The sequence below is a fragment of the Pristiophorus japonicus genome, chromosome 8 (assembly GCF_044704955.1).
Source record: "Pristiophorus japonicus isolate sPriJap1 chromosome 8, sPriJap1.hap1, whole genome shotgun sequence".
In the NCBI taxonomy this organism is placed as follows: Eukaryota; Metazoa; Chordata; class Chondrichthyes; family Pristiophoridae; genus Pristiophorus; species Pristiophorus japonicus.
This window is the reverse complement of record NC_091984.1, coordinates 7,815,766-7,887,854: the sequence shown is the minus strand read 5'-3', so window position 1 is coordinate 7,887,854 and position 72,089 is coordinate 7,815,766. Positions and strand designations below refer to the sequence as shown.

The 72,089-nt window shown below is 45.1% G+C and overlaps 1 protein-coding gene and 1 long non-coding RNA gene across 2 annotated transcripts; both read right to left on the bottom strand.

Moving 5' to 3' along the window:
* Positions 1-31,124: 31,124 nt before the first annotated feature.
* Positions 31,125-61,499, bottom strand: LOC139268009 (di-N-acetylchitobiase-like). The gene is made up of 3 exons (XM_070885975.1): positions 61,417-61,499; positions 55,072-55,233; positions 31,125-31,318 (listed from the first exon to the last, which is right to left on the bottom strand). Exons 2-3 carry the CDS (start codon positions 55,144-55,146, stop codon positions 31,133-31,135), a joined length of 261 nt encoding a protein of 86 aa, XP_070742076.1. The 5' UTR covers positions 55,147-55,233; positions 61,417-61,499; the 3' UTR covers positions 31,125-31,132.
* Positions 61,500-62,072: 573 nt separating this feature from the next.
* LOC139268011 (uncharacterized) lies at positions 62,073-71,107 on the bottom strand. Its single transcript, XR_011593956.1, has 3 exons — positions 71,026-71,107; positions 64,971-65,179; positions 62,073-62,335 (listed from the first exon to the last, which is right to left on the bottom strand). It is a non-coding gene; the product is annotated as an uncharacterized lncRNA (long non-coding RNA).
* Positions 71,108-72,089: the final 982 nt, after the last annotated feature.

The following is a 72,089-nucleotide window of genomic DNA, read 5'->3' as shown; positions in this document are numbered from 1 at the left end:
ATTGTTCACGCTCCCTTCACCAGGTCTTCTCGCCGGCCACATTCACTCCTAGAGAGATCAGCCAGTTAGTCACAGTCAGTACAGCCTTTCCTTCACTTAAACTGCTTGTGCAGCCTCTTCTGCCTCGTGTTGCCCTTGTTTACAAAACTATCGTGATGTCAGTGATCACGTGATGCACAGGGTAGGGTCAGGCTTGCCTGGTGATGTCACAGTTTGACCCGTTCAGTTAAAGGGCCTCACCTTGATGCAACTGTGTTTGGCCAAAAAGCCTTGGGCTTTAGGTTAGATGTGCTAGAATGCAAAAACAGCTTTGCACTTGGTTATGAACCAGAGAGTCGGGTGTGCGGGCAATGGGCAGTGATGGGATTGTTTGCCTTCTCCGTGCCCCCTTCTCTTAGTGGGGCCCAGTTACATGTGTGACTGTTGCTCACCCTGCACACTGTCCTGAGCAATGCCATGGGAGATCTACCAAACATAAGTAGCTGTCTACATTTACAGAACATGGAGTGAGCACCAAACACAAGGGCTGGGAGGGGCTGGTCAGTGAGGGAGCTGAGAGTGAGGCTCAGTAACCATCTGTGAGCAGGCTGCAGGCTCCAGACTACCTATTAACAACACCAAAGAAGATCTAACAACATGAACTGTTCCAATAACCTAACGTGCATCAGTATTACTGTATCTATTAAACTCTTTATGTTGCTCATTCTGACTTTCATAAATGATGATACAAGATCAATAGGTTAATACCAACCTTTCAAAGCTCACAACCTTCTCTCTAATCTGCTGGTTGATGATGTTTTGTATCGTGTTCTCTTCATAAAGCAAAGAAGGTGAGATATTGTATCCGGCCACATTCACTCCTAGAGAGATCAACAGTTAGTCACAGTCAGTGCTTTCTTTCACTGAAACTGGTTGTGTCTCGGGTTGCCCCAGGTTATGTTATGTCTGTAATGCACTTATGAATGACTCCATGAGGCAATGTGTTGTACTCAAACTGCAGTGACCTGAGTCCATTATACGTAACTCCAGAGTGAGGCATGAGCATGGTGGGCAGCCTTTTATATTCGCCCTGCACACCGATGCAGGTTTCCCTCAGGTCTCCCACTGCAGTGCCCTCTGGTGGACAGCCTCTGCCAGAGGGGCAGGAAACCCCGGTCTCCACCAGTTGCACCCTCTAGTGGTGTCAGCATAGTATATACACAGTGTAAACCTTATTGACAGTACATCAGGTAACAAATCTCCATCTTATGCAACTATACAGTGACTACACAGAGAGTATATCAATAGTCTGCATATTAAACAGGTTATAAACCTATTATGTCTGATCTCACTGTGATGCACAGGATAGGGGCAGGCTTGCCCTGTGATGGCACGGTTTGACCCATCCAGTGAAAGAGTCTCACCTTGATGTAATTTTGTTTGGCCAAATATCCCTGGGCTTTAGATTACAATGACTAGATGCGCTAGAATGCAATAACAGCTTTACACTTGGTTATGACCCAGAGAAGAGGGTGCACGGATGATGGACAATGATGAAGTTGTTTGCCTTCTCCATGCCCCCATCTCTGGGTGGAGGATGATTCTAGCACTCCAATATCCTTCTGAAACAGCGTTTGTGTTTCTTGGGTTTGGAGTGCTGCGTGCTCAGATCAATGGTGCAGCAGTCATAAGAACATAAGAATATAAGAAATAGGAGCAGGAGCAGGCCATATCACCCCTGGAACCTGCTCCGCCATTTAATACAATCATTGCTGATCCGATCATGGACTCAGGTCCACTTCCCGACCCACTCCCAATAAATCCTTAATCCCTTATCAGTTAAGAAACTGTCTATCTCTGTCTTAAATCCATTCAATGACCCAGCATCCAAAGCACTCTGAGGCAGTGAATTCCACAGATTTACAACCCTCTGAGAGAAGAAATTCATCCTCATATCAGTTTTAAATGGGCAGCCCCTTATTCTAAGCTTATGCCCCCTAGCTCTAGCTGGAATAAACAAACCTTCTACAACAACACCCTTCCGACTGTCAGCTGGTTAGTGATGACTCCATTGTTCACACTCCCTTCACCAGCTCTTCTCGCCGACCACATTCACTCCTAGAGAGATCAGCCAGTTAGTCACAGTCAGTACAGCTCCCTTTCCTTCACTTAAACTCCTTGTGCAGACTCTTCTGCCTCATGTTGCCCTTGTTTATAAACCTATCGTGATGTCAGTGATCACGTGATGCACAGGGTAGGGTCAGGCTTGCCTGGCGATGTCACAGTTTGACCTGTCTAGTTAAAGGGCCTCACCTTGATGCAACTGTGTTTGGCCAAAAAGCCTTGGGCCTCAGGTTGGATGTGCTAGAATGCAAAAACAGCTTTGCACTTGGTTATGAACCAGAGAGTCGGGTGTGCGGGCAATGGGCAATGATGGGATTGTTTGCCTTCTCCGTGCCCCCTTTTCTTAGTGGGGCCCAGTTACATGTGTGACTGTTGCTCACCCTGCACACTGTCCTGAGCAATGCCATGGGAGATCTACCAAACATAAGTAGCTGTCTACATTTACAGAACATGGAGTGAGCACCAAACACAAGGGCTGGGAGGGGCTGGTCAGTGAGGGAGCTGAGAGTGAGGCTCAGTAACCATCTGTGAGCAGGCTGCAGGCTCCAGACTACCTATTAACAACACCAAAGAAGATCTAACAACATGAACTGTTCCAATAACCTAACGTGCATCAGTATTACTGTATCTATTAAACTCTTTATGTTGCTCATTCTGACTTTCATAAATGATGATACAAGATCAATAGGTTAATACCAACCTTTCAAAGCTCACAACCTTCTCTCTAATCTGCTGGTTGATGATGTTTTGTATCGTGTTCTCTTCATAAAGCAAAGAAGGTGAGATATTGTATCCGGCCACATTCACTCCTAGAGAGATCAACAGTTAGTCACAGTCAGTGCTTTCTTTCACTGAAACTGGTTGTGTCTCGGGTTGCCCCAGGTTATGTTATGTCTGTAATGCACTTATGAATGACTCCATGAGGCAATGTGTTGTACTCAAACTGCAGTGACCTGAGTCCATTATACGTAACTCCAGAGTGAGGCATGAGCATGGTGGGCAGCCTTTTATATTCGCCCTGCACACCGATGCAGGTTTCCCTCAGGTCTCCCACTGCAGTGCCCTCTGGTGGACAGCCTCTGCCAGAGGGGCAGGAAACCCCGGTCTCCACCAGTTGCACCCTCTAGTGGTGTCAGCATAGTATATACACAGTGTAAACCTTATTGACAGTACATCAGGTAACAAATCTCCATCTTATGCAACTATACAGTGACTACACAGAGAGTATATCAATAGTCTGCATATTAAACAGGTTATAAACCTATTATGTCTGATCTCACTGTGATGCACAGGATAGGGGCAGGCTTGCCCTGTGATGGCACGGTTTGACCCATCCAGTGAAAGAGTCTCACCTTGATGTAATTTTGTTTGGCCAAATATCCCTGGGCTTTAGATTACAATGACTAGATGCGCTAGAATGCAATAACAGCTTTACACTTGGTTATGACCCAGAGAAGAGGGTGCACGGATGATGGACAATGATGAAGTTGTTTGCCTTCTCCATGCCCCCATCTCTGGGTGGAGGATGATTCTAGCACTCCAATATCCTTCTGAAACAGCGTTTGTGTTTCTTGGGTTTGGAGTGCTGCGTGCTCAGATCAATGGTGCAGCAGTCATAAGAACATAAGAATATAAGAAATAGGAGCAGGAGCAGGCCATATCACCCCTGGAACCTGCTCCGCCATTTAATACAATCATTGCTGATCCGATCATGGACTCAGGTCCACTTCCCGACCCACTCCCAATAAATCCTTAATCCCTTATCAGTTAAGAAACTGTCTATCTCTGTCTTAAATCCATTCAATGACCCAGCATCCAAAGCACTCTGAGGCAGTGAATTCCACAGATTTACAACCCTCTGAGAGAAGAAATTCATCCTCATATCAGTTTTAAATGGGCAGCCCCTTATTCTAAGCTTATGCCCCCTAGCTCTAGCTGGAATAAACAAACCTTCTACAACAACACCCTTCCGACTGTCAGCTGGTTAGTGATGACTCCATTGTTCACACTCCCTTCACCAGCTCTTCTCGCCGACCACATTCACTCCTAGAGAGATCAGCCAGTTAGTCACAGTCAGTACAGCTCCCTTTCCTTCACTTAAACTCCTTGTGCAGACTCTTCTGCCTCATGTTGCCCTTGTTTATAAACCTATCGTGATGTCAGTGATCACGTGATGCACAGGGTAGGGTCAGGCTTGCCTGGCGATGTCACAGTTTGACCTGTCTAGTTAAAGGGCCTCACCTTGATGCAACTGTGTTTGGCCAAAAAGCCTTGGGCCTCAGGTTGGATGTGCTAGAATGCAAAAACAGCTTTGCACTTGGTTATGAACCAGAGAGTCGGGTGTGCGGGCAATGGGCAATGATGGGATTGTTTGCCTTCTCCGTGCCCCCTTTTCTTAGTGGGGCCCAGTTACATGTGTGACTGTTGCTCACCCTGCACACTGTCCTGAGCAATGCCATGGGAGATCTACCAAACATAAGTAGCTGTCTACATTTACAGAACATGGAGTGAGCACCAAACTCAAGGGCTGGGAGGGGCTGGTCAGTGAGGGAGCTGAGAGTGAGGCTCAGTAACCATCTGTGAGCAGGCTGCAGGCTCCAGACTACCTATTAACAACACCAAAGAAGATCTAACAACATGAACTGTTCCAATAACCTAATGTGCATCAGTATTACTGTATCTATTAAACTCTTAATGTTGCTCATTCTGACTTTCACAAATGATGATACAAAATCAATAGGTTAATACCAACCTTTCAAAGCTCACAACCTTCTCTCTAATCTGCTGGTTGATGATGTTTTCATCGTGTTCTCTTCATAAAGCAAAGAAGGTGAGATATTGTAAACGGCCACATTCACTCCTAGAGAGATCAGCAGTTACTCACAGTCAGTGCTTTCCTTCACTGAAACTGGTTGTTTCTCAGGTTGCCCCAGGTTACAAACCTATTGTGATGTCTGATCTCACTGTGATGCAGAGAGTAGGGTCAGGCTTGTCATGTGATGTCACGGTTTGACCCGTCCAGTGGCTAGATGGCCTACTCCTGTTCCTAATTCTTATGTTCTTATAAATATCAAAACCAAAACTGTACGCAGTATTCCGGGTGTGGCCTCACCAATAACCTGTACAGCTGTAGCAAGACTTCCCTGCTTTTATACCAATCCTCAATCCATGTTAGTATATTACCCCTAATCCCATGAACCCTAATTTTGTTTAATAATCTCTTGTGTGGCACATTATCGAATGCCTTCTGAAAATCCAAATGGACCACATCCACTGGTTCCCCCGATCTATTCTTCTAGTTACCACCTCAAAAAATTAAAACAGATTTAGAACATAAGAACATAAGAATTAGGAACAGGAGTAGGCCATCTAGCCCCTTGAGCCTGCTCCACCACTCAATAAGATCATGGCTGATCTGGCCGTGGAATCAGCTCCACTTACCTGCCCGCTCCCCATAACCTTTAATTTCCTTATTGGTTAAAAAATCTACCTATCTGTGATTTGAATACATTCAATGAGCTAGCCTCAACTGCTTCCCTGGGCAGAGAATTCCACAGATTCACAACCCTCTGGGAGAAGAAATTCCTTCTCAACTCTGTTTTAAATTGGCTCCCCCGTATTTTGAGGCTGTGCCCCCTAGTTCTAGTCTCCCCGACCAGTGGAAACAACCTCTCTGACTCTATCTTGTCTATCCCTTTCATTATTTTAAATGTTTCTGTAAGATCACCCCTCATCCTTCTGAACTCCAACGAGTAAAGACCCAGTCTACTCAATCTATCCTCATAAGGTAACCCCTTCATTTCCGGAATCAGCCGAGTGAATCGTCTCTGTACCCCCTCCAAAGCTAATATATCCTTCCTTAAGTAAGGTGACCAAAACTGCACGCAGTACTCCAGGTGCGGCCTCACCAATACCCTGTACAGTTACAACAGGACCTCCCTGCTTTTGTACTCCATCCCTCTCGCAATGAAAGCCAACATTCCATTCGCCTTCCTGATTACCTGCTGCACCTGCAAACTAACTTTTTGGGATTCATTTCATGCACAAGAACCCCCAGGTCCCTCTGCACCGCAGCATGTTGTAATTTCTCCCCATTCAAATAGTATTCCCTTTTACTGTTTTTTTTTCCCAAGGTGGATGACCTCACATTTTCCGACATTGTATTCCATCTGCCAAACCTTAGCCCATTCGCTTAACCTATCTAAATCTCTTTGCAGCCTCTCTGTGTCCTCTGCACAACCAGCTTTCCCACTAATCTTTGAGTCAAACGTGTTTTCCCTTTCATAAATCCATGTTGACTCTGCCCAATCCTCTTATTATTTTCTCAGTGCCCTTCATCGTGGAGTCGGGGGGGAGCAGTTGGAGGAGCAGCGGCGGCCTATAAAGGCCCAGTGGCAGTCCGGGGTCAGCGGCAGTCGGGGAGCTAGCTGCTGCTGCAGCACAGTCTAAAGTAAGACAGAAGTAAAAAATAATCGAAGTGTGATGTCACAGCCGAGAGGGTAAGTGATTAGCTGGTTGATTGGTGAATAGTTTTCTTTTTCTTTACGTATCACGTGTAGTGAGTTGGTCTTACCGCAGGAGAAGGGTCCACAGCCAGATAGGGAATGGAAGACCAGCAGGAAGAGCAGTGCAAGGAAGATAGTGCAGGGGTCCCCTGTGGTCATCCCCCTGCAAAACAGATACACTGCTTTGAGTACTGTTGGGGGGGATGACTCATCAGGGCAGGGCAGCAGCAGCCAAGTTCATGGCACCGTGGCTGGCTCTGCTGCACAGGAGGGCAGAAAAAAGATTGGGAGCGCGACAGTGATAGGGGATTCGATGGTGAGGGAATAGATAGGCATTTCTGCGGCTGCAACCGAGACTCCAGGATGGTATGTTGCCTCCCTGGTGCAAAGGTCAAGGATGTCTCGGAGCGGGTGCAGGACATTCTGAAATGGGAGGGAGAACAGCCAGTTGTCGTGGTGCACATTGGTACCAACGACATAGGTAAAAAAAGGGATGAGGTCCTACAAAACGAATTTAAGGAGCTAGGAGCTAAATTAAAAAGTAGGACCTCAAAAGTAGTAATCTCGGGATTGCTACCAGTGCCACGTGCTAGTCAGAGTAGGAATCGCAGGATAGCGCAGATGAATACGTGGCTTGAGCAGTGGTGCAGCAGGGAGGGATTCAAATTCCTGGGGCATTGGAACCGGTTCTGGGGGAGGTGGGACCAGTACAAATCGGATGGTCTGCACCTGGGCAGGACCGGAACCAATGTCCTAGGGGGAGTGTTTGCTAGTGCTGTTGGGGAGGAGTTAAACTAATATTGCAGGGGGATGGGAACCAATGCAGGGAGACAGAGGGAGACAAAAATGAGGCAAAAGCAAAATACAGAAAGGAGATGAGGAAAAGTGGAGGGCAGAGAAACCCAAGGCAAAGAACAAAAAAAGCCACTATACAGCAAAATTCTAAAAGGACAAAGGGTGTTAAAAAAGAAAGCCTGAAGGCTTTGTGTCCTAATGCAAGGAATATCAGCAATAAGGTGGATGAATTAACTGTGCAAATAGATGTTAACAAATATGATGTGATTGGGATTATGGAGACGTGGCTCCAGGATGATCAGGGCTGGGAACTCAACATCCAGGGGTATTCAACATTCAGGAAGGAGAGAATAAAAGGAAAAGGAGGTGGGGTAGCATTGCTGGTTAAAGAGGAGATTAATGCAATAGTTAGGAAAGACATCAGCTTGGATGATGTGGAATCTATATGGGTCGAGCTGCAGAACACTAAAGGGCAAAAAACGTTAGTGGGAGTTGTGCACAGACCTCCAAACAGTAGTAGTGATGTTGGGGAGGGCATCAAACAGGAAATTAGGAGTGCATGCAATAAAGGTGCAGCAGTTATAATGGGTGACTTTAATATGCACATAGATTGGGCTAGCCAAACTGGAAGCAATACGGTGGAGGAGGATTTCCTGGAGTGCATAAGGGATGGTTTTCTAGACCAATATGTCGAGGAACCAACTAGGGGGGAGGCCATCTTAGACTGGGTGCTGTGTAATGAGAGAGGATTAATTAACAATCTCATTGTGCGAGGCCCCTTGGGGAAGAGTGACCATAATATGGTGGAATTCTGCATTAGGATGGAGAATGAAACAGTTAGTTCAGAGACCATGGTCCAGAACTGAAAGAAGGGTAACTTTGAGGGTATGAGGCGTGAATTGGCTAAGATAGATTGGCGAATGATACTTAAGGGGTTGACTGTGGATGGGCAATGGCAGACATTTAGAGACCGCATGGATGAATTACAACAATTGTACATTCCTGTCAGGCGTAAAAATAAAAAAGGGAAGGTGGCTCAACCATGGCTATCAAGGGAAATCAGGGATAGTATTAAAGCCAAGGCAGTGGCATACAAATTGGCCAGAATTAGCAGCGAACCTGGGGACTGGGAGAAATTTAGAACTCAGCAGAGGAGGACAAAGGGTTTGATTAGGGCAGGGAAAATGGAGTACGAGAAGAAGCTTGCAGGGAACATTAAGGCGGATTGCAAAAGTTTCTATAAGTATGTAAAGAGAAAAAGGTTAGTAAAGACAAACGTAGGTCCCCTGCAGTCAGAATCAGGGGAAGTCATAACGGGGAGCAAAGAAATGGCAGACCAATTGAATAAGTACTTTGGTTCAGTATTCACGAAGGAGGACACAAACAACCTTCCGGATATGAAAGGGGTAAGAGGGTCTAATAAGGAGGAGGAACTGAGGGAAATCCTTATTAATCGGGAAATTGTGTTGGGGAAATTTATGGGATTGAAGGCCGATAAATCCCCAGGGCCTGATGGACTGCATCCCAGAGTACTTAAGGAGGTGGCCTTGGAAATAGCGGATGCATTGACTGTCATTTTCCAACATTGCATTGACTCTGGATCAGTTCCTATTGAGTGGAGGGTAGCCAATGTAACCCCACTTTTTAAAAAAGGAGGGAGAGAGAAAGCAGGGAATTATAGACCGGTCAGCCTGACCTCAGTTGTGGGTAAAATGATGGAATCAATTATTAAGGATGTCATAGCAGCGCATTTGGAAAATGGTGACATGATAGTTCCAAGTCAGCATGGATTTGTGAAAGGGAGATCATGCTTGACAAATCTTCTGGAATTTTTTGAGGATGTTTCCAGTAAAGTGGACAAAGGAGAACCAGTTGATGTGGTATATTTGGACTTTCAGAAGGCTTTCGACAAGGTCCCACACAAGAGATTAATATGCAAAGTTAAAGCACATGGGATTGGGGGTAGTGTGCTGATGTGGATTGAGAACTGGTTGTCAGACAGGAAGCAAAGTGTAGGAGTAAATGGATACTTTTCAGAATGGCAGGCTGTGACTTGTGGGGTACCGCAGGGTTCTGTGCTGGGGTCCCAGCTGTTTACATTGTACATTAATGATTTAGACGAGGGGATTAAATGTAGTATCTCCAAATTTGCGGATGACACTAAGTTGGGTGGCAGTGTGAGCTGCGAGGAGGATGCTATGAGGCTGCAGAGTGACTTGGATAGGTTAGGTGAGTGCGCAAATGCGTGGCAGATGAAGTATAATGTGGATAAATGTGAGGTTATCCACTTTGGTGGTAAAAACAGAGAGACAGACTATTATCTGAATGGTGACAGATTAGGAAAAGGGGAGGTGCAGCGAGACCTGGGTGTCATGGTACATCAGTCATTGAAGGTTGGCATGCAGGTACAGCAGGCGGTTAAGAAAGCAAATGGCATGTTGGCCTTCATAGCGAGGGGATTTGAGTATAGGGGCAGGGAGGTGTTACGAAATTGTACAGGGCCTTGGTGAGGCCACACCTGGAGTATTGTGTACAGTTTTGGTCTCCTAGCTTGAGGAAGGACATTCTTGCTATTGAGGGAGTGCAGCGAAGATTCACCAGACTGATTCCCGGGATGGTGGGACTGACCTATCAAAAAAGACTGGATCAACTGGGCTTGTATTCACTGGAGTTCAGAAGAGTGAGAGGGGACCTCATAGAAACGTTTAAAATTCTGACGGGTTTGGACAGGTTGGATGCAGGAAGAATGTTCCCAATGTTGGGGAAGTCCAGAACCAGGGGTCACAGTCTAAGGATAAGGGGTAAGCCATTTAGGACCGAGATGAGGAGAAACTTCTTCACCCAGAGAGTGGTGAACCTGTGAAATTCTCTACCACAGAAAGTAGTTGAGGCCAATTCACTAAATATATTCAAAAGGGAGTTAGATGAAGTCCTTACTACTCGGGGGATCAAGGGGTATGGCGTGAAAGCAGGAATGGGGTACTGAAGTTTCATGTTCAGCCATGAACTCATTGAATGGCGGTGCAGGCTAGAAGGGCTGAATGGCCTGCTCCTGCACCTATTTTCTATGTTTCTATGTTTATCTTTTTTCTTTTTCTTATCAGTCGTAAACCTTGTCATGGTTGCCAAATGAAGTAATTTAAGGGTTAAGTCATGGCAGGAGAGCCCAGACCCCTGTCATGCTCCTCGTTTGCTGTGTGGGAAATCAGGGACACTTCCTGTCATGTATGCAACCTTCATACAACTTCATGTAACCTTCATGTAACTGTAACCTTCATGCAACCACACTGTACACTGCAGTCAGTCGAGGAGGCGGGAACTCGGAGCAGCGCGAGTCCGGGGTCGGCGAGAGGCGGGGCTTGTGCAGCTACAGGGAGAAGGCAAAAAAGAAGTAGAAAGAAACAGAAAGGTGATTAGTTTTTCTTTTTTCTCTTCTATAACAGTCAGTAACTTTTAATATTGTTGTTGCCAATTTAAGTGTATCTAAGGGTTAAGTCATGACAGGGGAGCTCGGTCACGTGATATGATCCTCCTGTACCATGTGGGAACTCAGGGACACTTCCGGTGTCCCTGACGATTACGTGTGCGGGACGTTTATCCACCTCCAGCTCCTGACGGACCGCGTTGCGGAATTGGAGCTGAGGATGGATTTACTCTGGAGCATCTACGATGCTGAGAACGATGTGAGTAGCACGTGTAGCGAGTTGGTCTTACCGCAGGAGATGGGTCCACAGCCAGCTAGGGAATGGAAGACCAGCAGGAAGAGTAGTGCAACGAAGATAGTACAGGTGTCCCCTGTAGTCATCCCCCTGCAAAACAGATACACCGTTTTGAGTACTGTTGGGGGGATGACTCATCAGGGGCGGGCAGCAGCAGCCAAGTTCATGGCACCGTGGCTAGCTCTGCTGCACAGGAGGGCAGGAAAAAGAGTGGGAGAGCAATAGTGATAGGGGATTCAATTGTGAGGGGAATAGATAGACTTTTCTGCGGCCGCAACCGAGACTCCAGGATGGTATGTTGCCTCCCTGGTGCAAGGGTCAAGGATATCTCAGAGTGGATGCAGGACATTCTAAAAAGGGAGGGAGAACAGCCAGTTGTCGTGGTGCACATTGGTACCAACGACATAGGTAAAAAAAGGGATGAGGTCCTACGAAACGAATTTAAGGAGCTAGGAGCTAAATTAAAAAGTAGGACCTCAAAAGTAGTAATCTCGGGATTGCTATCAGTGCCACGTGCTAGTCAGAGTAGGAATCGCAGGATAGTGCAGATGAATACATGACTTGAGCAGTGGTGCAGCAGGGAGGGATTCAAATTCCTGGGGCATTGGAACCGGTTCTGGGGGAGGTGGGACCAGTACAAACCGAACGGACTGCACCTGGGCAGGACCGGAACCAATGTCCTAGGGGAGTGTTTGCTAGTGCTGTTGGGGAGGAGTTAAACTAATATTGCAGGGGGATGGGAACTAATGCAGAGAGACAGAGGGAAACAAAAAGGAGACAAAAGCAAAAGACAGAAAGGAGATGAGGAAAAGTGGAGGGCAGAGAAACTCAAGAAAAAGAACTAAAAGGGCCACTGTACAGCAAAATTCTAAAAGGACAAAGGGTGTTAAAAAAACAAGCCTGAAGGCTTTGTGTCTTAATGCAAGGAGTATCCGCAATAAGGTGGATGAATTAACTGTGCAAATAGATGTTAACAAATATTATGTGATTGGGATTACAGAGACGTGGCTCCAGGATGATCAGGGCTGGGAACTCAACATCCAGGGGTATTCAACATTCAGGAAGGAGAGAATAAAAGGAAAAGGAGGTGGGGTAGCATTGCTGGTTAAAGAGGAGATTAATGCAATAGTTAGGAAGGACATTAGCTTGGATGATGTGGAATCTATATGGTTAGAGCTGCAGAACACCAAAGGGCAAAAAACGTTAGTGGGAGTTGTGTGCAGACCTCCAAACTGATAGCCCTGACAAAAGGAAATATCTGGATACCATGTCAGGACCAGGATATAGTAATTAACTCTTTATCTGTATTCACTGACTGTGAGACAGAGCAATACACAGGGAGAGGCCATAACTTGGTTTTTACTGTATAAATATCTTGTTAAACTGAACCATTTCGGAGGTGTTCACTTCGCCCTTGACTGAGTGTAACCTGCCCCTTGCTAGCAAGTAAATTAAAGAAACTTCTACCGGAGCTGTAAGTGTCGGAGTCATTCTTTTCGGAGGTCGAGATTTCGACAGTTATAACTTGGAGGTTCCACTGAGATGCATACTCTCTGTCCTGTGAGTAAAACGGATACAGGCATAGTGCCTCTCCAGTGAAAGGCTTCAGTGGCCAAACAAGGTGAGCCTTTTGCTCACAAGAGGTTTCTTCACTGTTGAATCGCATATGTAATCTGTTATCCACAGGGGAGGTACTGCAATCTACAAGACTCGGCATTTAAAAGCTAAAGGTATTTTTTATAACCATTTCTTTCTCAGCTCGCCAGCAGAAGAGAACAGGTTCTGGAAAAATCTCGAAAGAGCCCGGGGAAGGTTTCAGTAGGTAAGGGAGCGCTAGTCGATCGAAAAGGGTTCCAGGTTCTTATGTGATAAGATTTTTATTGTTTTTAATTCGGAAGGGGTTCTTATGTGATAAGAGTACAGGAAAAAAAAAAGAAAGCGCAATCGATCAAAGGTTCTTATGTTATAAGAGTTTGGGTATGGAACCATAAGTTTTATCAGTTTTTTATTAGGATAAGTTAAGGACTCGGTCTGTAGTGGCGTACAACGCAGACTGAGAATATTGTTTGTTGTCCTTGTTATACTGTTGTGTGCAATACCTTTGTGAGAGATTGCCATTAGAGAAACGGGAAGAGTCACTAGGGAAAATTGTGATTCGGAAAAAAAAACACAAGGATTGATTAAGAAAAGAAACAGTAACTGATTGATCAACTACGGTTGGTTCGTTCCAACATATCTCACACACCCAGACTGAGCCCGAATTAAGAGCCTTTTCAGACCACGTAACGGCCAGGAGAAGTGGGCGTAGAGAACTCGGTTGGCCGAAAGGATTGTGAGATCAGAAACTGTGGAAAATCTGAAATCATCCAGAATAGGTGCCGGAGCAAGTTAAAACACCACAAAAGGCACACCAGCCTATGTCATGCTCCAGAATTGTGGTCAGTCTTCAATTGACCAAAGAAACAAAAACCGGTAAAGTGGACTAAGGGTGAAAACAGGCCATTTCCACCCGATGGTTCATTTAATTTAGAGAGAATAACATGTCTCGAGGAGTGTCTTATAAACAGAGATCCAGGTAGAAAAAAAAAGGAAAGTAATAGAAAAGGCCTGGGTTCCGATTCTTCAAGCCCATGTAAAATTAACAGAGGAAGTAAATCAAATGTAAAAAAAAAGAGAACCTGATAGTGACTTATGGATTCAAAAAAAAATAAAGCTAGCAAAAAAAAAAGCTTTATTGAATGGAGAGACTTTTGTGAATGAGAGTGCGTGAATGTCTTGTCTTTGAATGAGAGTGCTTCTGTGTTTTTTCCTTGTGTCTGGAAACCTGTTTGGAAAGGTTGTGGAACTGCCTGTTTGTTTTAGCTCCACCCACTTTTTCAAACAAAGTGAAGTTTTTTAACCCTTCATAGTGTTGTCCTGTATGTGGGAAGTTTAAGACATTTTAAGTTAGAAGCGCAGGTGTGGATTTATTCGGATGAGAAGTTGCGGAGCTAGGAAATGCACAAAGGATAGGTTTGTTGAGACATGGTCCCGGTGGTTAAAAGTTGTAAAGTTTTTTTTTAAAAAGCCTTTGTGGGTCTCTCGAGGTGCAGGCTGGGGGAGTACACTCTCATTGTCCTTGGTGTAAAATCTTGGTACAAAAGCTTCTAGCTCTGTAAGAGGATTTGTTTTTGATAAAGAGTGGCAGTACAATAGTTGAATTGGGATTTTGAGATATTTCAGGTGATCTCCTTGATCAACATTTTGAGTGCATTGGAAAAATCTTGGGTTTGGAAGCCTTTTAATTATAAAACAAGTACTTTACATTCTGTGATCTGGGAGTCACTATAAGCATAAATGATAAGTCCGTGTAACACACCGATTCTTCCGGTTCAGAAGCCCAATAGTGACAAATGGAGGTTTGTCAATGACCTACGAGCTGTGAATGAATCTACTATATTCTCACAATGCTTAAAGAAGGATTTGGAATGAAGTATCCCGGACTGCTTTCCAGAGTCTTAAGCAGCCCCTTACTTCAGCACCAGCCTTGGGATTGCCAGATTACACTAAGCTATTCAACTTATTTGTGCATCACAAGTCGGGTTTTGCACAATCTGTTTTGACTCAGTTACATGTGGACAGGCAGCGACCGGTAGCATATTTCAGTACCCAACTAGACCCAGTGGGACGCGGACTACCAGGATGTCTTCCTTCGTTGGCAGCAGCTTATTATGCTATGCAACAGGCTCAGACAATAACTCTAAATCATCAGACAATTTTGTATATCCCACACTCTGTCAAGATTTTACTTACTAAATGTGCCACCCAACACCTAACCTCCGCAAGAACCACTAAATACGAGGTCGAACTGTTACCAAATCCGAACCTTATCATCAAAAGATGCACTACCTTAAATCCAGCCACTCTACTCCCCACGGAAGACGACGGCGAACCCCATTCATGTGAAATGGTAACTGAAGTAGTGACTAAACCACGTATCAATCTAACAGATGTACCAATGTGTAACCCTGATCTAATGTACTATGTTAACGGATCAGCCCTACGAAATGATAGGGGCCAACCTAGAGCGGCTTATGCAATTGTAACTCAGTTTAATGTTGTCGAAACAGCCTCTCTTCCAGACTCCTTTTCAGCCCAACAAGCCGAATTGTTAGCGTTAACTCGAACCTGTAGCCTGGCTGAAGGACACACAGTTAATATCTACACCGACTCCAGGTATGCTTTTGGGGTATCACATGACTATGGACAAATTTGGAAGATTCGCGGGTACCTGACTTCTTCAGGAACCCCTATCAAAAATGCAGAACAAGTGGAAAATCTCCTGCGAGCCATTCAATGCCCCTTGAAACTTGCCATTATCAAATGCCAAGCACATACAGGCCAGTTGAATGAGGTGGCACTTGGGAATGCCAGAGCTGATAATGCAGCTAAGTCAGCAGCTCTGTCAAAAGGGGGGATGCAGGTGTCATTGTTCCCACTAAGGAAAGATAATTGCTCAGACCCGCCACCCACTATTAATGACATGCTGGCCTTTCAGACACAGGCCAGTACGGAGGAGGTGGTGACCTGGACGAAGGATCAATGTTATAAAAATCCAGAAGGAATATGGGTTCACCACGACGGCCGCGTGGTGGCCCCCAAATCCTTACTTCCATGGATTGCCCGATGTGTTCATACATTCACACATGCAGGTAAAGGGGGATTGGCAGATTATATTTTGGCAACTTGGTATGCACCAGGTATTTCGGCAATTGCAAAACAAATCTGTGAAAATTGTGTTACCTGTCAGACAATGAATCCGGGTAAGACGGAAAAAGTAGAATCTGCCTCCCACCCAAATCCAGTCGGGCCTTTTGTACATTTACAAATGGATTTTATTGAATTACCTATGTGTATGGGATTCAAGTATGTATTACTTATTGTAGATGTGTTCTCTAGATGGATTGAAGCCTTTCCATGTAAAAAGGCCGATGCCACTGCTGTTGCTAAATGTTTGTTAAAAGAAATTGTACCGCGCTTCGGAATCCCTGCTGAGCTTTCTAATGATAACGGGTCACATTTCACGGGAACTGTTATAAGAGAAATGTGTAAAGCTTTGCAGATTAATCAACGTTTTCATTGCAGTTATCATCCACAATCAGCTGGACTTGTTGAAAGATATAATGGAATGCTTAAAAATAAGCTGGCAAAACTATGTAATGACACTGGACTGAAATGGACAGAACTGCTGCCCTTAGCTTTGATGGTAATGCGATCTGCAACCAACAGAACAACAGGCCTGTCACCGCATGAGATAGTTATGGGACGTCCCCAACGACTACCCTTTACAGCACCCTTTACTGCAAAACAGATGGACATCCACAAAATGGAGGAAAATATGTTGAATTATTGTATTGCACTAACCAAATGTATTTCCAGCTTTCATTCACAGGTAAAGGAAGCCCAAGTCAAGCCAGCGGAAGGGAAGTGTCATAACCTGGAGCCAGGGGAATTCGTTTACATCAAGATTTTTAAAAGAAAACGCAGTCTACAGCCAAGATTCGAAGGACCATACCAGGTCTTGCTGGCGACCAATACTGCAATCAAGGTAAAGGAAAGACCAACATGGATCCACGCATCCCATTGCAAATGGGAACCCGACCAGGAGGAAGGGAAGAAGGAACCAGAGGAGCAGAAAAAGGAAGACTGAATAAGGAACTGTATGGACTAGGGGGACTGATGGTGCTGGGCTTGACAGGGTTTTATTTTGCATTATTGATTACACCAGGGGTACAGACCCGCCACCGAAGGGAATTGCAAGTAAACGTATTTATGGCACTGAGTCATAAGTATGCTTAAGAAAGAAACTTGTCGAGTTGTTGGATATGTTTCCATGTACCTGTTCACTCCGAAGCGAGTATTCCCCTGAGATCTGTCCCCTTTAACGAATCAGAAATGGTAGAATGGTTGACAATGCCAAATAGGACAAACCTAACTAAGGGGCCAGAAACGAAGGAGCAAACAGAATGGAGGTCGGCAAGGTATAAACTTACAGCCTTCCAGGGATGGTACTAGCCCAATTATGATAATAACCATCAGCCTCCCTTCCTAAGCATTACTCCCAGAATAGGAAATCCTGAAGGTATAATATGCCTAGTGAGTAATGAGACTGCAGGACCAGAAATGGGGCGCAGCAAGTGTTCCCAAATGACTAAATGACAAGCCACAACTAATCCCACTGAGAGAAAGATAGCAACTGTTGGCTGGACAACGGTCCATAACAAAGCCCCAGATAAAGGGTGGGAAGGTGAGACCACTCGAGTATGGATACCGCGAAAGGACCATGAGCTGACGTCCTATAATTGCACCTACTTTATTTGTGGCCATAAAGCCTACACATGGTTACCAGCCAACTGGACAGGGTCCTGTTATTTAGGATATGTGGTACCCTTTATCAGATCAATAAAGACTCTAAGGGATGCCTATGGAAGCCACAGATTTAAACGGGATTTGACGTGGCTAAACGGAATATTCAAGGTAATGGTGCCACCCTATGGAATAGCATTGACCAAATGGCAGTTACGGGAACTGGCTAACTTAGTCAAATCAGTAGCCAACGCAACTTCCCAAGCCTTTGAAGGGATAAATGACGAAATGGTAGCTATTCGAACAGTGGCTCTCCAAAATCGTATGGCCTTAGATTATCTCCTAGCCAAGGAGGGAGGGACATGCGCATTAATAGGTGAAGAATGCTGTACGTATATCCCGGATAAATCAGAAGATATCGGCAGTCTAGCTGAAAACATCAGGAAAAAGGTAATAGAGTATAAACAGACAGTTGGCCAGGACGGTATCACCTTGTGGGGTTGGGCATCAGGATGGTTGTGAGCCCTGGGGAAATCTGTGGTACAGGGTTTGATCATATTCCTGCTGATAGTCTTCGCCCTGTATCTATTATTTGTCGTCGTTAAATGTTGCTGTGCCAGGGTGGGAGAAACTATGTTACCTACCGAGACCACGGCTAGGGTTATGGTAGCAACAACTGCTGAGGGCTCTTGTGTGGAAATGGAAATGGAGAGACTGTACAAGATCAGAATGGATTATGTTGTCCTTGTGAAGGACAAAATGGGGGAATGTGGAAATGTATTTTTATCTAAGCTGATACCATACGGTATTTGTGTGCCCTTTGCAATATATATATATCAAAATGCAGTCCTGGCCCTTCCAGAACTTTCTGCATTTTAACAGTCAGCTTGCATAAACAGCTAAACCTGGTTTGAGATGGCTGATGGCCATCAGACAGCTAGGAGACAAGTCATGCTGAGACAAGTACCCCCCCATGGTGCTTTCCTATTGTCTACACTACAGGAGTTCCATGTCAACCCACCCTTATCTTCTAGCCATTATCTCTTGCAGAGACCTCATCCATTTGATGCAAACAGATAAACTGACCAGGAAATTGAACTTTCCTGACACAATACAAGACAGGTGATAGCCCATTACCTATGACTCATGGAGTAATGGCCGGCTGGCCAACTGATAACCCTGACAAAAGGAAATATCTGGATACCATGTCAGGACCAGGATATAGTAATGAACTCTTTATCTGTATTCACTGACTGTGAGACAGAGCAATACACAGGGAGAGGCCATAACTTGGTTTTTACTGTATAAATATCTTGTTAAAATGAACCATTTCGGAGGTGTTCACTTAGCCCTTGACTGAGTGTAACCTGCCCCTTGCTAGCAAGTAAATTAAAGAAACTTCTACCGGAGCTGTAAGTGTAGGAGTCATTCTTTTCGGAGGTCGAGATTTCGACAATGCACATAGATTGGGCTCACCAAACTGGAAGCAATACGGTGGAGGAGGATTTCCTGGAGTGCATAAGGGATGGTTTTCTAGACCAATATGTCGAAGAACCAACTAGGGGGGAGGCCATCTTAGATTGGATGTTGTTTTATGAGAGAGGATTAATTAGCAATCTCTTTGTGCAAGGCCCCTTGGGGAAGAATGACCAGAATATGGTGGAATTCTGCATTAGGATGGAGAATGAAACAGTTAATTCAGAGACCATGGTCCAGAACTTAAAGAAGGGTAACTTTGAAAGTATGAGGCGTGAATTGGCTAGGATAGATTGGCGAATGATACTTAAGGGGTTGACTGTGGATGGGCAATGGCAGACATTTAGAGACCACATGGATGAACTACAACAATTGTACATTCCTGTCTGGCGTAAAAATAAAAAAGGGAAGGTGGCTCAACCGTGGCTATCAAGGGAAATCAGGGATAGTATTAAAGCCAAGGAAGTGGCATACAAATTGGCCAGAAATAGCAGTGAATCCGGGGACTGGGAGAAATTTAGAACTCAGCAGAGGAGGATAAAGGTTTGATTAGGGCAGGGAAAATGGAGTACGAGAAGAAGCTTGCAGGGAACATTAAGACGGATTGCAAAAGTTTCTATAGATATGTAAAGAGAATAAGGTTACTAAAGACAAACGTAGGTCCCCTGCAGTCAGAATTAGGGGAAGTCATAACGGGGAACAAAGAAATGGCGGACCAATTGAACAAGTACTTTGGTTCAGTATTCACTAAGGAGGACACAAACAACCTTCCGGATATAAAAGGGGTCGGAGGGTCTTGTAAGGAGGAGGAACTGAGGGAAATCCTTATTAGTCGGGAAACTGTGTTGGGGAAATTGATGGGATTGAAGGCCGATAAATCCCCAGGGCCTGATGGACTGCATCCCAGAGTACTTAAGGAGGTGGCCTTGGAAATAGTGGATGCATTGACAGTCATTTTCCAACATTCCATTGACTCTGGATCAGTTCCTATGGAGTGGAGGGTAGCCAATGTAACCCCACTTTTTAAAAAAGGAGGGAGAGAAAAAATAGGGAATTATAGACTGGTCAGCCTGACATCGTTAGTGGGTAAAATGATGGAATCAATTATTAAGGATGTCATAGCAGTGCATTTGGAAAGAGGTAATATAATAGGTCCAAGTCAGCATGGATTTGTGAAAGGGAAATCATGCTTGACAAATCTTCTGGAATTTTTTGAGGATGTTTCCAGTAGAGTGGACAAGGGAGAACCAGTTGATGTGGTATATTTGGACTTTCAGAAGGCTTTCGACAAGGTCCCACACAAGAGATTAATGTGCAAAGTTAAAGCACATGGGATTGGGGGTAGTGTGCTGACATGGATTGACAGACAGGAAGCAAAGATTAGGAGTAAATAGGTACTTTTCAGAATGGCAGGCAGTGACTAGTGGGGTACCGCAAGGTTCTGTGCTGGGACCCCAGCTGTTTACACTGTACATTAATGATTTAGACGAGGGGATTAAATGTAATATCTCCAAATTTGCGGATGACACTAAGTTGGGTGGCAGTGTGAGCTGCGAGGAGGATGCTATGAGGCTGCAGAGCGACTTGGATAGGTTAGGTGAGTGGGCAAATGCATGGCAGATGAAGTATAATGTGGATAAATGTGAGGTTATCCACTTTGGTGGTAAAAACAGAGAGACAGACTATTATCTGAATGGTGACAGATTAGGAAAAGGGGAGGTGCAAAGAGACCTGGGTGTCATGGTACATCAGTCATTGAAGGTTGGCATGCAGGTACGGCAGGCGGTTAAGAAAGCAAATGGCATGTTGGCCTTCATAGCGAGGGGATTTGAGTACAGGGGCAGGGAGGTGTTGCTACAATTGTACAGGGCCACACCTGGAGTATTGTGTACAGTTTTGGTCTCCTAACCTGAGGAAGGACATTCTTGCGATTGAGGGAGTGCAGCGAAGGTTCACCAGACTGATTCCCGGGATGGCGGGACTGACCTATCAAGAAAGACTGGATCAACTGGCCTTGTATTCACTGGAGTTCAGAAGAATGAGAGGGGACCTCATAGAAACGTTTAAAATTCTGACGGGGTTAGACAGGTTAGATGCAGGAAGAATGTTCCCAATGTTGGTGAAGTCCAGAACCAGGGGACACAGTCTAAGGATAAGGGGGAAGCCATTTCGGACCGAGATGAGGAGGAATTTCTTCACCCAGAGTGGTGAACCTGTGGAATTCTCTACCACAGAAAGTTGTTGAGGCCAATTCACTAAATATATTCAAAAAGGAGTTGGATGAAGTCCTTCCTACTAGGGGAATCAAGGGGTATGGTGAGAAAGCAGGAATGGGGTACTGAAGTTGCATGTTCAGCCATGAACTCATTGAATGGCGGTGCAGGCTAGAAGGGCCGAATGGCCTACTCCTGCACCTATTTTCTATGTTTTCTATGCCCTCCGTTATTTGTGTGGACATTGCGACAATGTTTCCGGTCAACCCACCAATCACCTGGAGGAGCTCTCGACCGATGTCGCGCTCGACTTTGACAGTGCGACCATGTCCTTATTAGAATCTACCCATCGCAGCGCGTGTCTACCTCACCGACTCAACCTCCGTGGGGTCAGCGTGGGCACTGGAAGCCTTGGAGTGGCCTGCTGCAAGCCGCTTGGCCCCGCTACTTCATTCGCCGATGAAGACGTGGCCACAGGTACAACAGATGACAATTGGTCATCTTCCTCCTCCTCAGTAGTCTCCTGTGGACCCGTGGTGATGACCACCTGCAATGGCACAGGCGTTCATGGAGGGGCCTCCCTTTGTGCCTTGGGAGTCTCGGGACCTGCAAAACATAATTGAGGTTATTAGAACAGAAGGGTAGACATGAGAATGCTTGTGCTGTGCTGGCATATGTACGAGGAGCAACACTGCTGCAATAAATGTGAACAAGAGACGTTATATATGATTACATCATATGGTTGCACATCTATGGAATTCTCTGCCCCAGAGAGCTGTGGAGACTGGGTCATTGAATATATTTAAGGTGGAGATAGACAGATTTTAGAGCAATAAGGGAGTACCGGGTTATGTGGAGCGGGCAGGGAAGTGGAGCTGAGTCCAAGATCAGATCAGCCATGATCTTATTGAATGGCGGAGCAGGCTCGAGGGGCCAAATGGCTGACTCCTGCTCCTATTTCTGATGTCCTTATGTTCTTAACCTGAGAGTACGACAGAAGCTGCATGCATAACATGGCATCATTATTATATTATAATGAAATGCCATTAAATTACTTTAAATTACCACTGGATTACCACTGCTTTACACATTACTCACGTGGTACAACAACGGGTCCTGCACCACTACGGGTGGTAGAGCAACTGTGGCTGCCCACTAGTGCTGCAGTACATTCCGTCAAGTCAGGTCTGTATATCAGCAGGGCCTGCCCTAGTGCACCTCTACTCCACCTCATTCTTGGATATCTTCCTCTGCAAACGTGAGAAGAGGATGGAATAAGCTAATTGACTCGATACTATTACGGAAAGACAACAGATTCTAACATTATATGCTAATGTGATTTGTATCCACAATGGATGCATGGTTATAACATCTACGTTCAGAGAAAATATTTGGACTTTCAAAAGGCTTCTGACAAGGTCCAACACAAGAGATTAGTGTGCAAAATTAAAGCACATAGTATTGGGGGTAATGTATTGATGTGGATCGAGAACTGGTTGGCAGACAGGAAACAAAGAGTAGGAATAAACAAGTCCTTTTCAGAATGGCAGGCAGTGCCTAGTGGGGTACTGCAAGGTTCAGTGCTGGGACCCCAGCTGCTAATGTTTTAGATGAAGGAATTGAATGTAATATCTCCAAGTTTGCAGATGACATTAAGCTGGATAGCAGTGTGAGCTGTGAGGAGGATGCTAAGAGGCTGCAGGGTGACTTGGACAGGTTAGATGAGTGCGCAAATGCATGGCAGATGCAGTATAATGTAAATAAATGTGAGGTTATCCACTTTGGTGGCAAAAACAGGAAGGCAGAATATTATCTGAATGGTGACAGGTTAGGAAAAGGGGAGGTGCAACGAGATCTGGGTGTCATAGTACATCAGTTCATTGCAAGTTGGCCTGCAAGTACAGCAGGCAGTGAAGAAGGCAAATGGCATGTTGGCCTTCATAGCGAGAGGATTTGAGTATAGGACCAGGGAGGTCTTACTGCAATTGTACAGGGCCTTGGTGAGGCCACACCATGAATATTGTGTACAGTTTTGGTCTCCTAATCTGAGGAAGGACATTCTTGCTATTGAGTGAGTGCAGCGAAGGTTCACCAGACTGATTCCCGGGATAGCAGGACTGACATATGAAGAATGACTGGATCAACTAGAATTTCACTGGAAGTTAGAAGAATGAGAGAGGATCTCATAGAAACATATAAAATTCTGACGGGATTGGACAGGTTAGATGCAGGAAGAATGCTCCCGATGTTGGGGAAGTCCAGAACCAGGGGCCACAGTCTCAGGATAAGGGGTAAGCCATTTAGGACCAAGATGAGGAGAAACTTCTTCACTCAGAGAATTATGAACCTGTTGAATTGTCTCCCACAGAAAGTTATTGAGGCCAGTTCATGAGATATATTCAAAAGGGAGTTAGATGTGGCCCTTACGGCTAAAGGATCAAGGGGTATGGAGAGAAAGCAGGAATGGAGTACTGAAGTTGCATGATCAGCCATGATCATATTGAATGGTGGTGCAGGCTCGAAGGGACGAATGGCCTACTCCTGCCCCTATTTTCTACGTTTTCTATGTTTCTATGTTAATAACATCGTGTTTAGGAACTAATGCTTGTCACCAAACATCTCGCGTACAATCTCCAGGAAGGACCCTATCCACGGGCCGTTGCATTTGGCGCCTGTAGGGAGGTCGGCGGTTTATTTGAACGATGGATGTTCCTCCGGGGGGGGAATCAGGACCGCTGGTGAGCTTGCCAATGACAGGAGGGAGCAGCGTGACCCTGGGTTGTGCCCGGAGACCTCCGTGTGGTCGGAGCTAATGTCCCAAAGTGTCCCAGGGCAGACAGTGAGTCAGGGCAGCTCTCCCCCAGTCCAGGCTGGGTCACTGTGTGACTGACAGCAGCCGGAGAGACTGACACAGTCTGGGTAAAGGTGACCGGACCCCTCATTGCTCAGTCGTGCCCCATCCATCAACATAACACAAAAGGAGACGGTGAACAAATTGACTTGAAGGGCGCAGGTTCCGACCCCAGTCCAAATGTGAGCAGGGAAGCTACGTAAGATTACCCAGCTTCATTACAATCCAGCAGATTTACATATTCAGTGGATCATTACAATTTAAAATCTATTTAATACTTACTCTTGCGGACGCAACTAGGCTGTTCCAACTCTTGCGGCATTGGTCGGATTCACGCCTATTGTGTGACACTGACAACACTACATCGGCGATCTCGCCCCATATTTTCTGATACATCCAGGTGGAGGGAATGGAATTCCCTACCGCAGAGAGTTGTTGATGCCAGTTCATTGGATATATTCCAGAGGGAGTTAGAAATGGCGGATCAAGGGATATGGAGAGAAAGCAGGAAATGTGTACTGAGGTGAATGATCAGCCATGATCTTATTGAATGGTGGGGCAGGCTAGAAGGGCCAAATAGCCTACTCCTGCACCTATTTTCTATGTTTCTATGTTTCTCTGTTACATGCCAGGAAGACAATGACATTATGACATTAAATATAAGCGATGAGATTAAGTAAAATATTGATGATTGCATGGAAAAGCAAGCACCAGCAATTCCCTTGTTACTTGAAGGTTTAACTGAGCTCAAAGGACTATTAAGAAATAACATTAAAAGATATTATGAGCTAAAGGATAAAGGCAAATAACTGGAAGTGAAATAAAGGATACCCTGAAAAACCCGCCTTGATACTTGAGATTATACATCCGTGGATAAGGATCCTTTCACGTACCCTAGTGGCAGTACAGATAGTAATAGCCTTGAGTTGGTTGGTGATGTTATGTAGCAAATGCAAAGGCAGGAGAGGTATACCCGAGTAAAGTTACAAGATAAGGATTAGAATTATATCCCATGTGTTAGTCCCAGTGCAGCTATCGTGGTGCTGATGATCCTGGGAGAATGTGCAGGCAGATACAAAAGACGCAGAATGACGAAGTTGGCCAAGGCTTGTAACCAAGAACACAGAAAGCCTTTGCTAGATCCAAAGACGGGTAATCAAACACAAAGACGCATGAATACCTGACATGAGTCGTGAGTGTCCCAATCCTATCGCCTGATCAACGAAACCGAGGCGGAAGACACACGAATCAAGACAGGAAAAGGCAGGGAAAGGAGAAATTGTTGTTCATGGTGGGTATTAGGGGGTTACCACCTGACCAATGTATTAGTAGTCGGAGCGGCGGGGACTGGTGGCAAATAACCAATGGAACACTTCCCCACCTAGTTTCTGTATTTCGACTCTATAAACATGTAATTGTACCGCCTGTCCTGTGAGATCGGTGTGGAGAGTACTCAGTAACGGTACTGATGCAGTCAGATCTCCCTTGATTCATCAGGTTTTAATAAACAACTCTTTTCTCTATAAAAGACCTTTCTTGTGAATGTTATATTTTTAATACTCCACAACAATCTTATTGAATGGTGGTGCAGGCTCGAAGGGCTGAATGGCCTACTCCTGCACCTATTGTCTATGTTTCTCTGTAAATCCCCTCTAAAGCTTCTACCAATTACTTTGACTTAAAGCCCCCTGCTTGTTGACCCCTATGCTAAGGGACATAGGCCTTTCTATTCAGAGTATCTATGCCCCTCATAATTTTATACACCTCAATGAGGTCTCCCCTCAGCCTCCTCTGTTCCATGGAAAACAAATCCAGCTTATCCAATCTGTCCTCATAGCTAAGATTGTCCATGCCCGGCAACATCCTCATAAATCTACTCTGTACCCTTTCCAGTGCAATTAAGTCCTTCCGATAATACGGCGACCAGAACTGCATGCAGTACTCCAGCTGTGGCTTAAACCAGTGTTTTACACAGTTCAAGCATAACACCCCTTTTCTTATATTCTATACCTTGGCTAATAAAGGCAAGCATTCCATATCCCTTCTTAACCACCTTATCTACCTGGCCTGCTACCTTCAGGGATCTGTGAACATGCACTTCAAGGTATTTTTGTTCCACTACACCTCAGTGTCCTATCATTTAATGTGTCTTCCCTTTCCTTTTTATCCCTCCCCAAATGCATTACCTCACATTTCTCCATATTAAATACCATTTGCCACTTTTCTGCACACCTGACCAGTTGATTGATATCTTCCTGCAGTCCACAGCTTTCTTCTTCATTATCAACCACACAGCCTATTTTTGTATTATCTGCAAACTTCTTAATCATACCCCCTATATTCAAGTCTAGACCATTGATGTATAGCACAGAAAGCAAAGTACCTCGTACTGAGCACTGCAGAACACCAATGGAAACATCTTTCCAGTTCACAAAAACACCCATCAACCATTACGCTTTGTTTCCTGCCTCTGAGCCAATTTTGGATCCAACTTACCACTTTGCTCTGGATCCCATGGGCTTTTACTTTTGTGACCAGTCTGCCATGTGGGACCTTATCAAAAGCTTTGCTAAAATCCAAATACACTACATCACACGCACTGCCCTCATCGTCCTTCCTCGTTATCTCATCTAAATTCGATCAAGTTAGTCAGACACGACCTTCCCTTGACAAATCCATGCTGACTGTCCCTGATTAATCCATGTCTTTCTAAATGTAGATTTATCCTGTCCTTCAGGGATTTTTCCAATAATTTTCCCACAACTGAGATTAGGCTGACTGGCCTGTAATTACTTGGTCTATCCCTTTCTCCCTTCTTAAACAAGGGTACCCCATAAACAAGCAGTCTTCCAGTCCTCTGGCACCACACCTGAAGCCAGACAGGGCTGGAAAATGATGGTCAAAGCCTCTGCCATTTCGGCTTTTGCTTCGCTTAATAGCCTGGGATATATTTCATCGGGGCCTGGGGACTATTTCACTTTCAAAGCTGCTAAATCCCTTAATATCTCTTCTCTCATTATGTTTATTTCATCTAATATTTCACACTGCTCCTCGATAGCAGTGTCTGCATTGCCCCTCTCTCTTATGTGAAAAGAGAGGCAAAGTATTCATTGAGAACCATACCCACATCTTCCGCCTCCACACACAGATTACCCTCCTGGTCTTTAATAGACCCCTCAGCTTGCCTTACGGCCGAACTCCGCCCCCACTATGACCGCCTTTCGGTCCAACTTAAAAAAAACCCCAAAGTACTGAAAATCAACGGAGAGGCCGCCTCAACGATCCCGGCGGAAAAATCTTAAAGTAAAAGGAAGTGCGCCAGCTTTCTGGTGACCCTGAATTTCGGACCCACTTTCTTTCAAAGGTAGACTTTCAGACAAAAGGAATATTGTAACTTGTTAAACATTCACAGTCAGGAAAACTTGCACTTTTTCACACAAACTGAAATTGCAATATCCTTTAAGGTTCCTTTCACTCAGTAAACTTGAGATTTATTTTTCTCGGCACAGAAACTGGTCGGTTCAGTGTCGCTTTCAACTTTAAGTTTCATTTTTTTCCTTTGCCTTTTAAACTATCGTCTCAGCAGCTTTTCCTGACTCCCCAATTCCCTGTTTTTTCTCCTTTTGCTGATTTTTCAGATGGATTTGCCTGTAGCTTAGATCCTTTTCCCTCTCCATCTCCCACTGTCTCTCCTGCTCTTTCTGCTTCTCCTCTCTCACCTCACCTTTCCTATAACGTTCATCTGCACCTTTTGTACAGAACTAGGACACATAGGCAAGTAATCCCCTTCCTTTCTCTACCTTAATTTATCATCTACTTGTCCCTGAATAAACTTCACCATCTCTTCATAAAACGATATCTCACTCGTCAGACATTCTGACATTAACATTTGAGTCCCCTCAACATTCAACTTACTTAACTCTTGGTCTAATGCTTCTTGAACACTAATTCATTTTGACATCTTTGTGTACTTTTGATTACTGGTGGGTGATTAGATCTCCTGCAGGTCCATTAGGTTACCTCCCTAAGCTCTGTGGTTGTGCACCCCAACAGACACAGAGGTCCTCTGTACACCAAAATAAACATTAGTCATAATCCTTCGTGGTCGCCAGATTTGTAGGAGGTTTTAACCTCAAACTTAATGTTTTGGACTACATATTGGTATAGTTAGATTTTTATTGTTATAAAGCAGAAGTCAATTCAACCGGCAAAGACTAATTTTATCCGACAGTAATTACAGTTCCGAAGGATATTCCCAAATTTAGTCACTGGACAGTGTCGCGTGCAATGTCACCGTTATTTCTTTGATCCGGTCTGGCAAATTAGAGCGTTAGACTTTCCCCAGCATGGATTCACTCCTCAATTCCACTGTACCAGAGAGACGTGAAGTGCATTAGGCTTGTGTAACTCCATCTCGTCAGGTACCATCGTCCTCTTCTCTACATCTGTACATCCCAGGTCAAACAGTACATTTTTTATCATTCTTTTTTAAGGTCAGTTGAGTCCTCTTATCCAATCATTTGTGGCAAATGCAAAACTTCTAGATATTTCCCCATTCTCTTGTTCTGGGGACAGTTCCATATCTGGTCAATCCAAACGTGGTCACTCTGATGCAGTCTTTGTATGTTCAATTATGTAGCCATTATCTCATTTTAACCTGTAACATTACTTTTACAAGCTGTAATGGTTGCTGTTGCAAAAGCTCGTTGTATCCCATTCCCTCTCTGCAAAACCGGACTTGAACCATGCATGGTCTGATAATTTCTGTATAAATAACTTGTCTGGACCTTGCTTGGTCTGACCATTTCTGTAAAAACTTGTTTGGACTTTGCACGATAATGTCTTGTCACCAATAAAGCAAGATACATTTTACAATCAAGCTTAATTCATTTTACAATCTCAAAAGCAAGATTCACAAATGTTAATACATTTTGTAATCTCACAATGATTGCAAGCACTTCAACCTTCTCTTTTGCACTCACGTGCTGGGCTCCGCTATCATTGAGGATGGGGATATTCATGGAGCCTCCTCCTCCCGTTAGTTGTTTAATGGTCCACCACCATTCACAACTGGATGTGGCTGGAATGCAGAGCTTTGATCTGGTCCACTGATTGTGAGATCACTTAGCTTCGTCTATAGCATGCTGCTTCCACGGTTTAGTATACATATAGTCCTGTATTGCAACTTCCCCAGGTTGGCACCTCACTCTTAGGGATGCCTAGTGCTTTTCTTGGCATTCTCTTCTGCACACCTTATTGAACCAGAGTTGGTCCGCTGGCTTGATGGTAATGGTATATTGATGGATATGCCCGGCCATGAGATTACAGATTGTGGTGAAATACAATTTTGCTGCTGCTGATGGTGTACAATGCCTCATGGGTGCCCAGTTTTGAGCTGCAAGATCTGTCCTGAATCTATCCCATTTAGCAGTGTGGTAGTGTCACAAAACATGATGAATGATGTCCTCAGTCTGAAGATGGGTCTTTGTCTCCACAATAACTGTGGTAACGGCTACAAAGTTGTCATGGACAGATGCATCTGCGACAGGTAGATTGGTGAGGACAAATTAACGTGTGTTTTTCCCTCGTGTTGGTTCTCTCACCACCTGCCGCACTCCCAGTCTGTCAGCTATGTCCTTCAGGTCAGTCTTGGTCAGTAGTGGAGTTACCGAGGTACTCTTGGTGATGGACATTGACGTTTCCCATCCACAGTATATTCTGTGTCCTTGCTTCCCTCAGTGCTTCTTCCAAGTGGTGATCAACATGGAGGAGTACGGATTGATCAGCTGAGGGAGGGCGGTAGATGGTAATCAGGAGGTTTACTTGCCTATGCTTGACCTGAATCCATCAGAATTCATGTGTTCTGGAGTCAATGTTGAGGACTCCCAGGGGCATTCCACCCGAATGTAAACCATTGTGCCACCACCTCCGGTAAGTCTGTCCTGCCGGTGGGATAAGAACATGTCCAGGGATAGTAATGGAGGAGTCGGGGACATTAGCTGAAATGTATGATTCTGTGAGTATGACTATATGAGGCTCTTGACTACATGGAATATTGTGTCCAATTCTGGGTATCGCACTGTCGGAAGGATGTGAAGACCGAAGAGTGGGTTCAGAAAAGATTTAAAAGAATGGTTCCATTACATGGATAGATTGGAGAAGCTGGGGTTGTTCTCCTTCGAACAGAGATGGTTAAGGAGATTTGATCGTGGTGTTAAACATCGAGACAGAGTAGATAGAGAGAAGCTGTTCCCATTGGCGAAAGGGTCGAGAACCAGAGGACACAGATTTAAGGTGATTAGCAAAAGAACCAAAGGTGACATGAGGAGAAACTTTATTATGCATCAAGTGGTTAGGATCTGGAATGCACTGCCTTAGGTGCTGGAGGCAGATTCAATTGTGACTTTGAAAAGGGAACTGGATAAGTACCTGAAGGGAAAAAAATTGCAGGGCTATGGGGAAAGGGTGGTGGAGTGGGAGTAATTAAAGGGCTTTTGCAGAGAGCCAGTGTGGGCTCGATGGGCCGAATGGCCACCTTCTATGCTCTAATCATTGTATATTACAATTCAAAATAACACAGTAGCAGTATACTGGACCCTATTTGCTGGCCACAACACTATTTGCTGGACCATTCACACCCATTAAAGGAGGAAACTGAAAATTAAAATGTTATCTCGGTTCAAAATGATAACCTGAGGAAAAAGAAAATCGTTAAAAAAGCCCATCAAGAATTAAGATGTGCATAAAATGGACATCACACATGTGAATGTGAGAAGTGGATTATCATCCAATGGGAAAGATGAATTGTTGCCTGAATTGTGAGTATTTAGCAAGAAGTTTTAGCCTGCTCTATCATTAAACATTATGAAGTTAATATAGGTTTGTTGCATCTTATAAATAATTAAGGTGCTGAAGTGACCAGATCTTGTCGTGCAAATTGCATTAGTACATTTGCTTTTCATTGAATAGAAATTTGCTGATTAGATAAAAGGTTAAAGCTGTTCCCTCGATCTATATTCGTGTCATTTCTAATGTTGGAAGCGAACTCACTTTTGGCTGAGTTTACTTGCAAAACTAAATGATCACATTATGAAAAGATTAAATGGTTCAAGCTCGCCATTTTCCTCAGAAAGGGCACATTGCATTCCACATGTCTTCAGTTTGCATCGCTGCTATAGGAACAGCACTGTAATTTAGGTAATTTGCATTCCACATGCCAATGCCACGGAGTTTTAATTTCCTCAAGATAGATGCCTTTATTGAAATGCTCTCTGGATCGTCAAACCAGACCTCATGGTATGTAATATTGACCTGCCATAAAAAAACAAAGAGAGTTAAACAAGTAGGAGCAAGGTTTGAATCATTACACAGTTCCAGACACAATACTGAACATCTTTAGCAGCAATATGCACAATACATTAAACTTGTACTTGCATTAAAAGGTGAGGTTAGGTTGGCTGAGCTAAAGAAAGGTGAAAGGGTGGATTGTTCCAAACCTCAGTTGAAATGGATTATGAAAATCACTGCAAACTAATAGAAGCTAACTTTAGAGAAAGTCTGGTTACTGATCCTTCATTGAGAGCACAGAATCTCAAAATTAATTAATTTCAAATTTTTAGTTCTTTATGATACTAAAGTTGGCAAAGTCAATGCAAGTACTGACCTTGAAATTACACCGTGGGATACAGTACAAATAATTTGATAGGTTACTGATGCTGTTAAAATAGCGCCAGGCTGATCAATTGATTGAATTAAGTGTTCATCCGCTAACACTCCACAGCATGATTTCAAGCCAATTACATAACTATGCTACAGCACTTCAAAGAAACTTTTTGTGTGATGCACTTTGAGCTTTAAATAGACACAATCAAGTACAATACGAATGCCATTCTTAACATCTATTACAACAAGAACAACAACATTTATATAGCACCTTTAATGTAGTAGAGCATCCTACGGTGTTTCACAGGGGCGTTATCAAATAAAATCTGACACAGAAGCACATCGGGAGATATTAGGACAGGTGACCACATGCTTGGCCAAAGAAGTGGGTTTTAAGGAAGGTCTTGAAGGAGGAGAGGTAGGGACGTTGAGGAGGGGAATTCAAGAGCTGAGGGCCTCGGCAGTTTGAATGCTACCAATGGCCTTCATAAAAGGGAATTCAAAAGTCTTCTATAGGCATACAGGTATTATACGGGTAAGAGGAGGGGTGGGACAAAAAAGGAAACTTATGAATGGAGGCTGAGGGTATGGCTGAGGTACTACATGAGTACTTTGCATCTATCTTCACCAAGAAAGAAGTTGCTGCTCAATTCATAGTGAAAGAGGAGATAGTGGGGATACTGGATGGGATAAAAATTGATAAAGAACAGGTACTACCAGTAAGGCGGGCTGTACTTAAAGCAGATTAATCACCAGGACTGAATGGGATGCATCGTGGGTTGCTGAGGGAAGTTAAGGACAGAATCGCACAGGTACTGGCCATAATCTTTCAATTCACCTTAGATACAGGAGTGGTGCCAGAGGACTGGAGAATTTCAAATGTTACACCCTTGTTCAAAAAAGTGTGTAAGGATAAATCCAACAACAATAGGCCTGTCAGCTTAACCTCGGTATTGGAGAAGCTTTTAGAAACAATAATCATGGACAAAATTAACAGTTACTTGGACACGCATGGATTAATTAAGGAAAGCCAGCACAGATTTGTTAAAGACAAATCGTGTTTAACTAACTTGATCGAGTTGATTGATGAGGTAACAGGGAGGGTTTATGAGGGCAATGCGGTTGACGTGGTGTGCATGGACTTTCAAAAAAGGCGTTTGATAAAGTGCCACATAATAGGCTTGCCAGAAAAGTTGAAGCCCATAGAATAAAAGGGACAGTAGCAGTATGGATACAAAATTGGCTAAGAGACAGGAAACAGAGAGTAGTGGTGAACAGTTGTTTTTCAGACTGGAGGTAGGTATACTGTGGTGTCCCCAGTGGTCGATACTGGGACCACTACTTTTCTTGATGTATATTGATGACTTGGACTTGGGTGTTCAAGGCACAATTTCAAAATTTGCGGATGACACAAAACTTGGAAGTATAGTGAACAGTGAGGAGGATAGTGATAGACTTCAAAAAGACATAAACAGGCTGGTGAAATGGGCGGACACGTGGCAGGTGAAATTTAACGCAGAAAATGTGAAGTGAAACATTTTGGTAGGAAGAATGAGGAAAGGTAATATACACTAAAGGGTAAAAAACTAAAAGGGGTATATGAACAGAAAGACCTGGGGGTATATGTGCACAAATCATTGAAGGTGGCAGGGCAGATGGAAAAAGCCGTTAAAAAAGCAGACGGGATCCTGGGCTTGATAAATAGAGACAATGAGTACAAAAGCAAGGAATTTATGATGAACCTTTATCAAACACTGTTTAGGCATCACCTGGAATATTGTGTCCAATTCTGGGCACTGCACGTTAGGAGAGTTCCGAGGGCTTTAGAGAGGGTGCACAAAAGATTTACAAGAGTGGTTCCAGGGATGAGGGACTTCAGTTACATGGATGGATGAGAGAAGCTGGTGTTGCATTTCTTGGAGCAGACAAGGTTGAGAGGAGATTTGATGGAGCTGTTCAAAATAATGAGGGGTCTAGACAGAGTAGATCGAGAGAAAGTGTTCCCATTGGTGGAAGGATCGTGAACCAGATGTCACAGATTTATGGTGATTGGCAAAAGAACCTAAGTCAACATGAGGAAAAACTTATTTTATGCAGGGAGTGGTTCAGATCTGGAAAGCACTGCCTGAACAGTTGGTGCAGCCAGACACAATCTTGGCTTTCAAAAGGGAATTGGATCAGTACCGAAAGGCAAAAAAATGCAGGACTACGGGGAAAGCACACGATCGTGGGACTAGCTGGAGTACTCTTGCAAAGAGCCGGCACGGGCTCAGCAGGCTGAATGGCCTATGTCTGTGCTAAAACCAGAAAACACTTTATTTTATACTTTCCACATGATTCAAAACTCAGAAATGTGGTCAACGATGAGAACGATAGTAACAGACTTGCATTGCTTTATAAATGGTACGAAAGCCATTTTTGCCAAACTTTTACAAAACACTTGTTGTGCCTATTAGGAGCATTGTCTTTAATTCTGGATAACACACTTCAAAAAGAATGTCAAGGCCTTAAAGCGGGTGTAAAAGAGATTGGTTATAATGGTACCAGGAATGAGAGACATTGGGGGTGAAATTGCCCTTTTTTATGGCTCCATTAGCGCCTCCGGGGCAGCGCCAACGGGGAGCAAGACAGTTTTTGTCCAGGGAGGTGGACACGACCATGGCTGTGCTGTGCCTCATGGTTAGCACCCCAGGGTGCTACACAAGGGCGATGACATCATTGTGTTGCAAGGCGACCCATCACTACCCCATACCGACCTATTACCACCCCACATGGGAAATTGCCATGCAGGCCGCGAGGCCGGAGCAAGCAAGTGTCAACGGCAACTTCGTGGGTCGCGAAGCTGGCCAACATCTGCTCTCAGGGCGGTGCTTAAAGGGGAGGGCGCCACCGCCCTGGGCCATCTCTTTATGTCAGCCGAGTCTCGCATTCTCTCAATGATGGCTGCCCTAGCTTGGTCTGGACCACCATTGTGTCAGGATGCTTTTACCGATATATAAAAAGGAAAAAAGAGTAACTAAAGTAAATGTTGGTCCTTTAGAAGATGAGAAGGGGGATTTAGTAATGGGGAATGTGGAAATGGCTGAGACCTTAAACAATTATTTTGCTTCGGTCTTCACAGTGGAAGATACAAAAACCATGCCAAAAATTGCTGGTCACGGGAATGTCGGAAGGGAGGATCTTGATACAATCACTATCACTAGGGAGGTAGTGCTGGACAGGCTAATGGGACTCAAGGTAGACAAGTCCCCTGGTCCTGATGAAATGCATCCCAGGGTATTAAAAGAGATGGCAGAAATTATAGCAGATGCATTGGTTATAATCTACCAAAATTCTCTGGACTCTGGGGAGGTACCAGTGGATTGGAAATCAGCTAATGTAACGCCTCTGTTTAAAAAAGGGGGCAGACAAAAGGCAGGTAACTATAGGCCAGTTAGTTTAACATCTGTAGTGGGGAAAATGCTTGAAGCTATCATTAAGGAAGAAATAGCGGGACATCTAGATAGGAATAATACAATCAAGCAGACGCAACATGGATTCATGAAGGGGAAATCATGTTTAACTAATTGACTGGAATTCTTTGAAGATATAACGAGCATGGTGGATAGAGGTGTACCGATGGATGTGGTGTATTTAGATTTCCAAAAGGCATTCGATAAGGTGCCACACAAAAGGTTACTGCAGAAGATAAAGGTATGCGGAGTCAGCGGAAATGTATTAGCATGGACAGAGAATTGGCTGGCTAACAGAAAGCAGAGAGTTGGGATAAATGGGTCCTTTTCAGGTTGGAAATTGGTGGTTAGTGGTGTGCCACAGGGATCGGTGCTGGGACCACAACTGTTTACAATATACATAGATGACCTGGAGGAGGGGACAGAGTGCAGTGCAACAACATTTGCAGATGACACAAAGATTAGTGGGGAAGCGGGTTGTGTAGAGGACACAGAGAGGCTGCAAAGAGATTTCGATAGGTTAAGTGAATGGGTAAGTTTTGGCAGATGGAATACAATGTAGGAAAATGTGAGGTCATCCACCTTGGAAAAAAAATCAGTAAAAGGGAATATTATTTGAATGGGGAGAAATTACAACAAGCTGCGGTGCAGAGGGACCTGGGGGTCCTTGTGCATGAATCCCAAAAAGTTAGTTTGCAGGTGCAGCAGGTAATCAGGAAGGCGAATGGAATGTTGGCCTTCATTGCGAGAGGGATGGAGTACAAAAGCAGGGAGGTCCTGCTGCAACTGTACACGGTATTAGTGAGGCTGCACCTGGAGTACTGCGTGCAGTTTTGGTCACCTTACTTAAGGAAGGATATACTAGCTTTGGAGGGGGTACAGAGACGATTCACTCGGCTGATTCCGGAGATGAGGGGGTCACCTTATGATGATAGATTGAGTAGACTGGGTCTTTACTCGTTGGAGTTCAGAAGGATGAGGGGTGATCTTATAGAAACAGCAGTGGCAGCCAGTTCTCGTGGTGCATATAGGTACCAACGAGATAGGTAAAAAACAGGATGAGGTCCTACAAGCTGAATTTAGGGAGCTAGGAGTTAAATTAAAAAGTAGGGTCTCAAAGGTAGTAATCTCAGGATTGCGACCAGTGCCACATGCTAGTCAGAGTAGGAATCACAGGATGGCTCAGATGAATACGTGGCTTGAGGAGTGGTGCAGAAGGGAGGGATTCAAATTCCTGGGACATTGGAACTGGTTCTGGGGGAGGTTGGACCAGTACAAACCGGAAGGTCTGCACCTGGGCTGGAACCAATGTCCCAGGGGGAGTGTTTGCTAGTGCTGTTGGGGAGGGGTTAAACTAATATGGCAGGGGGATGGGAACCTATGCAGGGAGACAGAGGAAAGTAGAATTGGGGCAGAAGCAAAAGATAGAAAGAAGAAAAGTAAAAGTGGAGGGCAGAGAAACCCAAGGTAAAAATCAAAAAGGGCCACATCACAGCAAAATTCTAAAGGGGCAAAGTGTGTTAAAAAGACAAGCCTGAAGGCTCTGTGCTTCAATGCGAGAAGTATTCATGGTAAGGTGGATGAATTAACTGTGCAGGCAGCAATTAATGAATATGATATAATTGGCATCACGGAGACATTGCTCCAGGGTGACCAAGGCTGAGAATTCAACATCCAGGGGTATTCAACATTTAGGAAGGATAGACAGAAAGGAAAAGGAGGTGGGGTAGCATTGCTGGTTAAAGAGGAAATTAACGCAATAGTAAGGAAGGACGTTAGCTTGGATGAAGTGGAATCTGTATGGGTGGAACTGCGGAATACTAAAGGGCAGAAAATGCTAGTGGGAGTTGTATACAGACCATCAAACAGTAGTAGCGATGCAAACAAGAAATTCGGGATGCATGCAATAAAGGTGCAGCAGTTATCATGGGCAACTTTAATCTACATATAGATTGGGCGAAGCAATACGGTGGAGGAAGATTTCCTGGAGTGTATTAGGGATGATTTTCTCGACCAATATAGAGGGCTGGCCATCCTAGACTGGGTGATGTGTAATGAGAAAGGACTATTAGCAATCTTGTTGTGCGAGGCCCCTTGGGGAAGAGTGACCATAATATGGAGATGGAGAGTGATACAGTTAATTCAGAGACTAGGGTCCTGAACTTAAGGAAAGGTAACTTGGATGGTATGAGACGTGAATTGGCTGGAATAGACTGGCGAATGATACTTAAAGGGTCGATGGTGGATAGGCAATGGCAAACATCTAAAGATCACATGGATGAACTTCAACAATTGTACATCCCTGGAGTAAAAATAAAATGGGGAAAGTGGCTCAACCGTGGTTAACAAGGGAAATTAAGAATAGTGTTAAATCCAAGGAAGAGGCACATAAATTGGTCAGAAAAAGCAGCAAACCTGAGGACTGAGAGAAATTTAGAATTCAGCAGAGGAGGACAAAGGGTTTAATTAGGAGGGGGAAAATAGAGTATGAGAGGAAGCTTGCTGGGAACATAAAAACTGACTGCAAAAGCTTCTGTAGATATGTGAAGAGAAAAAGATTAGTGAAGGCAAATGAAGGTCCCTTGCAGTCAGATTCAGGGGAATTTATAATGGGGAGCAAAGAAATAGCAGACCAGTTGAACAAATACTTTGATTCTGTCTTCACGAAGGAAGACACAAATAACCTTCAGTAAATACTAGGGGACCGAGGATCGAGTGAGAAGGAGGGAAATTATTAGTCGGGAAATTGTGTGAGGGAAATTGATGGGATTGAAGGCCGATAAATCCCCGGGGTCTGATCGTCCATTAATTATAGACCGGTTCGCCTGAGATCAGTAGTGGGGAAAATGTTGGAATCAATTATTAAAGATGAAATCGCAGCGCATTTGGAAAGCAGTGACGGGATCGGTCCAAGTCAGCATGCATTTATGAAAGGGAAATCATGCTTGACAAATCTTCTGGAATTTTTTGAGGATGTAACTGGTATAGTGGACAAGGGAGAACCAATGGATGTGGTGCATTTTGACTTTCAAAAGGCTTTGGACAAGGCCCCGCACAAGAGATTGGTGTGCAAAATCAAAGCACGTGGTATTGGGGGTAATGTACCGACATGGATAGAGAACTGGTTGGCAGTCAGGAAGCAGAGAGTCGGGATAAACAGGTCCATTTCAGAATGGCAGGCAGTGACTAGTGGGGTGCCGCAGGGTTCAGTGCTGGGACCCCAGATATTTACAATATACATTAATGATTTAGATTAAGGAATTGAGTGTAATATCTCCAAGTTTGCAGATGACATTAAGCTGGGTGGTGATGTGAGCTGTGAGGAGGATGCTCAGAGGCTGCAGGGTGACTTGGACAGGTTAAGTGAGTGGGCAAATGCATGGCAGATGCAGTATAATGTGGATAAATGTGAGGTTATCCACTTTGGTGGCAAAAACACGAAGGCAGAATATTTTCTGAATGGCGGCAGATTAGGAAAAGGGGAGGTGCAATGAGACCTGGGTGTCATGGTAAATCAGTCATTGAAAGTTGGCATGCAGGTACAGCAGGTGGTGAAGAAGGCAAATGGTACGTTGGCCTTCATAGCTAAGGGATTTGAGTATAGGAGCAGGGAGGTCTTACTGCAGTTGTACAGGGCCTTGGTGAGGCCACACCTGGAGTATTGTGTACAGTTTTGGTCTCCTAACTTGAGGAAGGACAGTCTTGCTATTGAGGGAGTGCACCGAAGGTTCACCAGACTGATTTCCGGGATGGCAGGACGGTCATATCAAGAAAGACTGGATCAACTGGGCTTGTATTCACTGGAGTTCAGAAGAATGAGAGGGGACCTCATAGAAACGTTTAAAATTCTGATGGGTTCAGACAGGTTAGATGCAGGAAGAATGTTCCCGATGTTGGGGAAGTCCAGAACCAGGCGACACAGTCTAAGGATAAGGGGTAAGCTATTTAGGACTGAGATGAGGAGAAACGTCTTCACTCAGAGAGTTGTTAACCTGTGGAATTCCCGACTGCAGAGATTTGTTGATGCTAGTTCATTGGATATATTCAAGAGGGAGTTAGATGTGGCCCTTATGGCTAAAGGAATCAAGGGGTATGGAGAGAAAGCAGGAAAGGGCTACTGAGGTGAATGATTAGCCATGATCTTATTGAATGGTGGTACAGGCTCGAAGGGCCGAATGGCCTATTCCTGCATCTATCTTCCCTGTTTCTTTGTTTCTATGTAATGCCCTCTTTTGAAAAAAAAAACTGAACTAATAAAAACCTAACTAACTCACTTGCACTGGAGCAACTTAAATGGGGAGAATTGCGATTTTTAAGTTCCCCCCAAAAAATCTAGTTGCTCCAAAAAAAACAGAGCAACTCCTGGGGAAATTTGGGTGCCGGTGAAGCTCCTAACCCTGGCCGAAATGCTTCCCCCCGCCCTTCCTCACGGTGCCGATGCCAGTCCTAACCCTGGCTGAAAGGCCTCTCTCCCTCGCCCCTCTCCCCTCCCCTCCCCTCCCCTCCCTCTCTCCCCTCCCCCTCTCTCTCCCTCTCTGCTGCTGCTGTCCAGGCCGTGGAACTGCACCTGCTGCACTGATTCTCTTACCTGCGCTGAATTTGTTAACTGCCCAGAAGGTTGTTCCAGAGTGGTCACATATCCCATCCTCAGAAAAATTGCAGTAAATCAGAGCTGGCCAAACTTGCTTTAATGGCCAGAATTGGCACGGGTGGCAGGTTACGCCCCCAATGAGGTAAAAAAATGGTAGCCTAAAAAAATCCTACCTAAGTGAATTACGTTAGTGCAGAAAATTTGAGGAAACTTACAGATTTCAATTTACTCCAAAAAAGCGGCGCACACCAATAAAACGGCGCAGATAATTGGGGAAAATTGAGCCCAATAAAGGGGGAGATAGAGGAGATACTGGATGGGATTAGAATTGATGAAGACGAGGTACTAGAAAGGCTGCCCGTACATAAAGTAATTAAGTCACCAGGACCGGATGGGATGCATCCTCGGATGCTGAGGGAAGTGAAGGAAGAAATCACGGAGGTACTGACCATAATCTTTCAATCCTCTTTAGAAACAGAAGTAATGCCAGAGGACTGAAGAATTGCAAATATTACACCCTTGTTCAATAAAGGGTGTAAAGTAAAACCCTGCAACTATAGACCGGTCAGTTTAACATCGGTAGTGCAGAAGCTTTTAGAAACAATAATCAGGGACAAAATTAACAGTCACTTGGACAAGTATGGATTTATTAAGGAAAGCCAGCATGGATTTGTTAAAGGCAAATCATGTTTAACCAACTTGATCGAGTTTTTTGACGAGGTAACGGAGATCGTAGATGAGGGCAATGTGGATGATGTGGTGTACATGGATTTCCAAAAGGCATTTGACAAAGTGCCACATAGTAGGCTTGCCAGCAAAATTGAAGCCCATAGAAAAAAAGGGACACTGGCAGAGTGGATGCAAAATTAGCTGTCTGACAGGAAACAGAGAATAGTTGTGAACGGTTGTTTTTCGGACTGGAGGAATGTATACAGCAGATTAACAAAAGTTGAGGGGATCCTGGCTTCCTGAATAGAGGTATCGGGTACAAAGTATGGCTATTATGATGAACCTGTATAAAACACTTTTTCAGCCTCAGCCGGAGTATTGTGTCCAATTCTGCGCACCACACTTTAGGAATTTAGTGAAGGTATTAGAGCGAGTGCAGAACAGATTTATGAGAATGATTCTAGGGATGAGGGACTTCAGTTACGTGGACAGTCAGGAGAATCTGGAGCAGAGATGATTGAGAGGCGATTTGATAGAGATGATCAAAATCATGAGGGGTTGAGAACAAGAGGACACAGATTTTAGGTGATTGGCAAAAGAACCAAACGTGACAGAAGGAAAAAAACATTTACACAGCGAGCGGTTCGGATCTGGAATCCTCTGCCTGAAAGCGTCGAGGAGACAGACTCAATCACGGCTTTCAAAAGGGAGTTGGATAAGTACCTGAAAGAAAAAAATTTGCAGGGCCAAGGCGAAAGGACAAGGGTGTGGGACGAACTGAGATGCTCTTGCAGAGAGCCAGCAAGGGCTCAATGGGCCAAATGGCCCTCTTCCATGCTGGAAACATTCTATGATTCTATGAGGGTGAAATTCATTATTGCCCCATTTGGTGGTGATAACAGTTGGGAGGTGTGAAACTCAGTGCCAAGCCCTAAAGTTTGCAAATAGATGTTAACAAATATGATGTGATTGGGATTACAGAGACGTGGCTCCAGGATGATCAGGGCTGGGAACTCAACATCCAGGGGTATTCAACATCAGGAAGGATAGAATAAAAGGAAAAGGAGGTCGGGTAGCATTGCTGGTTAAAGAGGAGATTAATGCAATAGTTGGGAAGGACATTAGCTTGGATGATGTGGAATCTATATGGGTGGAGCTGCAGAACACCAAAGTGCAAAAAAAGTTAGTGGGAGTTGTGTACAGACCTCCAAACAGTAGTCGTGATGTTGGGGAGGGCATCAAACAGGAAATTAGGGGTGCATGCAATAAAGGTGCAGCAGTTATAATGCCTGACTTGAATATGCACATAGATTGGGCTAACCAAACTGGAAGCAATACGGTGGAGGAGGATTTCCTGGAGTGCATAAGGGATGGTTTTCTAGACCAATATGTTGAGGAACCAACTAGGGGGGAGGCCATCTTAGACTGGGTGTTGTGTAATGAGAGAGGATTAATTAGCAATCTCATTGTGCGAGGCCCCTTAGGGAAGAGTGATCATAATATGGTGGAATTCTGCATTAGGATGGAGAATGAAACAGTTAATTCAGAGACCATGGTCCAGAACTTAAAGAAGGGTAACTTTGAAGGTATGAGGCATGAATTGGCTAGGATAGATTGGCGAATGATACTTAAGGGGTTGACTGTGGATGGGCAATGGCAGACATTTAGAGACCGCATGGATGAACGACAACAATTGTACATTCCTGTCTGGCGTAAAAATAAAAAAGGGAAGGTGGCTCAACCGTGGCTATCAAGGGAAATCAGGGATAGTATTAAAGCCAAGGAATTGGCATACAAATTGGCCAGAAATAGCAGCGAACCCGGGGACTGGGAGAAATTTAGAACTCAGCAGAGGAGGACAAAGGGTTTGATTAGGGCAAGGAAAATGGAGCACGAGAAGAAGCTTGCAGGGAACATTAAGACGGATTGCAAAAGTTTCTATAGATATGTAAAGAGAAAAAGGTGAGTAAAGACAAACATAGGTCCCCTGCAGTCAGAATCAGGGGAAGTCATAACGGGGAACAAAGAAATGGCAGACCAATTGAACAAGTACTTCCGGATATAAAAGGGGTCAGAGGGTCTAGTAAGGAGGAGGAACTGAGGGAAATCCTTATTAGTCGGGAAATTGTGTTGGGGAAATTGATGGGATTGAAGGCCAATAAATCCCCAGGGCCTGATGGACTGCATCCCAGAGTTCTTAAGGAGGTGGCCTTGGAAATAGCGGATGCATTGACAGTCATTTTCCAACATTCCATTGACTCTGGATCAGAGTGGAGGGTAGCCAATGCAACCCCACTTTTTAAAAAAGGAGGGAGAGAGAAAACAGGGAATTATAGACCGTTCAGCCTGACCTCAGTAGTGAGTAAAATGATGGAATCAATTATTAAGGATGTCATAGCAGCGCATTTGGAAAAAGGTGACATGATAGGTCCAAGTCAGCATGGATTTGTGAAAGGGAAATCATGCTTGACAAATCTTCTGGAATTTTTTGAGGATGTTTCCAGTAGAGTGGACAAGGGAGAACCAGTTGATGTGGTATATTTGGACTTTCAGAAGGCTTTCGACAAGGTCCCACACAAGAGATTAATGTGCAAAGTTAAAGCACATGGGATTGGGGGTAGTGTGCTGACATGGATTGAGAACTGGTTGTCAGACAGGAAGCAAAGAGCAGGAATAAATGGGTACTTTTCAGAATGGCAGGCAGTGACTAGTGGGGTACCGCGAGGTTCTGTGCTGGGGCCCCAGCTGTTTACACTGTACATTAATGATTTAGACGAGGGGATTAAATGTAGTATCTCCAAATTTGCGGATGACACTAAGTTGGGTGGCAGTGTGAGCTGCGAGGAGGATGCTATGAGGCTGCAGAGTGACTTGGATAGGTTAGGTGAGTGGGCAAATGCATGGCAGATGAAGTATAATGTGGATAAATGTGAGGTTATCCACTTTGGTGGTAAAAACAGAGAGACAGACTATTATCTAAATGGTGACAGATTAGAAAAAGGGGAGGTGCTACGAGACCTGGGTGTCATGGTACATCAGTCATTGAAGGTTGGCATGCAGGTACAGCAGGCGGTTAAGAAAGTAAATGGCATGTTGGCCTTCATAGCGAGGGGATTTGAGTATAGGGGCAGGGAGGTGTTACTAAATTGTACAGGGCCTTGGTGAGGCCACACCTGGAGTATTGTGTACAGTTTTGGTCTCCTAACTTGAGGAAGGACAGTCTTGCTATTGAGGGAGTGCACCGAAGGTTCACCAGACTGATTTCCGGGATGGCAGGACGGTCATATCAAGAAAGACTGGATCAACTGGGCTTGTATTCACTGGAGTTCAGAAGAATGAGAGGGGACCTCATAGAAACGTTTAAAATTCTGATGGGTTCAGACTGGTTAGATGCAGGAAGAATGTTCCCAATGTTGGGGAAGTCCAGAACCAGGGGTCACAGTCTAAGGATAAGGGGTAAGCTATTTAGGACCGAGATGAGGAGAAACTTCTTCACCCAGAGAGTGGTGAACCTGTGGAATTCTCTCCCACAGAAAGTTGTTGAGGCCAATTCACTAAATATATTCAAAAAGGAGTTAGATTTAGTCCTTACTACTACGGGGATCAAGGGGTATGGTGAGAAAGCAGGAATGGGGTACAGAAGTTGCATGTTCAGCCATGAACTCATTGAATGGCGGTGCAGGCTCGAAGAGCCGAATGGCCTATTTTCTATGTTTCTATGTTTCTCTGTTTCTATGTTTTGCTCATCTCACAAAATCTGAGTTACCGCCCCCGGAACGAAGTGGAGCGCTGGTTGAAGAGATTTTCACACTGCTCATAGTTTAGCAAGTGCAATCCTTGCTGTGCCCAAGCTAAATTCTTTCAGAGCAAGTAATACTTGGTCTCAATATAAAATATCTGATTTTAAATAAAACAAGATCATGTTGCACTTTCCAGATACTGTAAATTTGAGACCCAAGTAACAAATGTTTACGGTCTTGGAACTTTTGTTTGAACAAGAAATGAGAACATTACAATGAACCATTAGTCAGCATCCTTCAGACAAAAATCTAACTCCTCAACTGCTCTCATCACTTGCAACTTTCCAGGGCATGAACTTCAGTTCAGTTTGTCCAGTCGGTAGAAAATCCAAAACAGTAGCACACCTTGTACAATTTACAATACATTTGTGCTGTATACTCACAATAAAATGTTGCAAAGAAAAACTTGTTTGAAACATTAGATGTAAAATGATTGAAGTATTCCTCCAGCTTCATCCAGGTGAAAGAAATTGAACTCCACTTGACATTCAGTCACATTGGGGAGCATTGGCCCAGAAATTCCGGGTCCATATGGAGGTTCTACAGACCAGGGAAGGCATCGCACAATGCGTGTGCGCTGAAAACTGGCTTTGTCGATCTGTCAAGCTCCAGCTTGACAGATCATCCGCATATCGGGAGCGAGGACATTTTCAAGGGCAAGATTGAGGTATTTTCCCATATCTTGCCCAGCAAATTTCCTCAAAACTCTTGTGCCTGATAGAAGCAGGCACATCGCCTACTTTTACAGGCGTAAGAATCTTAAAACACACTTAAAACATAAAAAATAAAATTAAAAATACACATTTTATTTTTTAAAACCCTGCCCACTACTTTAAGTTTATTTAAAACCATAATTAAAATACCTTTAAAAACTCAGAAATGTTTTTTTCTCTGAGATATTTATTAATTTTAATTTCAATCAATTTTAATTATGTTAGGTGTGTTTTTTATTTTTTAATTTGGTGTTATTGTGTTTGGGTATTTTTCTCAATTAATAGCAATGAGAACTTGTAGATACGGGGTTCCCATTGCTATTAATTGAGAATACTGTACCTGATTGGCTGAGCAGTCAGACATGACTGCATCTTCTGTGTGGGAATCTATGGATGGGAGCAGGCTTCGCAGTGCAGCAAGAGAATACCTCCCCACCGGAATCGCAGGCTGCTCTCGGACCACCAGGCAAATCCGTAGAAATATTTCAGGTCGAAGGCAATTGCCCGCGGGAAACCTCCGACTGCAATTTCAGCCCCAATAAAACCTCACTTATTACAGCTGCTTTCTCTGGTTTCTCTGGCAAATGTTTGGCAGAAAGTTCTTCGAAACATAGAAACATAGAAAATAGGTGCAGGAGTCTGCACCGCCATTCAATGAGTTCATGGCTGAACGTGCAATTTCAGTCCCCCATTCCAATGAAGTACAACAATTGTACATTCCTGTCTGGCGTAAAAATAAAAAGGGGAAGGTGGCTCAACCGTGGCTATCTAGGGAAATCAGGGATAGTATTAAAGCCAAGGAAGTGGCATACAAATTGGCCAGAAATAGCAGCGAACCTGGGGACTGGGAGAAATTTAGAACTCAGCAGAGGAGGACAAAGGGTTTGATTAGGACAGGGAAAATGGAGTACGAGAAGAAGCTTGCAGGGAACATTAAGGCGGATTGCAAAAGTTTCTATAGGTATGTAAAGAGAAAAAGGTTGGTGAAGACAAACGTAGGTCCCCTGCAGTCAGAATCAGGGGAAGTCATAACGGGGAACAAAGAAATGGCGGATCAATTGAACAAGTACTTTGGTTCGGTATTCACTAAGGAGGATACAAACAACCTTCCGGATATAAAAGGGGTCAGAGGGTCTAGTAAGGAAGAGGAACTGAGGGAAATCTTTATTAGTCGGGAAATTGTGTTGGGGAAATTGATGGGATTGAAGGCCGATAAATCCCCAGGGCCTGATGGACTGCATCCTAGAGTACTTAAGGAGGTGGCCTTGGAAATAGCGGATGCATTGACAGTCATTTTCCAACATTCCATTGACTCTGGATCAGTTCCTATGGAGTGGAGGGTAGCCAATGTAACCCCACTTTTTAAAAAAGGAGGGAGAGAGAAAACAGGGAATTATAGACCGGTCAGCCTGACCTCAGTAGTGGGTAAAGTGATGGAATCAATTATTAAGGATGTCATAGCAGTGCATCTGGAAAATGGTGACATGATAGGTCCAAGTCAGCATGGATTTGTGAAAGGGAAATCATGCTTGACAAATCTTCTGGAATTTTTTGAGGATGTTTCCAGTAAAGTGGACAAGGGAGAACCAGTTGATGTGGTATATTTGGACTTTCAGAAGGCTTTCGACAAGGTCCCACACAAGAGATTAATGTGCAAAGTTAAAGCACATGGGATTGGGGGTAGTGTGCTGACGTGGATTGAGAACTGGTTGTCAGACAGGAAGCAAAGAGTAGGAGTAAACGGGTACTTTTCAGAATGGCAGGCAGTGACTAGTGGAGTGCCGCAAGGTTCTGTGCTGGGGCCCCAGCTGTTTACATTGTACATTAATGATTTACACGAGGGGATTAAATGCAGTATCTCCAAATTTGCGGATGATACTAAGTTGGGTGGCAGTGTGAGCTGCGAGGAGGATGCTATTAGGCTGCAGAGTGACTTGGATAGGTTAGGTGAGTGGGCAAATGCATGGCAGATGAAGTATAATGTGGATAAATGTGAGGTTATCCACTTTGGTGGTAAAAACAGAGAGACAGACTATTATCTGAATGGTGACAGATTAGGAAAAGGGAAGGTGCAACGAGACCTGGGTGTCATGGTACATCAGTCATTGAAGGTTGGCATGCAGGTACAGCAGGCGGTTAAGAAAGCAAATGGCATGTTGGCCTTCATAGCGAGGGGATTTGAATACAGGGGCAGGGAGGTGTTGCTACAGTTGCACAGGGCCTTGGTGAGGCCACACCTGGAGTATTGTGTACAGTTTTGGTCTCCTAACTTGAGGAAGGACATTCTTGCTATTGAGGGAGTGCAGCGAAGGTTCACCAGACTGATTCCCGGGATGGCGGGACTGACCTATCAAGAAAGATTGGATCAATTGGGATTGTATTCACTGGAGTTCAGAAGAATGAGAGGGGACCTCATAGAAACGTTTAAAATTCTGACGGGTTTAGACAGGTTAGATGCAGAAAGAATGTTCCCAATGTTGGGGAAGTCCAGAACCAGGGGTCACAGTCTGAGGATAAGGGGTAAGCCATTTAGGACCGAGATGAGGAGAAACTTCTTCACCCAGAGAGTGGTGAACCTGTGGAATTCTCTACCACAGAAAGTAGTTGAGGCCAATTCACTAAATATATTCAAAAGGGAGTTAGATGAAGTCCTTACTACTCGGGGGATCAAGGGTTATGGCGAGAAAGCAGGAAGGGGGTACTGAAGTTTCATGTTCAGCCATGAACTCATTGAATGGCGGTGCAGGCTAGAAGGGCTGAATGGCCTGCTCCTGCACCTATTTTCTATGTTTCTATGTTTCTATAGAAAATGTTCTTGTATGCATACAGCTTTTTTCAAAGGCCGCAGTGGTCCCTGCATGGACTCATTTGAGATCCTTGCTTCAAGCTCCATAGAGACAGACTCTGTCTCCATTGAAGACATTCTTACAATTCGCTGCAGTACCAATCCACTAGTGAACAAGTTGGTCTCCTCCATCCTCTCTGCTATTATGGAGAGTGTGTGTGGCACTTCTCTCAGTACCTGCCTAAGTTGCCGATGCACCTCTTGCAATCTCGTTCTCAACAAACAGTCCCGGAGTTCAGTATCTGTATCCAGCTGATTAGAGCTTGGAAAGTACTGTGCCCCTCAACGTGACCTCCACATAGCTGTCTCTACCACCAGTGTCTGCTTGTGCTCACTCGTGAGGTGTGAGTCACCAGGTGAAAACACAACTAACTCTCGAAGTGAACCCATTTAAGTATGAGTCTCTGTGCTGGTGCATGGCTGTAGATCCTGTGACAGTGCACCCTCAGAAGGAATGAGGTCCTCTGAGGAAATGTGCTCATGGATGTCCTGTCACACTTGCTGTACACGTGAAGTCCCTGGAAGACAAAAGAAAGAGATAGGATTTAGTTGTGACAAAGTCACAATGTTCACAATCCATACTCAGTCTTCTCATAGTTCATCCATCAATGAAAAGAAGCCAGCGTATGGACCCAGGTAATTCAGCTTCTGAAAGGGGTTCATGATTAATTCATTCGATAGAGGGATAAATATGATTTGCATCATGAGAGAGAGAGAGAGACAAACAGATTTCACTGAGCAACCGCTGGTGTTTTGCCACCAACCAGCCGTCGATATTCATAATAGAATATGCTTCTAGATTAGAAATATTACGTTCGGATCAGAAAAGTTAAGAGACTAGGGGTTTATGCTTACACAGCAAGTCCAAAATGTTTCTCTGTGTTTTGTTGATGTAGACTTGTGTCTCTGGATTATGCAGTCGCCAGAAACTACCATATTGGGTAATGTAAGCTCCAGTTTGATAAGAAAATAGTGTATCAATGTAAGTATTTTCCCTTGTTCGAGAGCACGGTGATACCCAGGCCTAGGTATACCTTGCTCCATCTGTGACTACACTTCACTTGCAAATCGCATTTTATGTTGAAATTAAAGAATAAAATGATTATAACCAGAGAACTGAATTCATACTACTTAAGTGAACAAACGGAAGTTTGTTTTAAGACAACAATATGTGTGTCAGAGATATTTGTAATTCTGTCACCAGCTATCTGTGAGCTCCCTGTGTCTCCATCTTCAATTGAGAGGGCACAGATGTGCCACATATCTCCAGTGCATCCTCTTTTCTATCTGTGAGCTGCACTATTTGTGGCGCCCCAACTCCAGTCCTATTTCTCTCCCTTGTGTTTTGCGCTCTCTTCTCCAACAATAGGTGCAAAAACAGACCTGTGAGTGAGTGAAGAACATAAGACATAAGAACATAAGAAATAGGAACAGGATGAGGCCATTTGGCCCTTCGAGCCTGCTCCGCCATTCAAAAGATCATCTGATCAGGGACTCAGTTCCACTTTCCTGCCCGCTCCCCATCACTCCTTACTCTCTTATCACTCAAAAATCTGTCTATCTCAACCTTAGGTATATTCAAAGACCCAGCCTCCACAGCTCTCTGGGGCAGAGATTTCCTTAGATTTACAACCTTCTGAGAGAAGAAATTTCTCCTCATCTCAGTTTATTCTGAGATGCAGGTGCAGATGAAGGTACATACGATAAGCGTGACTATGAGACACATGCATCATATTACCTGATTGGGATGAGTATGGATATGTGGGAAGGTGATGCAGTGCACAGAAAGTGAGGGTAGGGTGCTGTTCAAAGTTGAGTTGGTGCTAGGTGTGTGGTGAAGAATACTTAGTAAGACAGAGTGAAAACGGTTTGGCTTAAAGCATAGAATGTAGTTGAATCAGCAAAAGTACTCATTTTTCCTGATCCAGTGAGATAATTAAACTGCTTTCTGCATTGCATCCATGACCTGGGCACAACGCTCCTGCTGCTCTCCTCCTGAACTAACTCCAACTGCACCTCCTTGATGAGAGCAGCAGGTTTCTTCCTCCAATGACTGGGGGAAAATATGTCTCTCCTCCACCTCCTGACTGCACCCAGCAGTAATTCCAGTGCGGCATCATTGAATCTGGGTGCTGCCCTTGCTCTATGTCCACCATCCATACTGAACATCTCCAATTTACACAAGGGCACTGTCCCTTTAAATACAGCTGAGATTATGTCATGTGGATGTACATCATGCCCACTGTGCAGCTTGGAGACACAAAACCTTGAAGTCAAAATTAATTGCTACAATTGAGTTCAGATTGCAAAATTCAGCCCGCTCAGTTGATTTATGGGTTTCCCCCATGTAACTCCACACCGGAGCACACAACCTGCCTTCAGATTAATATCAGGATCAACAATATGGAACAAACTTTCAAATCTAATATCATTTTGTTTCAGTTTCATCTCTCTAAAAAAATAATTGTTGGAATGTGTGTGTTGCTGCCCATCTCGAGTTGCCCAAAGCGACTGTGTGTCTTGCTAGGTATTTCAGAGGGCAGTTAATGATCGACCGTATTGGTGTGGGACTGAGGTTACATAGAGGTCAGATCGGGTAAGGAATCAAATATGAATCTTGTTGTGTATGGAGAAAGAGTCAGACTGAACGCTGTGAGCGCAAAGTAAAGTGTGACCTTAGTCTTTTATTGCAGGTCTCCAGAGTGCATGTCTGACCTGTGAAGCCTCCTTAAATACCTGTGCTCCCAAGGGATTATGTGATCCCCGTGGACTCCAGGGTGGCTGTACAGAGTAAATACAAGTCCACATAAAGAACAACACCTCCCCCCCGCCCCCAAAGTCTACAATGTGAGTCAATCTGGGGCCCTTTTTGCCCTGGTTGATCGTCTCGGTCTGAAAGCTGGTGTTGTTGAATGATTTGTTGAGCCCTGCAGGGCTGCTGTGGATGATGGGTTCTGCTTCGTGGTCAACCGCGGTGCCGGTTGCCACTGGTGTGTATGTTGGGGGATCAAAAAAGGTGGGTTGCTCAGGATAGTCCGTGAATCTGAGTTTGATTTGGTCCAAGTGTTTCCGGTGAATGAGTCCATTTGAAAGTTTGATCAGAAACACCCTGCTCCCTTCTTTGGCCACGACAGTGCCGGGAAGCCACTTAGAACCTTGTCCATAATTTAATACAAATACAGGATCATTGATTTCAAACTTGCATGACACATTTGCGCTATCATGGTATGCACTTTGTTGAAGCCGCCTGCTCTCTACCTGTTCATGTAGATCAGGGTGAACTAACGAGAGCCTTGTCTTAAGTGCTCTTTTCATGAGCAGTTCAGCAGGTGGGATCCCAGTGAGTGAGTGGGGTCTTGTGCGGTAGCTAAGCAGGACTTGGCATAGGTGAGTCTGCAGTGAGCCTTCAGTTGCCCTCTTCAAGCCTTGCTTGATGGTTTGCACTGCTCTCTCTGTCTGACCATTGGACGCTGGTTTAAATGGGGCAGATCTGACACGTTTGATCCCATTACGGGTCATGAATTCTTTGAACTCAGCACTAGTAAAACATGGCCCGTTGTCGCTCACCAGGACGACGGGTAAGCCGTGTGTGGAAAACATGGCCCGCAGGCTTTCAGTAGTGGCAGCGGACGTACTAGCCGACATTATCTCACATTCAATCCACTTGGAGTATGCGTCTACAATCACAAGGAACATTTTACCAAAGAACGGGCCTGCATAGTTGACGTGTACCCAAGACCACGGTTTGGAGGGCCAAGACCATAAACTTAGCGGCGCCATCCTGGGTACATTGCTTAACTGCGAGCATCTGTGAACGCAGGACTCTAAGTCCGCATCGATACCGGGCCACCACACATGGGATCTGGCTATCGCTTTCATCATTACGATGCCTGGGTGGGTACTGTGGAGGTCATTAATGAAGGTGTCTCTGCCCTTCTTGGGGATCACTGCTCAATTGCTCCACAGAAGGTAGTCTGCCTGTATAGACATTTCATCTTTGCGCCGTTGGAACGGCTTTATCTCTTCCTGCATTTCCACTGGGACACTGGACCAGCTCCTGTGAAGCACACAGCGTTTGACTAGAGATAATAAGGGGTCCTGGCTTGTCCAGGTTTTGGTCTGCCGTGCAGTGACAGGTGATTGCTCACTCTCAAATGCTTCCATAACCATTGCTAGATCTGTGGGCTGCGCCATTTCTATTCCTGTGGTGGGCAATGGCAGCCGGCTGAGAGCTTCGACGCAGTTTTCTGTGGCGGATGGCGTAGTTGTATGCAGACAACGTGAGCGCCCATCTCTGGATGCGGGCCGATGTGTTGGTATTTATCCCATTACTCTTGGAAAACAGGGATATAAGTGGCTTTTGGTCAGTTTCCAATTTGAATTTTAGCCCAAACAGGTATTGATGCATTTTCTTTACCCCATAGACACACGCTAACGCTTCTTTTTCAATCATGCTGTCAGCTCTCTCAGCCTTAGACAGACTCCTGGATGCATAAGCAACCGGTTGCAGTTTCCCAAAATCATTAGCTTGTTGCAATACACACCCGACACCATATGACAACGCATCACATGCTAGTACCAAACGCTTATAATGGATCATACAACGCAAGCAATTTGTTTGAGCATAACAATTGTCTCGCTTTTACAAAGACATTTTCTTGGCTTTTGCCCCAAACCCATTCTCCCCCTTTTCGTAGTTCGAGCAGTGTGCTGAGACCCGGTAAGAAGTTACCAAAGTTGTTCAAGAGTCCCAGAAATGACCGCAGCTCCGGCACGTTGTGTGGCCTCGGTGCGTTCTCGATTGTCTCCGTCTTCGCGTTGGTGGGCTTGATGCCGTCCGCCGCAATCCTCCTTCCCAGGAACTCCACTTCAGGCGCCAGGAAAACGCACTTCGAGCGTTTTAACCTGAGCCCCATGCGTTTGAGTCGACGAAGAATCTCCTCCAGGTTCTGCAGGTGCTTGACTGTGTTCCGACCTGTGACCAAGATGTTGTCCTGGAAGACCACGGTGTGCAGGACCGACTTCAGTAAACTTTCCATGTTTCTCTGGAATATCGCTGCCGCTGATCGGATTCCAAATAGGCATCTGTTATAAACAAAAAGACCTTTGTGAGTGTTGAGGTAGGTGAGGGCCTTCGATGATTCCTCCAGTTCCTACGTCATGTAGGCTGAAGTCAGATCCAGCTTCGAAAACATCTTTCCTCCCGCCAGCGTTGCAAAGAGTTCGCCGGCCTTTGGTAGTGGGTATTGGTCCTCATCATCATAGGCAGTCCCTCGGAATCGAGGAGGACTTGCTTCCACTCCCAATGTGAGTTCTTTGATGGCTGAACAGTCCGATACGAGAGCCACAGATCCTGTTACAGGTGGAACAGACAGTCGTTGATAGAAGGGGTGATGCAGGGAGAAACGATTGATAGTTACTTTGTAATCGCCACAGATTCTGACGGTGCCTTCGCCCTTGAGGATTAGGACAATAGGACTGGCCCTCTCGTTGAACTCGATTGGTGAAATGATGCCCTCTCTTTGCAGCCGGTCTAGCTCGATCTCTACCCTTTCTCTCATCATGTACGGTACTGCTCTCGCCTTGTGATGGATGGCTCGTGCCCCCGGAATTAGGTGGATCTGCACTTTTGCTTCTTGGAATTTCCCGATGCCTGGTTCGAACAGCGAAGGAAATTTGTTTAAGACCTGGGCACATGAAGTGTCATCAGCGAGCGATAGAACTCGGACGTCATCCCAGTTCCAGCGTATCTTTCCCAGCCAGCTCCTGCTGAGCAGCGTGGGACCATCGCCCGGTACCACCCAGAGTGTTAGCTTGTGTACCGTTTCATCATAGGAGACCTTTACGGTAGCACTGCCGATTACAGGAATCAGTTGTTTTGTGTCAGTTCTTCGTTTCGTGTGAACTGGAGTTAAGACTGGCCTTGAGGCCTTGATGCAATCACAACCTTTCGAAAGTCTTTTTGCCCATGATGGACTGGCTTGCGCCCGTGTCCATCTCCATTAACACCAGGAGTCCATTTAGTTCAACATTCAGCATTATCGGGGGACAATTTGTGGTGAATATGTGTACCTCATGTACCTCTGCCTCCTCTACCTGAGGCTCTGGTTCGTCGTGATCCTTCGTGGATCTGTCCTCCTTTGCAACATGGTGGATTGCAGGTTTAACAAGCTAAGCAGCTCGCCTGCACACTCATTGGAGGTGTCCCATTGTTCCACAGCCCTTGCAAATGTACTCTTTGAATCAGCATGAACGGAAATGATGATCACCCCCGCAGCGCCAACAAGGTGTTAATGGCCTTGCATTCATCACCCTTGATGGTGGACTCTGAGTCATCTGCGGACCTGCGGCTGCAATTATGTGACCTGCCCTGTATGTTATGATTCGAACACAACATCACTTTGTTCACAGTACTTGTAGCTGCACTTGTGTGCTGAGAGATTTGCTTCGTTTTGTCACCGGTGGCAATGAACACCTGGGCTGTCGTTATTGCCTGACTCAAGGTTGGGGTCTCTGCAGTCCAAAGTTTGTGAAGTTTGGTTTCGTGGCCAATGTCAAGTACGAAAAAGTCTCTGAGCATGTGCTCCAAATGTCCTTCAAATTCGCAATGTCCTACAAGGCATCTTAGCTCGGCGACATAACTCGCCACTTACTGACCTTCAGACCTTTTGTAGATGTAGAACCGGTACTTTGCCATCAGAACGCTTTCCTTCGGGTTCAAATGCTCTTGGACCAGTGTGCACAAATCGTCATACGATTTCTCCGTGGGTTTCGCTGGAGTGAGCAGATTCTTCATGAGGCCATACCTTGGTGCCCCACAGACGGTGAGGAGGATCGCCCTTCATTTGGCAGCTCTCTCTTCCCCATCGAGCTCATTGGCCACAAAGTATTGGTCGAGTCGCTCCACAAAAGTTTCCCAATCATCCCCCTCCGAAAATTTCTCCAGGATGCCCACTGTTCTCTGCATCTTTGGATTCGCTATCTGTATCTCGTCGCCAGTTGTTGTGTATGGAGAAAGAGTCAGACTGAACACTGTAAGCTCAAAGTAAAGTGTGAACTTAGTCTTTTATTGCAGGTCTCCAGAGTGCTTCTCCAACCTGTGAATCCGCCTTAAATATCTGTGCTCCAAAGGGATTATGGGATCCCTTGGGACTCCACGGGATGAGCCCTCTGGTGGCTGTACAGAGTAAATACAAGTCCACATATATAACAAATCTCAATTGCCAAATCCTGTACACAGAGAATATTGAATCATGAAAGGCTGTAATATTCACATTGTGCAAAGAACATTAAATGCACCAATCGCCATTATGCTTTGATTGATAATCTTACCATATAGTTAAAATATGGAACTCTCGAAACTTCATCCCAATATTTGCCGGTAAACGATTTAGGCAAGAGCTTCATGATATCTTTGTATGGGACCGGTCTTGCCGCGTGATAACTGCAAGGGGCACGTATCAAATTGTTCCTTTCCAATTCACATCTACCAGGCTGGAAAGTACAAAAAGGATGAGAACATAATACTTGTGAATATATTTAATTGTTAACTTCAAAAACACAAGAACAGCATGAATGATCTCCAAATATAAAGGACAAGACACACCAGTGGTTTATCTGGAATGCGTAATTAGATCCTGCCTGCCTAAGTGATCAAGTACTTTACAAATTGTAATTTGAGCGATTCTGACTGCCAGGCTCCAGTCGGAACAGAGCTCACATCGAAGAGATTGGGCTCACCCTTGTGTCTTAAGACGTACTCCTACCCCCCAAACATGTTTCTAACATTCAGTTCACCCCCTGAGTTTCTGATTTTTGCCAATCAACAAGTTCCTGACCTTCCCCTCCACGTTTCTGTCATCTTCTCCCCACTCAATATCCTGCCTTTCACCCTCCCCCCTTCCCCCCGAAATCCTGACATTTTCTCTCCCTACCCAGGTTCCTGAGCAGCACCACCCCCCCTCCCCCACCCAAATATCTGACCTCCCCCCACCAAAGGTCCTGACCTTCACCTAATGCCCAAGTTCCTGACCTTCTTTACCCTTCTGGGCTCTTTACCTTCTCCCCCCAACTAGTTCCTTACCAGCCCCCACCACCCATAGGTGTGTAAGGGGTGGTCTCGTTCTTTAGCCCTGCCCCACAGGTTCAATCCGCTTTATAAAATCCCAAATTCGATGAAAGTTCATAGTTTCTTCCATGTGCACTTTAGGATCTCAAACTTTCTGTTAGATAGTGCCAAATTAAATTTCCTTTCCAATTAGTCCAAACACTTGGCGGGGGCGGGGGGGGAGGGGGGGGGTTTCCAACAAATGTTGCCCCCTTCAGATGGGGCATTGTGTGTGGGTCACAGATTGTTAACAGGTTTATTGGCTATGAAGTGAACAGTAACCCAGCATGGCTCAAAGACTGGTGTGGAAGAAATGGGTTTCAATTCATGGGGCACGGGTACCAGTACAGGGGTAAGAGGGAACTGTTCCGTTGGGACAGGTTTCACTTGAACCATGCTGGGGCTAGTGTCCTGGGGAATTGACTAACTAGGGCTGTAGAGAGGGGAGGGCTCAGGTGAGCAGAAATTTATAAAAGTCAAAGAGCAAGATGAACATAAGAACATAAGAAATAGGAACAGGAGTTGGCCATACGGCCCCTCGAGCCTGCTCCGCCATTCAATAAGATCATGACTGATCTGATCATGGACTCAGCTCCACTTCCCCGCCCGCTCCCCATCACCCCTTAGCCCTTATCGTTTAAGAAACTGTCTATTTCTGTCTTAAATTTATTCAATGTCCCAGCTTCCACAGCTCTCTGAGGCAGCAAATTCCACAGATTTACAACTCTCTGAGAGAAGAAATTTCTCCTCATCTCTGTTTTAAATGGATGGCCCCTTATTCTAAGATTATGCCCTCTAGTTCTCGTCTCCCCCATCAGTGGAAACATCCTCTCTGCATCCATCTTGTCAAGCCCCCTCATAATCTTATACGTTTCGATAAGATCACCTCTCATTCTTCTGAATTGCAATGAGTAGAGGCCCAAACTACTCAACCTTTACTCATAAGTCAACCCCCTCTTCCTCGAAATCAACCTAATGAACCTTCTCTGAACTGCCTCCAAAGCAAGTATATCCTTTCGTAAATATGGAAAACATAACTGCACACAGTGGCCTCCAAGTGTGGCCTCACCAAGACCTAATGTAGCTGTAGCAAGACTTCCCTGCTTTTATACTCCATCCCCTTTGCAATAAAAGCCAAGATACCATTGGCCTTCCTGATCACTTGCTGTACTTGTATACTATTCTTTTATGTTTCATTCACATGTACCTCCAGGTCCCGCTGTACTGCGGCACTTTGCAATCTTTCTCCATTTAAGTAATAACTTCCTCTGTGAAGGCAATAGGGCAGGGCAGCGGTGGGGGAAATGATAACCAAAGTGTGACAGGAAGGGACAGAATGTATAAAAATCAGAGTGTATCAGAAAGTGTGGTCAAAGCCGGACAAAATGGAAAAATTATAGACTCATAGTAACACAGAAATTTACAGCACGGAAGGAGGCCATTTTGGCCCATCGAGTCTGTGCCGGCCAACCAAGAGCTCTCCAGCCTAATCCCACTTTCCAGCTCTTGGTTCGTAGCCCTGTAGGTTACGGCACTTTAAGTGCACATCCAAGAATGTTTTAAATTTGGTGAGGGTTCCTGTCTCTACCACCCTTTCAGGCAGTTCCAGACCACCACTACCCTCTGGGTGAAGAAATTTCCGCTCATATCTTCCCAAAACCTCCCCCCAATTACAGGCAACTCTCGATTATCCGTACACAGATCTAACGGAGAACCCGCTTCAACGGCACACGTCCGACCACACGCCCGACCCAGCCGGATTTGTTTTTCCACTGAAGTCTGATACTGCCCGTTTTATTGACCATCCCCAACCCCCCCACAACCCCCCCCCACAACCCCCCTCAACACCCCCCCTCCCCACCCCCTCCCCACCTCCCGTTCCCCCCGCACCCAAGTTGAATTTTATTGACTTGTGTTTATCTCATCTTTGCACATCTGAAACCGTGTGCTTATCGGGGATATTTTAACTCTTGGCCAGAGTGTAAGTCAGACAATGCGTGGTCGAACGGCTGTTACACATCTCTCCCGATTTTCGGACACCAGAAGCGATCCTGTTTGCACTCTCGCCAAAATTTAAATGAAATGCATTGTAATGTTAAAGGAATATTTCTTAATAGTAGTCAACGGGACAGGAATGGGGCCGTTGCTGTTTCTGTTGTGTTGCTAAATAAACATGCATGGCTCGGGTGGGGAGCCTGCATGCTGGCACCGTCCGGCTTGTCTGTGCTCTTTCTCCGCCGATCGATGATGGTCTCACTTTTTCATAAAATGCATTTACAGAGATACACATCTATACAAGTTGATAACACCAGTCATAACATGTTGGTTGTGCAGAAAGGAAATAAGAAAGAAAAAAGATTGCAGGAAGCAAGCAAGACTGATAGAAAATGTACTCTATTGTACTCGTCCGAGAGGCAAAATCGTTCACCCGGAATAGCCCGATCCCCGAGGGCCCCGGATAATCGAGAGTTGCCTGTAATTTAAACCTATGCCACTTGGCTGTTGACCCTCTGCCAAGGGAAACAGGTCCTTCCTATCCACTCTATCCAGGCCTCTCATAATTTTATACACCTCAATCAGGCCTCCCCTTAACACCCTTTCCAAAGAAAACAGACCCTGCATCTCCAATCTTTCCTCTTGGCCAAAAAGACAAAATGAAAAGCTTTTTATCTGAATGCACGCAGCATTCGTAAGAAGATAGATGAGTTAACGGCGCAAATAAATGTAAATGGGTATGATTTGATAGCCATTACAGAGACAAGGTTGCAAGGTGACCAAAGCTGGGAACTGAATATTCAGGTGTATTTGACAATTGAGAAGGATAGACTGAAAGGAAAAGGAGATGGGGTAGCTCCATTAATAAAGGATGAGTTCAGTGCAGTAGAGATAAATTATATTGGCTCAGAAGATCAAGATATAGAATCAGTTTGGGTGGAGATAAGAAATAATAAGGGGAAGAAGTCACTGGTGGGGGTAGTCTATAGACACCCTAACAGTAGCTACATTGTTGGATGGAGTATAATTCAAGAAATAATGGAGGCTTGTAAGAAAGGTATGGCAATAATCATGGATAATTTTAATCTTCACATTGATTGGACAAATCAAATTGAGGAAGAGTTCACAGAGTTTACCCGGGATGGTTTCCTTGAACAATACCTTGCGGAAACAACCAGGGAGCAGGCTATCTTAGATCTGGTACTGTGTAATGAGGCAGGATTAATAAGTGGTCTCCTAGTAAAGGATCCTCTAGGAAAGAGTAATCATATCATGATTGAATTTCAAATTCAGTTGGAGGATGAGAAAGTCAGATCTCAAACCAGTGTCGTAAATAAAGGTGATTAGAAAGGTATGAAAGCAGAGTTGGCTAACGTGGACTGGGAAAATAGATTAAAATGTAAGACATTTATAAGTAGTGGCAGATAATTTAGGAGATATTTCATAACTCTCAACAAAAATATATTCCAGTGAGAAGGAAAGACTTTACCAGAAGGGAGAACCATCCATGGCTTATTAAGGAAGTAAAGGATGGTATTAAATTGAAAACAATGGCATACAAAGTTGTCAAGATTAGTGGGAGGCCAGAGGATTGGGAATTTTGAAAAAAACAGCAAAGGACGACTTAAAAAGTAATAAAGAGAGGGAAGATAGATTATGAGAGTAAATAGCAAGAAATATAAAAACAGAAAATAAGTCTCCCCCAGCTTTCGACCTGAATCACATTCTTCCCCCATCCCCACTGTGCTCTCCGTGCTATTTAACCTCCCCGTCCCCGAATTCCTGAACTGCTCTCATCATTGAGGTCCTGATCTCCTCTCCCCGCCAAATTTCAGAACCCACTTCCTTCGCTCCAATCCTCTCTCCTCCCCTTAAATCCTCTACCCTCTCTCTCTCTCCCTCTCTCTCTCCCACTCTACCATTCTCTCTCCCCTCTCTCTCTCCTCCCCTCTCTCTCTCTCTACACCCGTCTCTCTTCCCTCTCTCTCTGCATCCCTCTCTCTCTTCACTCCCCTCTTCCTGTCTCCCCTTCTCTCTTCCTCTCACTCTCCCTCCCTCTCTCTCTCCCTCTCTCTACCCTTCCCCACTCTCTCCATCTGTCCCTCTCTCTCTCTCCCCCTCTCTCTCTCCCCATCTCCCTCTCCCTATCTTTCCCCTCTCTCACTCCCTTTTGCCCTATCACTCTTCGCTCCCCCCTCTCGCTCTCTCTTTCTCCCTCTCCCCCTCTCCCTCTCTCTCTCTTCCACCGACATCCCCCCATCCTGCCCCTGTTATGTATGTAAACATTACCAATGTGTAAGACTTGCCACCAGGGGGCGCACCTCTAGGAGACCCAAGTTGCTGGCACTGTGTTAGCCAAGGAGGGGAATAGAGTGTTTGTTGTCAAACTTTTGAATGGACAAAATTGCAGTTCACTGACAACCAAGAACAGTTTAAAGAGGACATTACCAGCATGATCCAAACACACACCCAACCAGCAATCGACCTTGTGGTCAACCAAGAGGATGAACCCACCATGCCCAACAGTCCAATCAGACCAGCCACACCGCAGTGCAGCAATGATCTGACCGACTCACCCATGCCAGGACTTCAAATCAGGTGATCAACCCAGGAGTGCAGAGCCCCGGATCGCCTCAGCTTGTAAATAACTTGTATCTTAGACTTTGCGGGGGTAATGATGTTATATATGTAAACATTACCAATGTGTAAGACTTACCACCAGGGGGCGCACCTATGGGAGACCCAATGGCCATCTGCACACTCGGGAAAAGTAGGTATAAAAGGCAGTCTACCATACTGCTTTCTCATTCTGGAGTTACATTAAAGAGACCAAGGTCACAATAGTTTGAGCGTACAATATGCAGTCTTGTGGAGTTATTCTGAACATAACAGCCCCGAACAGATCCAATGACCTTCTCCTTCTCTCTCACTTCCCCTCTCTCTCTCTCTCTCTGTCTTTCAGCCGCTGCCCCCACCTTGCTCCTGGCCACCAACGGATACAGCGACCTTCTCCTTGAGGAGTGAAGTAAAAAACGGCCCACAGTGCAGGCCGCAACGATTGGGTACTGTGCTTTCGCGGTTTCGGTTAACAGCGTGCATGTACAGAAGGGGATCGAGTGCACATTGGGATACCGCGAGCATGCACAGAAGGCCACAAAGACGTTCGTCAGATACTCCCGGTGACTGAATGTAGCAGATTAAGGGCTGATCTAATTGATGAGTTTAACATGATCAAAGGAGTTGATTGGTTAGATAGAGAGAAAGTAATTGCACTGGAGGGTGAAGTCGTGAACAATGACTTCAATGGAATACAATATTAAATAACATGGATAAGGTCAGCCCAGAGACTAAGCCAATGAATGTAAATGGAAATTGGTGAAAAGTAAACATGGAACAGAAATTAAAAACCTTTTGTTCAAAAAGAGTTTTTGAAATAGTCTACAAAGTAAACTAACAGAGACAAAAACACAATTAGATATCCTGATCAGACAATTAATGTACCAGATGGATGAGTTCCAGGTGAATTGATTCTACTCCCATTTCTTGTGCAATGCAAACTGACCATTTTGCCTTACCTCAAACAAGTGCTTGCAAGTATAGTCATAACCAGACCATGCAAGTCCCAACACGAGCTTTCTCGATTCAATACCCAGATTGATATAAGTGGACAGACCTAAATGGGCAAAAAACAACAATGAGGTTCTGAGATTAACATTGATATAGGGCAGGTCGACCTTGAACCTAAACATCTTATTGAATCTGTTGGGGACTGTTATGTTCAGAGGAAGGACATTCTTGCTATTGAGGGAGTGCAGCGAAGGTTCACCAGACTGATTCCCGGGATGGTGGGACTGACCTATCAAGAAAGACTGGATCAACTGGGCTTGTATTCACTGGAGTTCAGAAGAATGAGAGGGGACCTCATAGAAACGTTTAAAATTCTGACGGGTTTAGACAGGTTAGATGCAGGAAGAATGTTCCCAATGTTGGGGAAGTCCAGAACCAGCGGTCACAGTCTAAGGATAAGGGGTAAGCCATTTAGGACCGAGATGAGGAGAAACTTCTTCACCCAGAGAGTGGTGAACCTGTGGAATTCTCTACCACAGAAAGTTGTTGAGGCCAATTCACTAAATATATTCAAAAGGGAGTTAGATGAAGTCCTTACTACTAGGGGGATCAAGGGGTATGGCGAGAAAGCAGGAAGGGGATTCTGAAGTTGCATGTTCAGCCATGAACTCATTGAATGGCGGTGCAGGCTAGAAGGACCGAATGGCCTGCTCCTGCACCTATTTTCTATGTTTCTATGTTTCTATTGTACATACCTGATACAACCTGGTGATAAGGAGCATTTGACATTGCAAAACACTCGTTCATCGTTTGATCATGCATATTATAGGATCTCACAAACAAAAAGTCACAATGTTTTCCAATTGTAGCAAAGTCATAGCATTGGCCCTCTATGCAGTTTGGAGCCCAAGGCACAGTAAATGTGATCTAAAGGCCAAAGAATAACACAAAGAAGTTAATTAGTTGCACTTTAGGTTAACAAAATATTAATCATGTTGAAAACCTCATCGTTCCCCCAACTCCTTCCTCCAATTTTTCTGTCAATTTTCTCTCCTCCTCTCCTAAATGTGGCAAGTTGTGAGCAAATTGCAATTGCAAAACCACCGGCCACGCTCCAATACCTGATCAAAGTGAAGTAAGAAATTGTGAATTGGAAGAAATAACTTGAGACCAAGATGTCCCTTCAGACTGGTGTTAGAATAAAGGATTCATTCCCTGGTTCAATAGCCAAGCGACTTGAACAGCGTGAACATCAATAACTGATAACAGGCAGCTCCAAACATCTGAAGGCCAAGAATGGAATGTCTGACTCCAACCTTGGGAGGATGTGAAGAGGGGGGTTTCACCCAAGAGTTGAGACAAAGAACCCGACATATCATAGGTTAAATGGTCCTGTCCGTATCCTACACCAGGTCCATCCCTAAAAAGAATATTAAAGAAAGACCCAGTGTAGTGTAGGAGAGGCGTGAGTTCGGGGCCCAGGAGAGACAAGGTGCCAAGGGGCAGCACGGGCCAGCCCACACTGCGATATGTGTGCGTACTAGGTCCGTGCAGCAGAGCTGGTCTCCAGTCATCTTGGGTAATCCTTGCCACTGGACCAAGACCTCTGTCAAGCCCGTGTGGTGGCTGGGGTGCAATGGCCACCCCACATTAAAAAAATCCACGCACAGGCATCTTCCACCCTTCAACATGTAGTTCGGGACCTGGAATATTAGGTCCTTCATTGAAACACCTGTGAACTCATCCCTTTTTGGCGTGGAAGCAAGTCATCCTCGCTTCGAGGGACGGCCTATGAAGATTTATCCTGTCCTTCAGTATTGTTCCAATAATTTTCCCACCACTGAGGTTAGGCTGACTAGCCTGCAATTACTTGGCCTGTCCCTTTCTCCCTTCTTAAACATAGGTACCACATTAGCAGTCCTCCCGTCCTCTGTCACCACACCTGAAGCCGGGGGAAGGATTGGAAAACGATTGTCAAAGCCTCTGCAATTTGTTCTTTGGAGACCATCCGATCAGCTGCCTCTGCCACTTCCCTTCCTTCCCCTGACCCACCGGGCCAAATTTCCTCTGAGGTTCCCCCCTGCCCTAGCCCTGAATTCACATCTCTCCCCAGTTTCTCTCTGATAGCCCCTCTTGACCCCTCCATGCTCATATTGTACATGAGCCCCACTTCCTGCTCCTTTGACCCTATTCCCACTAAACTGCTGATCACCCAACTTCCCTTTCCTCTCCAAATTCCTTAAACGTGTTGTCGCCTCCAAAACCTTGTTTGAATCCCTTCAATCTGGTTACTCCCCCGCCACAGGACCAAAATGGCTCACATCAAAGTCATAAATGACATCCTTTGTGACTGTGACAAAGGCAAACTATCCCTCCTCATCCTTCTCGACCTGTCTGCAGCCTGTGACACGGTTGACCATTCCACCCTCCTCCAATGCCTCTCTGTCACCGTCCAGCTGGGTGGGACATTCGCCTGGTTCCATTTTATCTATCTAATCATAGTCAGAAAATCACCTGCAATGGTTTCTCTTCCCACTCCCACATCATTTCCTCTGGTGTCCCCCAAGGATCTATCCTTGACCTTCCTATTTCTCATTTATAAGCTGCCCCTCGGCGACATCTTCCGAAAACACGCCATCAGATTCCACATGTACGCTGATTACACCCAGCTCTACCTGACCACCACCTCTCTCGACCCTTCCATGGTCTGTAAATTGTCAGACTGCTTTTGCGACATCCAGTACTGGATGAGAAGAAATGTTCTCCAGTTAAATATTGGTAAGAACTAAGCCATTGTCTTTGGTCCCTGCTGCAAACTACGTTCCCTAGCTACCGACTCCATCCCTCTTCCTAGCATGTGTTCGAGGCTGAACCAGAATGTTCACAACCTAGGTGTCATATTTGATCCTGAACTGAGCTTCCGGCCACATATCCACAGCATAACTTAAATCGCCTATTTCCACCTCCGTAACATCGCCTATCTCCGCCCCTGCCTCAGCTCATCTGCTGCTGAAACCCTCATCCATGCCTTTGTTACCTCTAGACTTGACTACTCCAAGGCACTCCTGGATGGCCTCCCACATTCTACCCTACGTAAACTAGAGGTCATCAAAAACGCGGCAGCCCGTATCCTAAGTCGCACCAAGTCCCACTCACCCATCACCCCTGTGCTCGCTGACCTAAATTGTCCCCCGGTTAAGCAATGCCTTGATTTCAAAATTCTCATCCTTGTTTACTATTCCCTTCATGTCCTCACCCCTCCCTATCTCTGCAATCTTCTTCAGGCACACCCCCCCGAGATGTCTGTGCTCCTCAAATTCAGCCCTCTTGAGCAACCCTGATTATAATCCAAGCTAACCTCTCCCCCTCTCTCCCCTCTTTCCTCCTTCAGAACGCTTCTTAAAATCTAACTCTTTGACCAAGCTTTGGTCATCTGCTGTAATTTCTTCTTACGTGGCTTGGTGTCAAATTTATTTGTTTTTTTTATAACACTCCTGTGAAGTACCTTGGGATATTTTACTCCGTTAAAGACGCTATATAAATACAAGTTGTTGTTGTTTACCTGAGATCCAGGTATTTCACGGTGGAAGATTTGTGCGGTATCGCGAATCAGCTCAATTAGTCCGGTATGATACATTGATTGATCTGATAAACTTTGCTGGTAATTCAAAGTGATTCCATCCATAAATTGCCTTTTTGCCACCTGTATTTGTTCATTCATCCAAGCTGCTCGCTTTGCAGGGCTGCGTAAAAGCGGTTGTGTTATACGTCCTAATGAAGAAAGAAGAAACAACTGACATCTTTACAGCATTATTTGTAGAACATAGAGGCCAAGGCATTTTACAGGACAGAAGTGCAACAAGTAGTAAGTAGGAGAGGAAGATTTAGCTGGAACTTGCATTTACATAGTGCCTTTCACATCCTCAGGATGTCCTTAAGTGACTCAGAGCCAAATAATTATGTTTGAAGTGAAATCACTGTTGTATAAGCAGAGGTGGTCGCTAATTTGTACCCAATTAATGACCCATAAATAGGAAATGAACACAAAAGGTAACTCTAAAGTCTTCTATAGGCATATAAATAGTAAACTGATAGTAAGAGGAGGGGTGGGGCATTTAGGGATCCAAAAGGAGACCTACACATGGAGGCAGAAGGTATGGCTGAGTTACTAAATGAATACAGTGCATCTGTCCAAGGAACAAGATGCTGCCATAGACATAATGAAAGAGGGGGTAAAAGAGATAATGAATGGGATATAAATTGATTAAGATGAGGTACTAGAAAGGCTAGCTGTACTTAAAGTAAATAAGTCACCAGGATGGGATGGGATGGATGCTAGAACACTGAGGGAAGTGAAGGAAGAAATCGCAGAGGTATTAGTCATAATCTTCCAACCCTCCTTAGAAATTGGGTTGGTGCTCCAGGACTGGAGAATTGCAAATGATACACCCTTGTTCAAAAAAGGGTGTAAAGATAAAGCCAGCAACTATAGGGCAGTCAGTTTAACCTTGGTACTGGGGAAGATTTGAGGGACAAAATTAACAGTCACTTGGACAAGTGTGGATTAATTAAGTAAAGCCTGCGTGGATTTGTTGAAAACAAATTATGTTTACCCAACTTGATCGAGTTTTTTTGATGAGGGCAATGCTGATCAGGCCAACATCCCCAGCATCGAAGCACTGACCACACTCGACCAGCTCCAATGGGCGGGCCACATTGTTCGCATGCCTGACACAAGATTCCCAAAGCAAGCACTTTACCCCGAACTCCGACACGGCAAGTGAGCCCAAGATGGGCAGAGGAAACATTTCAAGGACATATTCAAAGCCACCTTGAGAAAATGCAACATCCCCAACGATATTTGGGAGTCCCTGGCCAAAGGCCACCCTTGGTGGAGGAGGTGTATCCGGGAGGGCGCTAAGCGCCTCGAGTCTCATCACCGAGAGCATGCAGAAAACAGGCACAGGCAGTGGAAGGAGCGTGCGACAAACCAGCCTCCCCACCCACCCTTTCCTTCAACCTGTGACAGAAACTGTGGTTCCCATATTGGACTGTTCAGTCACCTAAGAACTCACTTTTAGAGTGGAAGCAAGTCTTCCTTGCTTTCAAGGGACTGCCTATGATGATGCTGTTGATGTGGTGTACACAGATGTCTAAAAAGCGTGTGACAAAGTGCCACATAATAGGCTTGTGAGCAAAGTTGAAGCCCATGGAATAAAAGGGAAGTGGCAGTATGGATATGAAATTGGCTAAGAGTCAGGAAACAGAGAATAGTTGTCAACATTTGTTTAGCGAACTGGACGTTAAGATATACAGTGGTGTTCCCTTGGCGTCGGTTCTAGGACCACTGCTTTTTTTATATATATATTAATAACTTGGATGTGGGTGTGCGGGGCACAATTCCAAAATTTGAAGATGATACAAAACTTGGAAGTATAGTGAACAGTGTGGAAACTAAAGATAGACTTCAAGAAGACATAGGCAGGCTGGTGGAATGGATGGACACGTGTCAGATGAAATTTAAAGCAGAAAAGTGTGAAGTGATTCATTTTTGTCAAAAGAATGAGGAGAGGAAATATAAACTAAATGGTACAATCCTAAAGGGGGTGCATGAACAGAGAGATCTAGGGTTATATATGCATAATTTGTTGAAGGTTGAAAAGGCAGTTAGAAAAGCTTACAGGATACTGAGCTTCCTGAATAGAGGCATAGAGTACAAAAGCGAGGAGATTATGATCTACCTGTATAAAACATAGATAGAAACATAGAAAATAGGTGCAGGAGCAGGCCATTCAGCCCTTCTAGCCTGCACCGCCATTCAATGAGTTCATGGCTGAACATGAAACTTCAGTACCCACTTCCTGCTTTCTCGCCATAACCCTTGATCCCCCGAGTAGTAAGGATCACTAGTTCACTAAATCACTAGTTCGGCCCCAACTTAAGTATTGTGTCCAATTCTGGGTAACATACTTTAGGAAGGATGTGAAGGCCTTAGAGAGGGTGCAGAAAAGATTTATGAGAATAATTCCAGGAATGAGGGACTCCAGTTACGTGGATAGACTGGAGAAACTGGAGCTGTTCTCCTTTGAGCAGAGAAGATTGAGAGGAGATTTATTAAAGATGTTCAAAATCATGAGAGGTCTTGACTCAGTAGATACAGAGAAACTGTTCCCACTGGCAGAAGGGTCGAGAAACAGAGAACACAGATTTTAGGTGATTGGCAAAATAATCAAAAGTGACATAGCTGAGGTGGTCTTGCAGAGAGAGCCGGCATGGGGTCGACGGGCTGAATGGCCTTTCATGTTGTAATCATTCTATCATTCTATGATACTATCAAATGGCCAGATAATGTTGATTGAGGAATAAATGTTGCCAAGGACACCACGAGAACTGACCATTATCCTTCGAATTGTGACAATGGGGTATTTTACATTCACCTGAATAGGCAAGTGGAGCCTTTGTTTAATATATCATCTGAAACACAGCAGCTCTGGAAATGCAGCCCTCTCTCAGTACTGCCCAAATGTGTCAAGTCCTGAAGAACACCAAAACCTTCTGAGCCAAAGGAGAGAGAGAGAGTTCTGCCACGGAGCCAGGCAGACACTTGAGGGAAGTAACCAAAAGCACAGTCAATGAGCTAGGTTTTAAGGGGGCTTGCGAAGATAGAGAAATACCAAGGCACAGAGTTTCAGATAGCGTTGAAGTCAATAACAGCTGAAGTCTCTGCCATTGATGGTGCACGAGGAGAAATCTCAGTCGGCCAGAGACAGTAGAGTGTAACGTGTGTGCTGGGCCAAGGCTCGGGACACAATTGGGGAGGGCTTTCATTTAACTGCATCCTAATTTCAGAATACATGGCATACTGCTGCAGTGCCAGGGAATAAATGTACCAACTATCTATTTATAAGACTTTAACATCCACGTATGTCCTTTCAGCTTTCTATTCAAAGTTCTGTGTCAACGATTTACCAATTTACCAATTCTAATGTGTTCAAATCTAGTAATGCCTGTCCTGTCATCTTATTAACAGGACTTTGCACATAATCCTAGAATTAGAGAAGTTCATGCCAGAGAAGGAGGCCATTTGGCCCATCATGTCTGTGCCTGCCGAAAAAGACCAGCTCTTGGCCCATGGCCTTGTAGGTTATGGCACTTCAAGCGAATATCTAAGTACTTTGTAAATGTGATGAAGGTTTCTGCCTCTACCATCCTTTCAGGCAGTGAGTTCCAGACCCCCACCACTCTCTGGCTGAAGACGTTTCTCTTCAATTCCCCTCTAATTGTTCTACGAATTAATTTAAATCGATGCTCCCTGGTTATTGATCTCTCTGCTAAGGGAAATAGGTCCTTCCCACGCACTCTATCTAGAGCCCTCAAGCGATGACAGCGACAGAGGATACATACCGGGCGGCCGGCCGCTAGCGGGGCACGAGTTAAAAGGGAGGTGGTGGGTGGGTCAATTAAAATTATCCAATTGTCTTGTGCAGCCCTTTGCCACTTTTGACGTGGGTCCACACCGTGATTGGTCATTCAGACACTCTGTTTGAGTGCCGGGCTATTGGCGTGGGGCTCCTGCAACCCGGTGGTCAAGGTAGGACTATTTTTTTACTTCAGACTTTGCAGCTTTGGTCCTTCTCTTTACTTTCGGGATGAGCCCCACCTACACGGCAGAGCTATGCGGCCCAGTGCATGTGCCCCAATACTGCCCCAAAAAGCAAGTGGAGTGCTGGATTTAATGCTCCACTTCCTTTCGGGGGCGGTAACCCCAATTTAGAGAGCGGGTCGGGACTTCTGTGCTCGCTGCAAAATATCCTGCCGAGCGAGTGTTCCGCCGCCAAACGGGGCGGTAATCAATTTTTAGCCCTTGATCTACCAATATCTCGTTGTGGTTTTGTCGGTGATAAAATTAATTACCTATCAGGAGAACTCGAACGTCATTTGCATGAGCGCGACACAAAATCTCAGGGTCATACGCTCTCACGGGTATAATAGTCGTGACCTTAGACCAGTCATAATGCTTCCAATCCTTTCCACCAATATCAAAGACAACAACCTAGTACAAAAATAAAGCTGTCAACCACTGTTTAAAAATATAGATTTTCCCAATCAATATAACTGTCTCCAGGCTCTGTGACCAGGGAGGGCTGGTGAACACATCTATCCAGCAGGTTATATTGGTGGTGCTTTTGTTGCTGCCACACTGTCCACTTAGTAACATTACTCTGGAGTAAATGCTAACCTCATCAGCTGCATCAGTTACAAAGTCATTTGCCACCAATGTTTTGTTTTCAAAGATATGATAAGTTATATGCAGTTTAATCATGGCCAGGGTCACACTATACATTGACTGATTAAGTCAAATCACATTTTTATTACATGGGATTCCAGAATTTTTAACAGGTGTTTTGGGGTCAAGATTCTATGCAAACCGCAAACCTTAACCATGGCATTAGGCAGTAAGAGGGAGATCACGTCATTTAAGACACTTCACGTAAAAAAACCCCACATTTTATTGATGTTGCACATGCGAAAATATCTTTGTACAGTTCAATCGATTGTCCTATTTTATACAGGCTGCAACTATACCGACATTAAAATTTTAACATACGAATTATAATATGATACTCTGCATTTCTATCATATTCCAGCTTGACCCTTGCACTGTTCCATGAGCTTCACCAGTTCCCGATCCCAACCCACACCCCTCAGCCTTTTCCGGATACTTGGCCAGCGATCCCTCTCCCCCGTGACAGAGGCTGGAGCTTGACCGGTGCCATCTCTTTCTCTGCCCCAATCCAGCCGTGCACCCAATCCCAGCACGTGCATGTTGTCCCCAGCCCGTGACTGCCATCCAGCTCAGCACAGTTCAGCCTGAGATCCCCAACCCAGCCCAGCCCGAGCCCAGCAACCCAGCCCAGCCCGAGCCCCCCCAACCCAGCCCAGCAACCCAGCCCAGCCCGAGCCCCCCCAACCCAGCCCAGCCCGAGCTCACCCAACCCAGCCCAGCCTGAACCTGTCAGCTTCAGCCCAAACCAGCCATGCCCCCAACCTAACCCAGCCAAGTCCGAGTGTCTCCACCCAGCCACACCCTGCCCGAGTCCCCCAAACCAAACTAACCCAGCTAATGCCCCCAACTCAACCCGGTGCAGCCTGTGTCCCCCAACACAACTCATCCCAAGCCCCCCGAAACAAACTAACCCAATGCCCCCCAACCTAACCCCTCCCAGCCCGACCCACCCAACTCAACCTAATGCAGCCTGCGCCCCCAACCCAATTCAACCCAGCCCGAGCCTCCCAAACAAACCCAACCAGTGCCCTCTGTCATAACCCAGCAGAGCCTGAGTCCCCAGTACAACTCAGCCCGAGCCCCCCATCTCGGTTCCCTAGGGGGAAAGTGCCAGGGGGTGAAGAACGACCCCCGACCCCGGAAAGAACAACCTAAAGAGGAGAATCTCTCAGATCTTCCACAACAGTGCGAGTGAGAGGAACAAAATGAAGAAAGGAAGGAGCTCACATCCCAATGTCCATTCCAAGGGCTGCTGCTCAATACACTTCAACAGACAACTTAAAGTAAAATAACTTTTACACGAGGGAATTTAATGGCCCTCGACACCCACCTCGACTTGGTGCTGAATGTGTGCGGCCACGGGTTGGCACAGAGACGGATTCGAGCATTGACACTCGATATTGGTGTCGGATTCACCGCCGACCCACAGCACGGCCAGGGCCAGAACCTGCGCCAATGCCAAACTCGAGTGCATCCTCTCTGCCAGAGATGAAAACTTATCAGACACTGTGCGACAATGTATTTATACTGACCGGCATGTGACTGATGACACCTCCTGGATCTCTCTATCTCTTGGTATGTGTGGTAATCGTGAAATGTTGACGCAAGCTTCATACTGTCAAATGCAACTTTGTTGGGACGTTCTCTTCTCTCCCTCCCTACCTCTCTTGGGCAAGATTCATCCCTGAACCCGTCTCCCCTACTTCCTCCTTAACATCGAAACATAGAAACAAAGAAATATACAGTGCAGAAGGAGGCCATTTCGGCCCATCGTCTCTGCACCGGCCAACAAAGAGCCACATGGCTCTCGGTCAGCAGCCCTGAAGGTTACATATAAACCTATGAACAATGAACAACAGCGGAAAGGTAACCACTGCCCAAACAGTCCGCCCCACACAACTGCGACACTCCTTGCACCGAAACATTCTGTACACCACCCCAACCGGAGCCATGTGATCTCCTGGGAGAGGCAAAACCCAGATAAAAACCCAGGCCAATTGGGGAAAAAAGATCTGGGAAAATTCCTCTCTGACCCATCCAGGCAATCAAAACTAGTCCAGTAAATCACATTGGACATATTCGATTCTCTGCAGTACTTACCATCGTATCTGCGCCAGCCAACAAGAGTTTCTCCAGTCTAATCCCATTTACCTGCTCTAGTTCTGTAACCCTGCAGGTTACGGCACTTTAAGTGCCCATCCAAGCACCTTTTAAATGTGGTGAGGGTTTCTGCATCCATCACCCTTCCAGGCAGTGAGTTTCAGATCCCCACAACACTCTGCTTGAAGAAGTATCCCCTCAGATCCCCTCTGAACCTTCTACCAACCACCTTAAAACTATGCCCCCTCATAATTTTCCCCTCCACAAAGGGAAATAGGCCCATGCTATCCACTC

Bases quoted from the DNA above. Each gene is read 5' to 3' on its own strand.
- LOC139268009 (XM_070885975.1), bottom strand. From the start codon at position 55,146: ATGAAGCTCTTGCCTAAATCGTTTACCGGCAAATATTGGGATGAAGTT. The intron at 31,319-55,071 runs GTAAGATTATCA...TTTTTATGGCAG, and splicing joins TTCCATATTTTAACTATATG to GTCAATATTACATACCATGA.